Source organism: Pocillopora verrucosa, chromosome 5 (assembly GCF_036669915.1).
Source record: "Pocillopora verrucosa isolate sample1 chromosome 5, ASM3666991v2, whole genome shotgun sequence".
Lineage (NCBI taxonomy): Eukaryota > Metazoa > Cnidaria > Anthozoa > Scleractinia > Pocilloporidae > Pocillopora > Pocillopora verrucosa.
Genome location: NC_089316.1, coordinates 19,996,726 through 20,068,271, shown reverse-complemented (window position 1 = coordinate 20,068,271; position 71,546 = coordinate 19,996,726). Strand labels below are relative to the sequence as shown.

At 38.3% G+C, this 71,546-nt stretch overlaps 4 protein-coding genes, 1 long non-coding RNA gene and 1 pseudogene across 14 annotated transcripts; 2 read left to right on the top strand and 4 right to left on the bottom strand.

Moving 5' to 3' along the window:
* Positions 1-591: 591 nt before the first annotated feature.
* Positions 592-10,644, bottom strand: LOC136281311 (uncharacterized). 2 transcript variants are annotated; one of them, XR_010717672.1, is made up of 5 exons: positions 10,178-10,644; positions 9,491-9,596; positions 8,694-8,758; positions 8,291-8,394; positions 592-1,293 (listed from the first exon to the last, which is right to left on the bottom strand). It is a non-coding gene; the product is annotated as an uncharacterized lncRNA (long non-coding RNA). The 2 variants fall into 2 exon arrangements; XR_010717671.1 differs by having other exon boundaries at positions 9,497-9,596.
* Positions 10,645-13,936: 3,292 nt separating this feature from the next.
* On the bottom strand, positions 13,937-15,002 carry LOC136280783 (uncharacterized; annotated as a pseudogene).
* Positions 15,003-20,118: 5,116 nt separating this feature from the next.
* On the top strand, positions 20,119-27,017 carry LOC136281308 (uncharacterized). 6 transcript variants are annotated; one of them, XR_010717669.1, is made up of 5 exons: positions 20,119-20,235; positions 20,701-20,754; positions 21,947-22,488; positions 24,349-25,047; positions 25,696-27,017. XR_010717669.1 is itself a non-coding variant. In XM_066167761.1 (5 exons), exons 1-4 carry the CDS (start codon positions 20,643-20,645, stop codon positions 24,519-24,521), a joined length of 369 nt encoding a protein of 122 aa, XP_066023858.1. In that variant the 5' UTR covers positions 20,378-20,642; the 3' UTR covers positions 24,522-25,047; positions 25,696-27,017. The 6 variants fall into 6 exon arrangements, 3 of the variants coding, with proteins under 3 accessions (XP_066023858.1, XP_066023857.1, XP_066023859.1); XR_010717667.1 differs by having other exon boundaries at positions 20,701-20,769; XR_010717668.1 differs by having other exon boundaries at positions 20,701-20,769; positions 24,349-25,071.
* A 6,169-nt stretch (positions 27,018-33,186) lies between these two features.
* On the bottom strand, positions 33,187-51,648 carry LOC136281303 (serine/threonine-protein phosphatase 6 regulatory ankyrin repeat subunit B-like). Of its 2 annotated transcripts, none has more exons than XM_066167725.1 (9): positions 51,411-51,648; positions 43,886-45,218; positions 42,859-42,924; positions 41,881-41,949; positions 41,587-41,661; positions 40,236-40,307; positions 39,670-39,785; positions 38,550-38,628; positions 33,187-37,283 (listed from the first exon to the last, which is right to left on the bottom strand). In XM_066167725.1, the coding sequence occupies exons 2-9, from the start codon at positions 45,204-45,206 to the stop codon at positions 34,168-34,170; spliced, it is 4,914 nt and encodes a 1,637-aa protein (XP_066023822.1). In that variant the 5' UTR covers positions 45,207-45,218; positions 51,411-51,648; the 3' UTR covers positions 33,187-34,167. The 2 variants fall into 2 exon arrangements, with proteins under 2 accessions (XP_066023822.1, XP_066023823.1); XM_066167726.1 differs by having other exon boundaries at positions 41,896-41,949.
* Positions 51,649-59,516: 7,868 nt separating this feature from the next.
* On the top strand, positions 59,517-61,252 carry LOC131775877 (syndecan-4-like). The gene has a single exon (XM_059091999.1). The coding sequence runs from the start codon at positions 59,669-59,671 to the stop codon at positions 60,383-60,385; it is 717 nt and encodes a 238-aa protein (XP_058947982.1). The 5' UTR covers positions 59,517-59,668; the 3' UTR covers positions 60,386-61,252.
* A 2,758-nt stretch (positions 61,253-64,010) lies between these two features.
* LOC131775881 (cholesterol 24-hydroxylase) lies at positions 64,011-70,775 on the bottom strand. Of its 3 annotated transcripts, none has more exons than XM_059092002.2 (6): positions 70,710-70,775; positions 70,269-70,458; positions 69,432-70,090; positions 68,350-68,692; positions 67,268-67,340; positions 64,011-66,694 (listed from the first exon to the last, which is right to left on the bottom strand). In XM_059092002.2, the coding sequence occupies exons 3-6, from the start codon at positions 70,026-70,028 to the stop codon at positions 66,193-66,195; spliced, it is 1,515 nt and encodes a 504-aa protein (XP_058947985.2). In that variant the 5' UTR covers positions 70,029-70,090; positions 70,269-70,458; positions 70,710-70,775; the 3' UTR covers positions 64,011-66,192. The 3 variants fall into 3 exon arrangements, with proteins under 3 accessions (XP_058947985.2, XP_058947986.2, XP_058947987.2); XM_059092003.2 differs by having other exon boundaries at positions 70,573-70,710; XM_059092004.2 differs by lacking the exon at positions 70,269-70,458 and having other exon boundaries at positions 70,710-70,773.
* Positions 70,776-71,546: the final 771 nt, after the last annotated feature.

Here is a 71,546-nt window from a genome sequence, read left to right as displayed (position 1 = left end):
ACAATTTTTATGACTTTGTTGGGTTAAGACTATAAGATAATCTTTTTTGGATTAGTTGCCAGTTGCTGAGGGAATAGAAAGCACTTTGGAACAGTGAGGCTCAATATGCTGTTAATCAGTTCCTCAAATTCTATGTGAAACTATGATTAAGAATCAGCATGATCTAATTTAGGAACAGCAGAACAGCTTTTGAAAACCTACAGATGCTGTAACCACTTTAGACTAGCTGCTTACCATAAGTAACTCATATTTGAAACTCCAGCTCAAATTGCACTTTAAATTGAATACGTTTGAAACCAAAAATCCCCTTTCTTTGAAATGTTTTGTTTTTTAAACACAGGTATCTTGTTCCCAAACTTATTAACTGATCTATTCATGCTTAAATTCAAGCACAAACAAAACCTTTCAGCGGCTTTAAACCATTTCCTTCCCAAGATCTTAATAGTAATTCTCCTTACTGTCTGACACATAATTTTTATGATGTTAGTTCAGAGAATTTGGTATTGGATCAACTTCTAATCTCCCACTAGACTTTTTCTTAATTCTCTTCACTTTTCTGCTTGATATTGTATTAACATTGTAAGGAGAAATGCTGTGTTGGTCACCAGTGGAAGTCAAAGGGTTAAACAACAATTCACAGGTAAATAAAAAGTCAGTTTTAACGGCATGTTATTATTTTGATAGTGTCTTTATTGTCCATGAATACACATAGAAAGATCGTACTCAGACAAACTTGTCACAGGTGAGACAATTACATAATACATCATTTTAATGGGTATTGCGTTATGCAACGATAGAGCGTGATATTTAAGTGCTTTTGGATTGCCGAGCATTGTTGATCATCTTTTCTAACAAACTTCAAATGGTAAATAAAATACAGCCTTATGCAATGAGTATCAAAACAAAGTTGTCTTCCTTAGTTCAGATAACATGTCTTGCCAGAGTGAGAGATGGGTAAGTAAAAGCAAAACAGTTGACTTAGGGTGTGGATAAAAATGACTCTTAGCAGGTGAATAGGGGTGGATTGGATTCAAGGGGTGGGCTCCATTTAATCGTGCAATTAGTAAAGGAAGTTGGGGAGGGGGCTGCTGAAACTTGTTTTCATTCTAGAGTTGAGCGCTTGAACGATGCAATCCAACACAACTTTCATTCGCTGCTTTCTGCCTGTTCCGTCTCTGGAGTCTATAGACAATTCAAAAGGAAGCGTGGACTTCATCTTGGTGACGTCGCTGTCTCTTTCAGCAGAGTGTAACTGATTCAATGCCTTGTTGTCCTCGCTCACAAAAGTGGCGCCTAAAATCGTAAAATTTTAAAAGGAATTAAGGCAACATAATACAATAACAATGTAGACACATAAGATTTATTATGGAACTCGTAAATTTTACTTTAGGAGAAATATTAGGCGACAATGAGATTTGCTATTGTATTCACGAGTAGTCAAGTTTTCCGGTCGATCTGTAAACCTCATAAGAGAGACTTAGAATCTCTCTGGCCATGACCAAGTGTGTCGACGCGTGAATTAAAATGCACGCTGTCGTGATATTGCGTTACACGGTCACGCCACTGGGTCGATGAACATCTTTATATTTAGAAGACTTAGGAGACAACGAATACACACGTGGCGGCAGTCGAGTTCGCACAATAAACAACCCTTTTGAGTTCACAGAATCGTGACATGGTGTCAGGAGTGGGATCTGTTCACCCCTAAAGATGACAGAAGCAGCTGAAGCATCCATAGTTGTGCCACCAGCGCCGACTCAAGTTTTTATTCCCCCGTCAAATTTGCCCCCGCCGAAAGCGCTTAATTTTGACGACAATTTAGCCACCGCATGGAAATCGTGGAAAGCAGCGTGGCAGCGCTACGAAATCGCTACTGGTGTATATAAACAAGAGGGTATAGTTCGTGTGTCGACATTACTAAGCATTATAGGCGAGGATGGCGTCAGAGCCCACGATACCTTTATTTGGAACGAAGACGAAAACGCAGACGACATTTCACAAGTCCTGAAGAAGTTCGACGAATTCTGCATTCCTAGGACACAGGTCATATATGAACGCTATAGGTTCAACAACCGACACCAGGAACCAGGCGAAAACATCTCGACGTATCTTACGGAGCTTCGAACGATCGCAAAAAACTGTGCACACGATACAATCACACCAGATGAAATTTTGCGTGACCGCCTCGTGCTAGGCATACGGGATGATCGCGTCCGCGAGAGACTTCTCCGTTTGAATGATTTATCTCTCCTACAAGCAGTTGACATTATTAAGTCGTCAGAACAGACCCAACAGCAAGCAAAGCTAATGGCTGGAGGAGACACTGCTGTTCATGCGTTACGGAAGGCGGGATCGGCAGAAAAACCTGAAGAAGAACGACAACTTAAGTCACAAGCATTTAGAAGACCGTCTAAAGAATGTGGAAATTGCGGAATGGTGCATGGACGTCATTGTCCCGCGTATGGAAGAACATGTTTTAACTGTGGGAGTATGAATCATTTTGCGAATAAATGTCATCGCCTCAAACCATGCCAAAAGGAAATAGTCTCGTACACAGGGGATCGCCGCAAAATTGCTGGTAAAGCTACCCTGCCTGTGTGGTCCCGTGGACAGCGGAGGTCAATGGAGTTTAACATCTTAGACGGAGACTATCAACCGATTTTATCATTGAACACCAGCCTCAATCTTGGCTTTGTGAGTTTGCATAATTGTGACGTCCTAGCATTACACGTCAAGTGTCCCAAAGCCTCCTTGCTCGAAGAGTATGAGGACGTATTCGACGGATTAGGGGCCCTACCGGGAACATACAAAATAGCCATAGACGAACAGGCGCAACCAGTTGTCCACGCACCGAGGCGAGTGCCAGTAGCCTTGCGTCCATGCATCAAAAACAAGCTGGACGAACTTGTTGATCATAAAGTTATTATTCCAGTAACAGAACCGACGCAGTGGGTATCCAGCATGTTGGCCATAGTGAAGCCAAACAAAGTACGTATCTGTATTGACCCGAGAGATTTAAATCGTGCCATTCGGCGAGAGCATTACCAGTTGCCGACTATCGATGAAGTGGCCTCCCGCTTAACAGGTGCCAAGAAATTTACTCTTTGTGACGCCAAGGATGGTTTCCACCAAATCCTCTTAGACGATGCTTCTAGTTTCCTGACAACGTTCAATACGCCTTTTGGGCGTTATAGATGGGCCCGCATGCCTTTTGGTATCTCAAGTGCGCCTGAAGTTTGGCAGCGACGCATGCATGAATTCGTAGAAAATTTAGAAGGAGTTGAAGTTATCGCTGACGACTTCCTCATCGCTGGATTTGGCGAAACTGACGCAGAGGTCAACTCGAGCCTTGAAAAGAACGAACGTGCGTTCTTCAAGAAATGCCGGGAGTGGAACCTCAAGCTCAACAAACTCAAGCTGAAAAGATCTCAAACCGAAGTGCGTTTCATGGGCCACCTCTTGACTCCTGATGGTCTAAAGGCAGACCCAGCCAAAGTTGGATATGCCACCGCCGACTGATGTGAAAGGCCTGAAGAGGTTTTTGGGGATGGTCAATTATCTGGCCAAATTCTTGCCACTCCTGTCCGACATGACAGAACCTTTGCGAAGGCTTGAGGACAAGGACGTCGAGTGGTGTTGGCTTGCACAGCATGAGAAAGCATTTACCACAGTCAAAGAATACTTGGCCAAGGCCCCGGTACTGAAATACTATGATGTTACTGAAGAAGTGACAATCCAATGCGATGCCAGCATAACGGGTCTAGGTGCAGTACTGATGCAAAAGGGTCAGCCCGTTGCCTTTGCCTCGCGAGCTCTGACCGACACCGAAACGCGTTACGCTCAAATCGAGAAAGAGCTCCTCGCCATAGTGTGGTCAACCGACAAGTTCAATCAATACATACTGGGACGCGAAGTTGTACACATCGAGTCTGACCACGAACCACTAAGGGCAGTTTTTTACCAAGCCAATACACAACTCACCAAAGAGACTCCAGAGAATGCTGATGGCCCTTCAGAATTACTCCCTGGATGTGCAGTATAAAAAAGGGGAACTTATGTGGGTATCAGATGCACTGAGTCGAGCATACCGCAACACCACCGAAGCCTCCAAGCACGATACAAGTCTGATCTGTACACTTGCCGAGATAGATCATTCAGAAAACCTCTCGATTGCACCATACAGGCTCGCTGAATTCAGAAACGAGATTGCCAGGGACCCAGTGATGCAAAAGCTAATCGGAGCAATCAAGGGTGAATGGCCAGTGTCAAGGAAGTCCTGTACCCCTGAGCTGACGCCTTACTATGACAAACGAAGTGAGCTTATAGAAGACAAGGGACTAGTATTCCTGGGGGAGCGATTGCTGGTACCCCCTTCCCTGAGAAAAGAAATGTTGAAGCAAATTCACCGATCACATATTGGAATCGAAGGGTGTTTACGTCGCGCTAGGGAGGTCCTCTATTGGCCCCTCATGAATTCGGAAGTAAAGGACTTTGTTTCCAAATGCTCAATCTGCCAGTCGCACCAGCCAGATCAGTGCCGCGAGGAATTGCAACCGTATCCGATCCCGTCGCGTCCCTGGTCGATGCTAGGTGCCGATTTTTTTGACCTTGGGCAACAACATTTCTTTGTCCTAGTCGACTACTGGAGTGGGTTCTTTGAAGTCCAGGAGGTTAAGGTGGCCACATCTGCTAGCGTGATAGCTGCGTGTAAAGTACAATTCGCCCGCCATGGGATACCAGACGTGCTTATTACCGACAACGGACCTCAGTTTACGTCATCGGTGTTCAGTGCATTCGTGAGAGAATGGCAGTTTGAACATAGAACGTCGAGCCCCCGTTACCCCCAGTCAAATGGCCGCGCCGAGAATGCCGTGAAGACCTGCAAGAACTTGATGACGAAAGCGAAAGCGGATGGGCAAGACCCGCTGTTAGCCCTTCTTGATTGGCGCAACACCCCAACAGAGGGTCTAGGAACATCACCCGTACAGAGACTGATGGGACGCCGCACACGCACTTTCTTACCAACCCATGAAACGCTCCTGCGGCAGCCATCACACCAGGAAACAGCCACCAAATTAGCTGAGCGCAAGAAAAGACAAGCTCAACAATACAACAAAAAGTTTCGCCCTTTAGAGGCACTAAAGTGTGGACAGGCCATCAGGATGCGGCTTCCCGGAAGGGAGGAATGGAGTCTGGGGACCTGCATGAAAGCCTTGGGGAACAGGTCTTATGAAGTTGAAGTTTGCGGCAGGCGATACCGACGCAACCGTCGGCAACTGCGCCTGACCCCGGAAACAGCACCACCTATGAGTCTGGTAGAACTAACTCCGCCCGAGTCTACCCTCAAACCGGCGCCAAATCTGACAGAGCCAGGACCTCCTCCACCGGAGTTCCATGGCGAGACCAAAACAGAGAGAATGCCACCTGAAAATGAGATGGGAACTGAGCTTGAGCCACAAAGGATTGAAACTCGTCGATCAGAACGCAGACGTCGACCGCCTTTGTGGCATCAGGATTACCATATGAACTGAACATTGAATGATTGAGCCGCTAAATAGTTGTTGGGTTCTGTTTCTATTTTTTTATGATTTCAATGAAGAACAATGTTTTATCGATTTTATGTGATTTGAACAGTGATCGAAACCGAACATTAAGTATTAATTAACTTTTGAAGATAAACTTTGTAAAAAGGGGAAGATGTCGTGATATTGCGTTACACGGTCACGCCACTGGGCCGATGAACATCTTTATATTTAGAAGACTTAGGAGACAACGAATACACACGTGGCGGCAGTCGAGTTCGCACAATAAACAACCCTTTTGAGTTCACAGAATCGTGACACACGCGTGATCTGCACGATACGAGCGGATCACTTGCTCAGTGCACATGCAAACAACAAGGGTGTAACTAGTTCTACCAAAGAGCAACACACGAAGTGCACGACACACCACCGTGGCAAGTTAGCAGACAAAATCCAAGTATCCCTAACAGGCGCGTAGGAGGGGGGGTTCGAAGGGTTCGAACGAACCCCCTTTGAAGTTCGATAATGGCGGACTGAAATACAAATGATTATAACTGACAACACCAAAGAGGCCGTTTTTTTTTCTCTGCTTGTTCTCAGAACGGTTGAATCATGTACAGCTGTACCTAAATCAGGCGAATTTGAAAAAAAAAACACCAACAACAAAAAACCAGAAAACGCAGTAATTAAATGAACCAAACGCAGGCAAGACTCAAATGTTAAACATGTTCAATGCAGAGCTAAGTAAAATAAAGCATATTTTGCCTCCAGTTTCAGCTTCAGTGAAGTGTGGGACCAGAGTGTTATATGGAAAAAAGGCAGACAAAATTATATACGCTGAAACATTTTGACAATTGATCCAAGTGCCAATTGACTGACCCATAAGCCATAAATAGATATAGATAGCTATTTTTGATCAACATATCATTCTATGTTTGAGAACCGACTCATTTCATTCTTTATTGGTTCAAGATTTATCTATATGAATGTATACTCTCATGAGATCTCTTTTTTTGGAGTTTAGTCGAGTGGCGCTTTGATTGATAAGTGTTAGGATAATAAAGTTCTACAGGTATTGTTTCCATACATTTCCTTATTGGTCGTAATTAAAGCAGAAACAGTTACATAAATTCTATATTTTTTAAATTTAAGCTTTATCTCAGTCAGCAATTACATGAAGGTCTTTGCTTGACCATAGTTGATTATTCCAAATAATTTAAGGTGCTAATTATAATCCTCTAACATTGTGAAAAAAAGTTTAGAGCTAAATTTATTAATACTTTTTATTCTCTTTGTCAGACCTGATAGATTTATTGATCTGTTGCATACAAGCTAGTCTAACAGACAGTTACAATTTAAGCTGTTTAACTCAGATATCTTTACAATGTAACATAAAGCTTATTCAATGGGTATGCACTCTTCTAGTTTGTTCCAGCTCTCTGTTTTCAACTCAAGTTTGTTAATAAGTATTAATTTCCTATATAATATATTACTGTTTTCATATTGTCTTCTATTTGTTTACTTCTAAGTTTATTTTGCGATTACCTATCAGATATTAAGCAGCAATAAAGTTTTATAAAACAAAACACAACACAGTCTAGACAGCTGTGTGGAGCTTTGTACACACAGTTAACCCTTTGGCCCCTAAGACTGACTAGCATCTAATTTCTCCTTTCTATTTCACCCCTAAATCAAACATGAAAGTTAGGAGAATAGAGGAGATGATCACCAACTAAAGCAGCTCTTGACTGTTACACAAATTCTCTTTGTCAGCCTCTTTGAAAATGTATGGAGAACAGTATGGAAAATATACATACTGATGTTAGGGTGAAAAGGGTTAAGAGAAAATATAAGTAATTACCTCTCTGTAAGTTAATAGCATCAAGCCTACAGAGATATGAATGCACATAGCTCACTCTTACATGCCAAAACTTTTTTCTTATCAGATGTGTAAGTCTTAATCACAATAATTGGTCATTTCTTTACAAGGTAAATATGCAATATTATGTGTTCCCTGAGACACTTTGCAGCCCTAATAGGTATGCAATACATATCTATTTTAGCAAAATTTAAATGTTGCATCTTTTCCTTCACTGCTTGTGTGTACCAAAATATGTTTCTCATGGCAGCTTTTTTTTGTTACCCTGCCAATCCCAAATCAAAACTGACTAAATTTAAGTTGCAGAAGAATCACAACATGACCCAACAATACTCCAAGTGTCACCAAGAGGTAGCAAAAAATATGTGTATAACTAAAAGTTCCAATATGCAATCATCATCAACATTAAAAGTTACCATCTATAACCATTTTAAAATTCGCTTTAAACCCTTCAACTCCCAGATCTGATAGTCAATTCTACCAGCTACTACATAATTATTTCCTTTTAGATCAAGACAACAACTTCTACTTGATATGTTTGAGTATTATTGTTGCTTGTTTGCTGGATGATGTATGGATATTGCAGGGAGAAGTTAGATTTTAATAACTTCTGAGAGTTAAAGGGTTCAATGGTATTCTGTGGCATCTCTTCATAATTCATCCAAAAATGTCTATGATACAGTCGCATAAAATTTTGATTGATTGCAAGCATATAAATATGACTCTCTTATCAATAAGCTTTTACTTTAGTCACCCAGTTAGTGCTTGGATAATTTGAATGCAAAATGATGCATGTAACTCTAAGCTGCTGAGCTTAAAAAGATGTTCTCTTTTATCTTCAGTATGCATGTGGCTTATTTTTCAGTACAGAAACAAATTAGTGCCTAACCTGCAATACTACATTGGACATTCACACAACTGATGCACACTCTGTTTGTTCATTGCTCTCTATTTCTCCATCTTCTAAGCTGCTGTACAGGTGTGAAACATTGACTATGGACAATGGAAAGAAATATCAAGTAAGCTTATACCATAGCCAGCAAACATCACAACCCCAAACACAAACAAAAGAAAGGGCAAATTAAGATTGTTTCTGAGGAGCTGAACTTTATCATTGTCCCAAAATGAAAATGTTTATTGTTCATAACCTTCTTTTACATTGATGAACTAAATTAAGGCATATAATTAGCTTACAATGGCTTCATCAGGATGTTGAATACTCAAAGGCAATTCTTTTCCCATAAGGTGTGTTTCATTAATGATTTAGTTTTTAATTCCTGATAATAACTTACCGACTGTTACACCATTTTTGTGAAAAACTTTAAGGCCAGGTGCTATGCCACCACAATGTCTCTCCCTAAGGTAGAACAAGAACAAAGGTATTGAATCTAAAAATCAAGTGTTTACAGAAGATAAATGAATCAAATGATTCTGATCTGTCATCATGCAAACTCCACCCTAAGCTTTGCATTCTGTTTAGATCACACAATGCATAAAAAAATCCTTTTCAGGTTCCTCCTTGACTTTCCAATTACATTCTGTATGGTTTTAATTATTAGAGAGAGAAATACTTTCAAAATTATGAACTTTTAATATACAAAGCCATTAACAAATTGTCATGATCATCTCTACAGAGCCCAGTCATGGTGCTGCACATACAAATAATATGGAGCAATAAAGTTACAGGTGTCATCACACCACCTGTATTTGTCTACATCTGCAGATTTCACTGATTGTCTGAATGTCCGTGTGAACTTTATTAGATTTCACATGTTTATCTTAGTAAATGTTTTACTATTGGAAACAATTGTAGTTGTGAATACCTTGAGGTCCCTTTCAGTTAACTGAACTAATTATTAACTTATCATTTCTTTATACATGTACTTAGCAAATTAGACTACCTTTCTTGGAATTTTTGCAAGACAAATGCCATGTTTCTGAATTAATTATAAGTTAGTCAACAGTGAGTTAACTTTAATAAACAAAATGCCAAGACTAGCAACTATTTAACAATTATTCTTGTTTATTCAATGATTGAAAAACATTGTTTTTTAAAGGCTAGTCAGAGAGGCAACAAACATTTCACTACCATTACATTCATAGAAATAGCATCCACTTGTTCCTTCTCTTGATAAGTCAAATCCATATGCAAAGATGTTAGCACCATTGTCATCTTTAATGACATTAACTTTTGCCTGATGAAGCAATACAAAGCTTTTACTGTAAATCCACAAACTAGAAACAGGGAAAAGGAGTCTATACAGCATACAAGTATAATAGCATGATGCCTTGTATAATTTTCAAATACAAATCAAATATTAATGAGTCACTTTTCATAGAGGGCACATGTGCATCTTTGACTATTAAGTGTTTTTGCTTAAAATGACGAATATGTTTTCCATTCCAGTAACACAACAACAAACAATGTAGCAGATTACATCTCTCAGTTAATATGTGCGATATGATTGGTCAATTTAGCGGGCTGTATTTCACCGCATGGCCCGCTAAATTCAAAAGTTTGTTTAAATATATTAAATAAATATTGTACTAATCTTGTTTTCTTGGTTACTACTGTAAGTTACAGAACCTTGTCTTTTACCCCTCAGATTTATGGTCTGCATGCGTTGCCTTTGGGCTATAAATGCCAGCTGAAAAAATGAGGTCCATAACTTAATGTGGAGACCTTTGATTTTGGATAAACCCTGACAAAAAAAATTGATAAATTCCATAGGGTTTTATTGAGTAACTGTAGGAAGAGAAAATTGAAATCACTTACCTCAAATCTAAACTTTTTAACTGGATGAACATTGTTTTTGTCAAGAAGAGAGAACATTTGTGCTACAAAGGATGATATGGAGAAAAACAAGGAATAAAACAAAAAACTTAAAGTGATGTAAAAGCACAAAAAAATTTGTGATCAGTAAACAAAAGGTAATTCACATCCTGTCATAGTACTTAATATTTTACAAAACATTCAGGAAATGCATCAAATAAGTAATGAAGATTTAAGTAATTAAAATATGGTCTGTTCTAAAAGAGTGGCCTCAAGATTGGATCTGTACTCGATCACCACCAAAGATAGCCTACAAAGGAGCAAACTAGGGGAATTGTTAGAGCTATGTGGATTTTAAATGCTGCATCTTTAGTTCCTTGATACCTTGAGCCAGTAAAATTTACAATAAGCTCTGTAGCCCAACAGTAGTTGTCATCATGTGTACTGCTATACATTAAACCTCTAGGAAGTATGGAATTCCAATTACACGTTTACATTGCAATAACTTGAACAATTATTCCCTTTGTTAGAGTCCACCATTCCCTCTGCTAGAGTCCACTATTCCCTTTGTTAGAGTCCACCCTTCCCTCTGTTAGAGTCCACTATTCCCTGTGTTAGAGTCCACCATTCCCTCTGTTAGAGTCCAAGATTCTCTCTGTTAGAGTCCACTATTCCCTTTGTTAGAGTCCACTATTCCCTTTGTTAGAGTCCACTATTCCCTTTGTTAGAGTCCACTATTCCCTTTGTTACAGTCCACTATTCCCTTTGTTAGTGTCCACTATTCCCTTTGTTACAGTCCACTATTTCCTTTGTCAGAGTCCACTATTCCCTTTGTTGAGTCCACTATTCCCTTTGTTACAGTCCACTATTCCCTTTGTTACAGTCCACTATTCCCTCTGTTACAGTCCACTATTCCCTTTGTTACAGTCCACTATTTCCTTTGTCAGAGTCCACTATTCCCTTTGTTGAGTCCACTATTCCCTTTGTTACAGTCCACTATTCCCTTTGTTACAGTCCACTATTCCCTCTGTTACAGTCCACTGTTCCCTTTTGTTACAGTCCAATATTCCCTCTGTTAGAGTCCACTATTCCCTTTATTAGAGTCTACTATTCCCTTTCTTAGAGTCCACTATTCCCTTTGTTAGAGTCCACCATTCCCTCTGTTAGAGTCCACTATTCCCTTTGTTAGAGTCAACTATTCCCTTTGTTAGAGTCCACTATTCCCTTTGTTAGAGTCCACCATTCCCTCTGTTAGAGTCCACTATTCCCTTTGTTAGAGTCAACTATTCCCTTTGTTAGAGTCCACTATTCCCTTTGTTAGAGTCCACCATTCCCTCTGTTACAGTCCACTGTTCCCTTTGTTACAGTCCACTATTCCCTCTCTTAGAGTCCACTATTCCCTTTGTTAGAGTCCACTATTTTCTTTGTTAGAGTCAACTATTCCCTTTGTTAGAGTCCACTATTCCCTTTGTTAGAGTCCACCATTCCCTCTGTTACAGTCCACTGTTCCCTTTGTTACAGTCCACTATTCCCTCTCTTAGAGTCCACTATTCCCTTTGTTAGAGTCCACCATTCCCTCTGCTAGAGTCCACTATTCCCTTTGTTAGAGTCCACCCTTCCCTCTGTTAGAGTCCACTATTCCCTGTGTTAGAGTCCACCATTCCCTCTGTTAGAGTCCACTATTCCCTTTGTTAGAGTCCACTATTCTCTTTGTTAGAGTCCACTATTCCCTTTATTAGAGTCCACTATTCCCTTTGTTACAGTCCACTATTCCCTTTGTTACAGTCCACTATTCCCTTTGTTACAGTCCACTATTCCCTTTGTTACAGTCCACTATTCCCTTTGTTAGCGTCCACTATTCCCTTTGTTACAGTCCACTATTTTCTTTGTTAGAGTCCACTATTCCCTTTGTTACAGTCCACTATTCCCTTTGTTACAGTCCCCCATTTCCTCTGTTACAGTCCACTGTTCCCTTTGTTACAGTCCACTATTCCCTTTGTTAGAGTCCACTATTCCCTTTGTGAGAGTCCACTATTCCCTCTGTTAGAGTCCACTATTCCCTGTGTTAGAGTCCACTATTCTCTTTGTTAGAGTCCACTATTCCCTTTGTTAGAGTCCACTATTCCCTTTGTTAGCGTCCACTATTCCCTTTGTTAGAGTCCACTATTCCCTTTGTTAGAGTCCACTATTCCCTGTGTTAGAGTCCACTATTCTCTTTGTTAGAGTCCACTATTCCCTTTGTTAGAGTCCACTATTCCCTGTGTTAGAGTCCACTATTCCCTTTGTTAGAGTCCACTATTCCCTGTGTTAGAGTCCACTATTCTCTTTGTTAGAGTCCACTATTCCCTTTGTTAGAGTCCACTATTCCCTTTGTTAGAGTCCACTATTCCCTGTGTTAGAGTCCACTATTCTCTTTGTTAGAGTCCACTATTCCCTTTGTTAGAGTCCACTATTCCCTGTGTTAGAGTCCACTATTCTCTTTGTTAGATTTAAAGAGAGAATCTCGAAATTGATGATAATAATGATAATTATTATTATTATTGATTAACTGAAGAGATTCCACAGAAATAACTGATCAAGAGAACATCGGCAAATTAAATCGCAAGATTACAAATAAACTCTTGATTAGTACTTGATCAGATCAAATATAAGTAAGTAAATAAAACCAGTCACTGAAAACATTTCCGCACTGACCTTGCCACCAGCCTCGCCAATGTACACAATCCCTAGCTTTTGTCCTGCTTGCATTATTCTATAGAATGGGCTTTCCCGCACCGAAATACAAATCACCAGAACAAGGCTAAAACATGGCGAATTCGAAGAACTGCGGTTCTTTTTGCCACCTTGAGTAGGAGTTGATCTGCAACGCTATTTACAGCTTGGTAACACGGCACAAGGAGAAAGTAAACGTGGGCTTGATAAAGGAACAGGAAAAAGGAAACGACTCTTGCATTTTGGGAAAGCTTTTAAACTCTTTATGGTGGCCAGTTTACGTTATCGTTTTTGTTCAGGTGGAAAGTCCCTAGTTCGAACGGGGTACGGAAATTATTCTGTGGATTTGAATCCTTTTTAGGGCCTCAAAAAGTTCATCGTTACCATAGAATCAATGCGTAATTTTGTGCATTTAAACGTTCAATCCGTAGTGTGGAGTTCGGAAGCGAACCTTTTCCTCATTAACCTATTTTTGGAGCTCGAAGCCACCGCAGGAAGAGGAACAGTTTTGGGTTACAGGTTTTTTCACTTCGAGATTATAAAACTATCCATAACATTACTGTAAGATGCCGAGAAAAACGGCATGTTCGTAGTTTAATCGATACTTTTCCTTCCATAAAATGCCTGCCTAACACTAAAGTAAAAACTGCAGTACAAAGTCAAAAGCGTACCAGGCCACATTAGCCCCGAGGAGCGAGTTTTACTTCTAGCTAAAACTTGCGTAATATCATTATCTGTCTTTAATATAAAGCAAGAGCATTTTTGACGAGCGAACGCTTGGTACTCTTACATAAACTGTTAGACCACCACCATTAAAAACCAAGGCAAGAACGCGAGGATTAATTGTTTTAGAGAGCCTGCACGAAAGGTTAGAGCAAGGAGGGGGAAGTGGGGAAACAGACCAACATTGATTCAAAGCGATGGAGACTAGGTGTTTTAACGTCCGGAGGCACTTTGGATTTCGTAGAGGGGATGTGTCTCCTCGCTTAATCCATTTCCATTTGGGGTGCTATTTTCGTTTCCACCTTGCGCGGCTTTAGGTTTTGAATTTTACTTATTGGCTGCAGCCAAAGCAACAAGCACAGCTTCAGCCGCCGCCGCAGCTGTACCAGCTGTAGAGGATGTAGCTATAGCTGCTGCCACAATTGCAAGAATGAACCTCAGTCCCATCACGCTGAGGTACAGGTATTTTTTCGGCCAGAGCCCTCGCTGCAGCTGCTGCTTGCTTAGCAGCCTCAACACACTGTGAAGTATCAGAGGAAGCTTTGCGGGATTTGAAGTACAGCCATGACACAGCACCGATAACAGACAATAACGCTGCTTTTAGAATATCATCTGCAGTTTCCCGACCATAAAATGACTGTCCAACTAATACTGGAGGGACAACAACAAAGCAGAGACCAAGGAAGCCAGGTGTATGTGCGAAAAGGGAAAGGCGGAAGTCATTTGCGTGGGTTGTTTCATTGATTACAAAAAATAAGGTGATGCAAAAAAGGGAAAGTATCAACAAAATAGAAACGCCCCAAGCTAGATTATCCATGATACCCACTGCAACCCAGCCCAAATGGTAACTAACAAAGCTCGTGCACATAATAAGCAGCAATCTGCTCAAAAATGAACTAATATCCAAATCTTCACAGCAAAGGCAGTTACAACAGCATATCACCAACCATTCTGGTATAAGTGCAAGGAGCACAATAAAGTCTCGCGACATATTTCCTCTTTTTGAAATTTCGGTGGATGTCCACACTCTAGCCAAAACAAACATGACCTCTATCAGCAACAGGAAACAACGAAATAGAGTTACTGAACATATCAGTGGTTCTTCGTTTCTACGACAAATATAATCTACCCTTCTACGATTTCCATCGCTACCCGCTGAGATTGATATACCTTGGGTGTCACCTTTTAAGCATTGTAAGACCCAAAAATATAAAAATGGACCAAAAAACATGGGACACAGGAAAGAAAACCACAAAACTACCCTTAAGTAAGAACGACCGGTAGTCTTCATATCTGGGATGTGCTCTTCTATGACAGATTCTGCAAAATTCAAGCGTGGATCTGGCAAGCCAGGAGTTACAGCAAGGTCTTGAAGCTGTAAAAAAATATACATGAGACGTGACCATAAGAGTGGAGCGTGTAAGAGTGAAAAACCGTTTTCGGTGATAGCAGAAGTATTTTATTCAAGCAGTTCTGGAGATAGTGATCACTGACGGAAGTTTCGACAACCTGGGCGGAAGTCATCATTTTCGATTAAAAAGGCCTTTAGCAGTCAGTAAATTAGACGTTGTAAACCGCTCGTTGATTTGCCGATAGCAGAAATCATATATATATGTTATGATATATATATGTATTTATATAATAAGCTCAGTTACACGCGTATTCTGATTGGTTCTCTCTTATGATCTATTGAAGGACAGACGTAAAGATGACGTCATCATTAAAACTTTTATTAATTCTTTATTAGACGCACGGCAACTTGGAATCTATTTGTTAAATATATATATATATATATATATATTTATTCATATATATGTCTCTGGGCTAATCATCCGGCGGTACGCCGAGTTTGCTCCGTTCCCTCTCTTCCCGTCTGATAGGTTGACAAGAGGCTTGCTCCTGACGTCATCGATATTGTATACCATTAGCCAATTAAACAACTCGTACCAACTGATTCAAGAAGTTGAAAAATAAGCATTTCCACACGGGTCGACGACTGGTTTTCTTCATGAAAACTTGATGGGATTTTCCTAAATTGTTTTCAATTCAGACGTGTAAAAATGAGTCCTATAGCAATCCGACGCGGTGAAATGCCGAGGGATTAAACGTTTTTTAAAAAGGAATGACAATTGCTTGCTTATCACGCTCAAAACGCATACAAAATATGCTCACAACGTTCGCAGTAGATCCATACAAAAAGATGTCGAGCGTTTTCGGAAAGGGTCGGTCCGTGAATCTTATGAGATATCTCTTTATGAGCGAACATTTATAGGTGAACCTTTCATCGAGAAACATGCTATATCAACTGAGCTATCTAATGTCAATCGAGAGAAGCATAGACACAACTCTCATCGTGATTGTAGACGTGATCGTGAACCAAGCAGAGCACCAATACGAAGTTTGAAAATGTTAAGGAACAAGAGCAGAAAGGTTAGAAACATTTGTCTATGCAATTTGTCTCCCATGTATCCCCATGTCATCTACAATACACTGTTATGTTAACGCTAAAAAACTATTAAATAAAAAGACATTTATCTTTAACTGTTGTGAAAGAATTTGTCAATGTATATGAAAGGTAAAATATCGTGCCAGTCGATATATAAAATTGTTTTCTTGTAACAAACTGATGTGTTCTTGCAAGAATGAAGCTCATGTAGCAAATTATTGCAACTATAAATTAAGTAGAGACATAGAAAAAATCCTGGCCCTCCAACATATGTTGACCCTAACAAAACAATAGTAGCTTCCTATGGTCAAGGTAACAAGTTAGTTTTTGGACAGAATGCAGGACAAAAATGGGTCGCAATGAGTTTGTGTTCTTTGATTTACAATGAAACACAAGGGATCAGCTCTGCAAATGATCTTATACAAATAATGAATATTGCAAATCAGCTTTATTCAAGTTTGTCATGATTAGCCAGACAGGCATATTTAATGCAGTCAGAATTACCAACAGCATTAAATGTGTTTGATACTGATCAACTGGAATCCAGTGAAAGCTACTCTAGTACTGTTCACCAAGAAATTGCTATAGAGGGGTATCAGTACTGTACATCTTTACCAAGAGCCTTTGAGTCACTCATATGTGAAAGCTAGAGCAATTTCATATTAACAGTAGGGTGTATTACTGTAATAGTAATATGGGGTTCAAAATATCTGATTCTCGTGTAAGAGATTTATATGGTAGAGGGCAGCCTTAAGGTACATGTGTTCTTCTCGAAATACTGTCTCTTGATGGTTTGGTGCATTATTTTCAGAGTATACATAACAATGATATATTTGAAGAGAGGAGAGCAAATTGAGAATATTCAAAATAGGATGGTTTCTCAAAACAGTCTGAATGAAACCATAAACTTTAATCTTAGTTGTGCTGTAGCTCTATACTCTCTTTGCTACTCTATAATGAAATCATGCAATTACTGGAATTACAACTCATCCTTACCCACCATTGTTGACAAAGGCAAAAAGATGTGTCGTAAATCAAGTTTAGAACACAGCAAGCAATCACCAGCAAATCTTCCAAGAACTTTAGATGTTTGTGAAACTGAAGTAAATTTGGATAATTTGTTTAAGAGTGAAGGACTATTAACTGATTCACTTCAAAGCAAGTCATTTCTTGAGAATGAAATAATACTTAATAGCGTATGTAGAGGGTTTTTGATATCATTTTCTTCGTACTGCATCAGTTGGACCTTTAAACCCACAAAAAGATCAAAATATATGTATTCCCCCCTGCTTTATAATGAGACACTCGTCCCCTGTTCAGCACACTAAAAACATAGATGGAACGGCTTCACCTGTTGATGCCATTAGAAAAATACTAGAGAAATACAATAATCTAAGGCAATACAGAATACTGTTTGCTACATGTTCATGTAAAGTAGTTGATAGAAAGGAAAGAAAAAAATTGATGATTGAACATAGGAAAAAAACAATATTATAAAGTAATGGAGCCAGCAGAGAAAAAATATTCTTGGAGAAAAAAAAATTTAGGGATATGAAAAATAAACAGGAAATACATAAAAAAAACTGTCCCAAAAATACAAAAAAATGGATACTGGGTAATCAGTATCTTCAGGATGCACTAGCCATGATTGAATGCATTAAATATCACCTTCCGTTTGTGAAGCAGTTCTGAATCTATTTAATAACTCTGTGAATGGCTGGTCATCCTTTTGTCTCATATTTTTTGTCAACTCTATCATCTTGAAAAGTAGCCAGGAATGGCACAAATTGTAAACCTTATTTTCATATTCTTCAAAAAAAATTTTCTTCAATTTGGTGGAAGTTGATACAAATCACGTACTGTTATAATGCTAAGTCATACAAAGACACTTGTTTGATGTTGACAATATTTCTTTTAGTTGTTGATGGATGTGCAGTAGCAAAGTATTTGTCATACCACAGAGATTTCATCAATTATTATCAGTTTTAAATCTGACAGTGCTATTCTTATTTGTGTTTTCTTTTGGTCTGATATTGGTGTTATATTGTCACCAGATTCTTTAGGGATTGCATACCAGGAGAAAAAATCAGTTACAGGATAAACCAATAATTACATAAAAACTTAGGCAAATGCAAGCACAAAGAACAAAGTTTATTTCCAACAGAAAGCCCGAGTGAACGCAAATATGCGTCTAGTTAAATAAAAGGGGTGGTTCAAAACAAAAAAACGACCACGTTCCATCGAGGTTGGAGACTAGAATCACGCTAGTTTCGCCACGTTTCATTTTCGCCCCGTGTAACTTCGACCCGTGTCAAATTCAAGTTCGACCCGCTTCATGATATATGTTTTTATGTCTGACTTACATTTTTGTCCTTTAACGTTTGTATTTATGCAACAGATAAAGATTCATATTTAAAAGTATTTACGGAGAGACAAGAATTGTGTATATTTCATACAAATTAGACAATTTATCGAACGTATCTTTATGTTCATGTACACGTGCCAAGGATGTTTGTTTTGTCTACGCATAATGCTTTGATAATGCTTTTAATAGAGAACACAATACAAAATTATGTTGTTATGTATTTTATGCAAATTCGAATCGAGCAAGTTTGAATTCATTCAGCCGTGACCCGCTCACGGATTACTTCTCACTGAAGTCTATTCCCACTCTATTCACCGATTGGTTTTAATTATTTAGCTCTTGATCCATTCAAATACGAACACGACCTGAGAAGTTGAGAGGCACTCTTCTTTCCCTGCTGGTATTCATCCCAGCATTAACTAAGTGTTCAGTTAATGCTGGTAATAGTTGGAATAAAAAGGTTTTGTATTGCGGAAATTTCTCACTTCGCTCCCATGGTCTAAAATTTGATCGTTTGGCTTGGTGACGCAACTCCAAGACTCCGTCCATAAACCTCCATTCAAGCACATTTTTTAATAAACTTGATTTGAAACAGCATTTTCAAGTAAATGATAAAGTTTCTTTAGATATTAAACCTTATGACTGAAAGATTTCGTGTTTTAATGAATTCATGGAGGTCTTCTTGGACACACGGCTGGTGCCGTGGTGCGTGCATATCATTGCTGTCAAAACAAACTTTGTTGTGACGTATTTAATCTACATATTAGCTATTAACTATATGATAAGCTCAGAGCTTCGTATTATTCCATGAAGTTCCTTTCAATAACATAGTGTACTTTATTTAAAACCGCCTCGCGTAAGCGAACGGCAAATTGCAAGAATTGAACTTTGTCGTCTGCCTTTCAGCTTTGAGAGCAATAGTGTAAAAATATCTACGTCTATTGTAATTAGAAGATGTTTGTGTATTTCTCTGTTGGGTCTTTTGGATAAGAAGAAAAGTAGGCGAAATTTGCCGTTTGCGTTTGCCGTGAACTTGGTCAAAAATCTTGTCCATTTCTTCCACGCGCCCTCTGCGTCATATTCTGTCGGACGAGCGTTCCAAAACAAAATTCTTCGATTTTTTTTCCTCTCCAAATGATCTAAGTTTCTTTACTGAAGGTTTTCTCTCTTCTCTTTTGTAAATTTCGATCGTGATCTGGCACGTCCTTATGGGAATATTAGAGAAAGCACGACTTGCAAGACATGCCTCACTCGCACCTCGTTCAAAGGTCTCTCTGTAGAGCTCGCAAAATGCCCTTTTCTATTTTATGAAAATCAAAATTGAAAACGGTTGGCACACAAAACTGAATGCATGAAATTTCTGCAGTCATTCTTTGGAACTCATGCTTTACACGCGCCGGTGAAAGATGGCTGTGCATACTTTACAATAACAATAACAAGAAGTAAAATTCAAACTTTGGCCTAAATTCATCAAATATGCTCGTTCAAGGTCTCTTTTTAAAGCTCTGAAAATGCTCTGTTTTAATAAATAGAAATCAAACTTGAGAACCTTGAGCGAAAAAACTTGAAGGCATAAAATGTTTTCTTTGGAGTTCAGTGACACGTCAAAACAAAAAGGATACACTTGTAGACGCAGCCGCTCGAGGTCGCTTAATTGCGCTTTTGTTTCCTTCCTTGTGTGTACATGTCAAAGATTTTAGTGAATATTAATCTCTATCGATATGAATCTAGACATCGACAACTGAAAGGTCTGGACTGGGTACAGGCAGGGTACATATTTGTCATTCCCTTAAGACTGAGCAATTTGTTCAGCATGTAAGTGATAGACATCCATAGAGCCAACATGTGGCTATGCACTACAAAAACATGTTTTTATTGCGAAATTAGTTTATAATTAGTATATTACCACCCAGGTATCTGTGCACATGTTACTTACAATCAAACAAGCAAGCAAGCAAGCAACAAGTTATATATTTCTAGCTTCTAAGATAATTTTAGTTTCCCTCAGTTACCTACACCAGTAACAGTTTTGATTGTTTATTTATTTCATTGCTGTTTGTAATCTATTCCTGATTCCTCGATGGTTGTTTTATTGTATCCGTCGAATACCTTTGATTTAAAAGACCAGTGTTTTATGTACGGAAGGCATTTCCCTGTGGGTTGCCCAGGAGGAGGGGGTGTTGTTAAAGCTTTAAAATGATTGGCCGATAATAAATAAAAGTATGTTTCCTTGCTATGATATCAGCTTATCTGACAAAAATCTCTCTTCACTTTCTGTAGGTGATCTTCCACACAGTGGCCTAGAAGTTGGGAAAAGAGATGGAAGGGAACAAAGTGAGTCTACACCAGGTGTGTGAATAAACATGTGACATTGCAGGTTATATGCCCTGATTTGGTTCTTTTCTGAAAAATAAGCCTGCATGATATTGTTTGAACTGTACAACAGATCTCAGACAGTTAGAGAGTAGAGTTATAAAATACTACTGTAACAGTCTTGAAGTCTGCAAATATTATCTGTTGATGTTGCACAGCATTATGTTGAAAATCCTGAAAGTTCTACGTTTTAACACAAAATCATCTATTGAACAATACCTTTTGGACATATCTTTACTCAAACACAATATTTACCAGGCCTTGGAATCTTCATAATGTCACTAGGCCTCGGTTGAAGTCTGAAAGTTTGGTTTTCACTTTACCGCCTCAATTCGCATTTTATGAGAATCGTATTGTTGTTGACTCAAAAGCTTATTTTGTGAACAGTAAACAGCTGCCTGGCTTTCAGCAGAATTTTATGAAATGAAAATTAAAAGCTGTCTAAAACTAATTAAGAATTATTCTGAGTTAACATAGAGCAAGTACTTTTCCGTGTGCATGATTTGAATAGTTCCTTGAGGTCACCTTTTCTAGGAAACCCAACTTCAACTTGTTGTTGAATTTTATCAAACAAATATCCTACTAATCCAACACTTTTTGTAACGGTGAAATGATCCGAGGAATTTTATATTTTGCAAAACAATGAAAAGAGATGAAGAAAGAAATAGCTACGCAAGGCTATTATATGTTACAGAGGCGTATGCGTTGCAATTTATGAATATACTTAATTCAGTTTTTGGTGTAGATCAAGACACCTCGAATAAACCAAGAGAAAAAGCAAAGGGAGGCAAGAATGTCAAATTTTATTAGTCACATAATTCTAATTAATCAGTCTGAACCCAGGGATAATTTTGATTGCTCATACTGTCATTCGACAGGTAAAGAAGCCAGCTACTTAACTATATAGCTTTCTGCACAATTAAGTTATAAGAAAATTAGATTCTGTTTAAAGTTAATTAAGATATTCTAGTTTGGGTCTTAACTTATACCGAGTACTCTAAGATGACCATTTCCACTCAATGCTAAGAATGAAAAACCCCCTAGACTGTGAATAGAAAAGCGACATTTTTATTTTCACTGACCTCCTAAAATCATCACTGATAGTACTTAAAGAAGGTGGTGATTATAACTTCAGTGTTTTCATTCTATGCAGCTTTAGACACTTCAAATGAAACAAGAGAACAAACACAGGGAGACAAGGAAGTAGTCCAAGCAGCAGGTATGTAATATCTGTTTACTTGCAGGATCCTTTAGGTAAACACAAAAGTCCTCTTAAGGAGTGTTGTCAATGACAGCTGTGAACACAGGCATCTCCAGCTCTAGTCTCTAGAAAAATTCATGAAAGCGTCATGCGTTGTGTGACTCAGTGTTAAGTTACAAAAGGAACCATTGAAAATTTGAATGCATTATACAGAATAGGAGAGGAACGAAATATGGTCGATTTACAATGATAAATATTTCGAAATATGAAATATAAACATTTTACACGTAAGACAGGAGCCCATAATAACAAGCCCCTATGTGAGATCAATAGGATTTACTCACATCTTGTGTGTTCGTTTTGGTTTCCCGCGCTCTCTGATATTTTAATCTTGTTTTGCCATCACTAACATTCCTATTATGGGACAAAGTGATAAATTAATTGTTTGCTTTTTCGGGGGACGTATGCCTGGGAAGCCTGTGGATTAGCAATTGGTAAGTTCAGAAAACTTTGAGTAGAAATGTGAGTTCATAATTTCCTTAGTTTGTTAACTATTCTCGATATTAACTAAACAGCAAGTATGCCACAGAAAATTTCTTAAAAGACTGAAAAAGATCTGGTAAATCAGCTTTTCGTTGCTGCAACGATAGGATTTTCAGCATCTTCCAGTCTAACACTATGACCAATTGCTGTATTTCCTCACATAGGTGCATTCGCTCTAAGAAGTGCCCTCCCCTTAGGCTATTATATCAAACAAGTTCCCCCTCATAGGAGCATCACCCTCTGCTCCTCCCCCACTTTTATAAATAAAGGAAAACCTGATTCTATTACCACTTTATTGATAACTTTTAAGCTTCAACTACAGCTAAATCAGCACAGCTTATAGTTCTTTACTAAACACCTCCTTGATTAAGCAACTTCATTCCATTAAGTGCCCCTCCTTTTCACCAAAACTTGAAATAATTCGCGCCTGGGTGCTTATTCAAGGAGATACAGTATCTGAAGCTAATAGATTTGGTGAAGCAAAGACCTTTGTGTAATTTTTGATTGGGATGAAGCTATTTAATATGTGTACAATAGAAGTTCTATAATTAATGGGCCATAAAAGTATACTTTCATTTGTCATGAAAAGAATGACCCTAATTCATGGAAAATTCAGGGCGCAAAATAGCCCCATGAATTTTCATTTTGCAGTATTCATGGGCCTTGAAATGATCTTCATGAGTTTTTCGCAAGAAATTCATGGAATTTTGATAAAACTACAATTTATAGTGAAGGCTTTATCTACACACTCAATTTTATTGATAAGTGTTGAGATAATAAAGTTCCACACGAATTTCCATACATTTCCCTATAAGTTGAAAGTAAAGCAGCAACATGTTTCTACTTTACTCTCAGCTTATAAGGAAATGTATGGAAATACGTGTAGAACTTTATTATCCCAACACTTATTAATCAAAGCACTATTTGAGTAAACTCCAGAAAGAGATTGAGTATGTAGATAAAGCTTTAGTCTTAGTCTTCTGGTATTGCCATTGGCATTGGAAACTGTTATGATCTTCCAAATTTCACAAACATATAGCAGGACTGGTTGGACTTAAGTCTTCAATAGGCGTATCGTAGTTCTCCTTTCTATTCCTCTGGCTGCCCACACCCTCTATAGCCTCTGGAATGCACCTTGTCCCTTCTGCTGTCTGTTCCTAAAATCTATATTGCCTCCAAAATGCCAAGGCTATAATCTCTAACATAACTTTGATATCCTGTCTGTAACACTTTGAGCAACTAAAAACAAACAAAGTCGAGCCTTCACTTGGCTCAGTTGTTAATTAGCAGCAGTCGGGACTATTTTTGATTACTAATCGTGATAGCAAACAGAACAACTTGACTGAATACCAGTGACGGCTCACGGGCATTTTCAATCACAACAAAAACTTGACACAATAGATACAATTAATATTAACCAAGCTTTGACAGCACGTTTAGATAACCAATACAGCGGATTACTATCAGTCTTGGATGAAAGTCTCTAGCATGATAGATCAAGACGAGTGTAACAAAGTAATCTCCACTTATCAATTATGCAATTCAACTAAATATGAAATCTATGTTTTAACAAGGCCCACATTGATAACAGTTCTATAACTGAAACGTTTACTCGGTCTTAATATTTTCAACTATTATTATAAGTACTATTATTGTTATTATTATTGTTATTATTATTGTTACAAATGTTCTTGTTGCCTAATATTCTTCTCAAAACAAAAATTACTAGTTACAGAATAACTCGCCTTTTACTACATCCTTCATGTATTATGTTGCCTTTCTAAATTTTTTTCCAAAATATATGATTGTAGGCGGCACTTCCGCGAGCGAGGAAAACAAGGAACTGAATCAGTTACATTCTGCTGAAAGAGACAGTGACATCACTAAGACGAAATCCACGCTTCCTTCCGTATTTTCTGTTGACTCCAGAAACGCAAATGGCAGAACGCTGCTAATGAATGCTGCTATATATGGCAACGTTTAAGCGGTGAAGAGTCTGATTAAGAGAGGAGCAGATCCGTCCCTTGTGAGCAACAGAGGATGGAACTCGTTACATTTTGCCGCACAGTGCGGAGACACTGATATCATTGATCTTATCTAGACTCGCTTGCCGAACATTGAGTCGAAAACAGGCGAGGGTTACACGTCACTAATGATAGTGGCTTTGAGTGGCAAATTACATGGAGTGAAATGGTTTCTTGAGAAGGGGGCAACTGTAAACTCTGAGGACAACAGAGGATGGAACACGTTACATTTTGCTGCACAGGGTGGAGACGCTGATATCATATCTCTGATCCTTACTCACCTGCCGGAAATTGAGTCAAAAACAGCTGGTGGTCAAACACCTCTGATGATTGCTGTTGCTTTCGGGAAGCTGCCGGGTATAAAGTATCTCCTTGAGAGGGGAGCCAATCCTTTGGCTAAAGACAACGACGGAAAGGACTCTGTATATCATGCCTTATCACGTAACCCAGATTTCTTGGACTTGCTGCTGAGTCACGTGGCTAAAAGTAAGTCGACAACGAGCAAATCAGGTTGGTGAAGTAAACTTTACAGCTTGATTTATGTTATCTTAACTCTTGAAAGTCAAAGTGTAAACCACTGGTTACTGTGCCCCATCAACTTCAAAGTCTTTGTTTTAACTAACTGATCTATTGTTGCAAGTGGAGGCTTTTAACAGGCTGTGTGATATTTTGGTATTTTACCAACCAGACCTCTGTACAATTAGATCAAGTTGTGCGCTGTGTAACATTTATGGTCACCGTATGGAATAGCTTCTTTCGTTGAAGTTTACCTCTTGAAGCGGGGCTTCCTGTGGCATGTTCATGATTTAGCTCTATCAAACTAGTTGATTTCAATCACTTTGTGCTTAAAGACATTTTTCTCAGAATTTGGTTATCCACCTTTTGAAAGCTTTCATTAAATCAATGTTGTACAAGTCACCCGAAGACACAAGGCAGTTGCGTGTGGACAGACTTTGTCAGAACACAGCCATAAGCTTAAAACAAAGGAATGATCCGAATGAGTGGTATGTTGCAGTATTAGTGCTGGGCTGCCTGTGGCATGGGATGGTATGAACCAGTGCAGCGTTTTCTTGTTCAATTGTTGTAGGAATCTTCATTTATTTTCCTTAAATACTCCTTGATTTTGTCTCTTAGGTTACAATTTGCGTGGTGCCGTAAATATTTGATGTTCTCGTGTGGCTTGTACTATACGAGAAAAGCTGTCAGTGTTGGAGAGTTTGGAAAATGAACCCACTCTAAACTGCATGTCTGTGCAATATTGTCGGTGATTTTATTTTTATCTAGTCACACGTTTTTAAAATTGATATGATTTTGTGTATGTTTCGTAAGTAAACGGATGGTTTTTTACTGGAACGCATTAATTTCAAAGACAGAGTCTAGGTTTCTGCAATGTTACCCACCTCTTTATTTCTTTTTTTCAGACTTTTTGAAATTTATATGATTTTGCATATTTTCACAAGTAAATGGGTTAATTTTTCATCATATAACATTTTTTTATTATAGATAACAGCTCTGTAGTCTTAAAGAAACGTTAGAAATATGAACGTAAATTGCATTTTTATTGAACAAGTCTCAGCTGAAAATGCCTTTTGATAACATTTGTACCAAGCTAAAATCGAGGTTAAAATATTTTGTAAAGTTTGAAAATATGAAGTATGAAATCAGAAGTTTAGCCAGTGTATTTTGCACAGCAGATTTGTTTTTTTAAATACTATCTTATATAATAATACATAGCTTTTACTTTTAATTCGACGATAAGAAAATCTCCTTTTTCGAGGACATTTTTTTGATGGAACTCATAGAAATTTCTGCGTTCTAATTGGTTGCAGTACAGTTTTCAGGTAACACCAATGTAGAAGAGAGTTAGTAAAGTGCAGAACATTGTTAATTCAGTGAAAAAACGGTAACAAACTGTTTAATGGCTTAAAAAAGAAAGGCATACCGAAAATTTTTCCCTTTGACTTAACACGTTGATTTGACCGAACGCACAATGATGCTTGCATGGTTTAGATGAATAATTTTTGTGCATGTTTTACCTCTTCTTTGTTCCTGCATTATTGAGTGAAGCTATCTCGAAAATTAGATCATTTTTAAATGAACTAGAAGTGTCACGACTTTTCTTAGGCAAATTGGAATGAGTAAGCACTCGTAATTTTTAAAAAGACTACAAATTATCTCGGTTTTAAAAAAAACATGGGTATTTGTACCAAATGTTACTTGAAGTAGTGCAATTACCTCTACCAATAACCAAATATTAACATTACTGAGCGACTCCAATTATAGCGAATTTTTAGGTAACCTTTGTAAGCAAGGTTATTTGTGACGATAGGTTTTTGCCCCAAAACTGGAAAACTGACTCTTCGCGGACGGAACAACAACAACTGGGGGAAATAACTCTGTAGAGACGACTTGGCAGCGAGAACGGAAACTCGTCACGATTTTCTGGTACACGGAGATCTAGTTCTAGTAAGCTTGTACGGACGTCAAGGATAAGACAATCTTTGGTTCCACAGTACTTTTATTCTAGGTCAGGCCAACAAGCGACATGACCTCTAGCATACTCTAGTTTGTAATCATCAAAGCTGTACAAGGTACTTGCTTAAGAAGTAACTGGTGTAAAGTGCTATTGTTACACAAATCGCAATATTTGAATAAGGACACAAAGGAGCGGAAAAAATATCTCTTTGAAGCTAAACGAAAACTACTTAAATATTCCATCTGTCTCTACGACGGAAAGAATCTCAAAATTAAAAAGACGGATGCAATAAACTCTAGGCCATTAAAGTAGGAAACCTAGGTGCGAATTTACAGCTCTGATATAGAAAACAATACCTATCTTAATTGCAGTAGCACAGCTCAGGAAATAGAAAACGGAAAAGCAATTAAAAGCTTCTGCTTATTTACGCAAGATTGGTTTGGAAACCATTGCATGAAAAGAAATTAGATTTACGCGTTTAAACTCAGCTGCTATCTACCATGAAAACCAATGTTTCCAGAAAGACCATTAACACTTATATTTACCTAAAAAAAACCATGTAATAAAAAACAAAAGTGCCGACAAGCAGGTGCATATGATGAAAGCGAGTAACAACAAAAATCTATTCTAAAAGCAACTGTGGTTTTTTATGCATCTTTTTGATTTATTAAAATGAAAGGACTTGAAATGGTTAAATGTGAAAGTTTACGAATAAATATGTTCCGAATAACACATACGGGAAAAATCAGTAAATTTTCCCGTAACATATTACACTTGTCAATAAAGTTTTTTATGACCAAACGAAAGAAAGTGTTGTTTGTCAATGGGAACGACTTTGATATTTCTAGCATCTGGAAAGTAGTTAAAAAAATCCCTGTTTGGATAAAATATGGAGAAAGGGGAAAGGTAAAGGAGCAGAATTTATATATCGTCAGTGGGGATGGGGGACCTTTCTTGGGGGGGATCTTTTAGATTTCAGGGGGAAGGGAGGTAGGATCAGTTGTCGTTGACAGAGTATAAGGGGGAGGGGGTGTCTGGGTGTCTGCCAGTAAGAGGGATCATTAAAAAACTACTACGCCTTAGGGAGGGGGGGTCAGGAAAATTTCATTCTGACTCAAACAAAACCCTTAAACCCTACCCACTCTTCTCTCCCCCCCCCCCCCCCCCCAGGCGATAAAAAATAGGCGGTCCCAAAAAAACAAACAAAAAACTTTCGAGGGATTGACGAAGTGCGTGCAAGAAGGGTATAGTTGTTAACCCTTCCGAGTCCTCTCCCCGTGTTCACAAGAGGTGAGCATTTGACGATTGAGTTAGCTTCAGTTTTGGCACAATTTAGCAAACCACTGAAGTAGACGAGATAGTTACTGTGTTTGTACACTAGCTTAACATACCTGACTCTGCTTATCTAACCAGGCATCTCAAAAACTAGCCAATTTAGTACTATCAACTGAGTTGATAACTTAACTTGTTCACCGTAAAGAATTTAAAAGCTTACGTTTCGAGCGTTAGAGCGATTGACGAAGGGCTAACGCTCGAAACGTCGGCTTTTAAACTCTTTACGGTGGCCAATTTACGTTATCAACTCAGTTGATAATACTAAATTACCCTTTTATACTCTCCCACCGATGTAGCACCACAGTTTCTTTCGAAACTTGCCCCCTATACTCAAAAAATATATAGGCTTAGGAGTGCAAATAACTTGCATAATAATATACATGAACAAATCACTCAGTTGTGGTTGGTTAAGATAAATGCAGTTATCAGGTTATCAGAAGAGGGTTAATTCAGAGCAAAGAAAGTAACAAACCAGACATTCTGATTGGTCGATAATCAAAGAAACTCACAGATAGCCATTCAAATGCGAGCCTTGGATTTCGCAACATTTGGCTACGCTGAAAATTTGCGAGCGAAACAATGGCCGGCGTTTTAATTAGGTTTCCTACCGCCACCGCAACAGCAATACAGCAGCAGAAAAACAGCTCTAACCACAAAAACACTGTAAAAAGCACTGCTTTTTGGTTGTCCGTTTGAAAAGAAAAGGTTTTTAGAGAAGGCAATTGCCAAGGAAATCAAAATTACGAGTCGATCCAGCTTAACACTTTGCTCGAGCGATTCTACGCCGAAGTTGAAAACAACCATGGTTAAACCTCGCAAAGAACGATTCCATTCCATCGAAAGTGATTAGGACACAGACTGAAGAATTGTTTAAACTGTTTAGCCGGACTTTGAAATTTTTTGCTCCTTTTAGGTGTGAAAATATTATTGTATATTACTGTTTTGATCGTAAGCGACTGTTTTGACCGAATGCACAGGTTTAAATAAATTGTTTTTTGCACTTGATGCACGCGCTCTGCTTCTGCCTAAATATGATAAGCTACCTCGTATTTTTTCATGTATATTATTAATACGTAAGCACATGATTTTTCTCGTGCAGTTTGGAATAAACAAGCACTTGTGAATTTTTTCAAAGACCACAAATTGCACTCGCCCTACTGGCTTGTGCAATTTTGAGTCTGAAAAAATTTACTCGTGCTTATTTATTCCAAATTGCACTCGAGGTTATGTGATTAACCATATAAAACGCTAAGTTCATTTTCCGCTTTAAAATTAGCGCTGGTAATTTAGGAAACAATGACTGATGGCTTACTCCCTAAGACAGAGTGCCTACACGAGTAAAGTGGTATCACTGTAATACATTGTATAGACGTAGCAGTGTACTTTTTTTGCCAATTACATTTAAAGATTGATGAAGTAACCGAACATAACCTAAGCTGTAGAACTTATTTCACCAACCTGCGTTAATCATTGCTGGTTGTTGACTCACTGTTAGCCACGTGAAACAGCAGCAATTAGTCTAGAACTGAACATCTGGGTCACATGATGAGCAAGATATAAAAAATCCTGTCTGTTGTCGTCTTTGGTCAAAGATTCTGTACCCCTTTGAAGGATATGCTTTACACCCTGCAGCTTGCCATGACAAACGGCAATGATTAGAGATGTATCACCGCACGCGGTTTTTGTCCGGCATGTGTGTAAGGATCAGAGAAATGTTGTAGGGTCACCATCCTGTGCAGCACATTCCATACAGGTTGCAGTTTTCCTCTTCTCACAAACCATCACACTGCATGTCTCTTATCAGCCAAACAAGCTGCCATAATGGGCAAGAGACCTTGCTCTGCGTTCCTTGAGTCAATGTCTGGTACTTCGGTAAGGATATGATTAATGACGTCGGTGTCAGCTCTCTGTGCGGCGAAACACAACACATTCTTATATCCTCTGTTGTTTTCACTGCTTGCAGTTACTTCCATCTCAAGAAACCACTACATAGGCTTTCAATTACCATTCACAGCAGGGGTTATTAGTGGCGAGAGATTCTCAGCACACCTTGACTCAATATTGGGCGCGTGAGTTAAGATCAGAGCAATGATTTCGGGGTTACCACCCTGTGCAGCAAGTTGTAATGAATTCTGCTCCTCTCTTCATTAAACCCACAACCACTTGAACCTTGCCATTCAAAGAAACATTCATTGGCAGCGTTTTACTATTTGCATCTCCGGAGTCAACGGAAAATCCAAGAGAAGCGCTGCTTAAAATCATATAATTTGAGAAGAAATTTTAATAGAAAGTCAATGATAATAATAATAATGATAATAATAATAACAATAATAATAAAGATAATAATAATAATAATTGAAATATTTTGACAGGATTAATGAGAGCATTTCAAAATGTCCCTCAATTTTTATCTAGGAGGAAACTCAGTTGCTCAGAAACTGACATAGATCCACAAAAACAGGGGGTTGGGCCAAAAAAGCCATACACTACTGAGGGGGTGGATCACCTGTAAAACATGCTTTCATCTGTTTGTACAAGTAAGTGCTTTATTGACGGTGCAATTTTTATGAGTTTATCAAGTTAAGACTTTCAAGATATATATATTTTTTTTGGCCCCGTTTTAAAGGAATAGGAAACACTTTGGAACAGTGGGGCTCAATATGCTGGTAAGAAGTGCCCTAAATTCTGTGTTAAACTATGATTAAAAATCAGCATGATCTAATTTAAGGAACAGTAGAACAAGTTTTGAAAACCTGCATTATTCAAAATTCTAGCTCTAACTGTGCTTTACATTGAATACTTTTGAAACCAAAAGTTCCCCTTTAAAAAAACTCAGATGTCTTGTTCCCAAACTTATTACTGATCCATTCATGCTCAAATTCAAGCACATATAAAAGCATTTTAGCAGATTTTAACCATTTCCTTCACAAGATCTTAATAGCAATTCTCCTTACTGTCTGCCACACAATTTTTATGATGTTACTTCAGAGAATTTGGTGTTTGATCAACTATTAATCCCCCATTTGACATTTTCTTTATTCTCTTCACTTGTCTGCTTGATATTGTATTAACATTGTAAGGAGAAATTCTGTTTTGGTCACCAATGGAAGTCAAAGGGTTAAACAACAACGCACAGGTAAATAACAAGTCAGTTTTAATAGTATGTTATTATTTTGAAAGTCTCTTTATAGTCCATGAATACACATAGAAAGATCATAATCAGACAAAATTGTTTCAAGTGAGACAATTGCTCAATGCATCATTTTAATGGATATTGCGTTATGCCACGATAGAGCGTGAAATTTGAGTGTTTTTGGACACCGACCACAAATGATCATCTTCTATATCAAATTTCAAATGGTAAATTAAATAAAGCCTTATTTCAACTTGGATCTCACGCACTGACAATCAAACAAAGTTGTCTTCCTTAGTTTAGATAAACATGTCTTGCCAGAGTAAGAGATGGGTAAGTAAAAGCAAAACAGTTGACTTAGGGTGTGGATAAAAATGACACTTAGGAGGTGGATGAGATTCAAGGGTGGGCTCCATTTAATCGTGCAATTAGCAAAGGAAGTGGGGGGGCTGCTGAAATTTGTTTTCATTATAGATTAAATAGAGCCCACCCTTGAATTCCATCCACAACTTGACACAAGAAATCGCTCGGAAGATCATCATTCAGTTCTTTAAGGAATGGTCGATGGATGAGAACATTTCGCCAAGACCGTTCACCCCAAAAACCATTCTGTTTCTTTAAAATAGTAATGAACAAGTCGGAATTAGGTCGATCAATAGAAGCTCTCCGGTCTGCGACACTACCGAGGTTGATGGTTTTGATCTTCTAAGCATTAAACTTTCTTAAGTCCATGTAAAACTCATACATATTTAAATATTTCGCAGGCACGACTGAATCGCTTTTTACCAGCCAACATTTGTTTTCCAAGAGCCTCTGATTCTGCGGACCTATGACTATGCATTATCGATGTTTAAAGACTTTTATAGGACAAAATCCCAGTAAAGCTTTAAATATCGCCCTCTTGTTCTCCCAGGTGGGTGTTAACGGGTGCAAAGTTGTAACGCGAGTGCAAATTACAAATAGAACGCGCGCATTGCTCAAAAAATCTGATAACCCATAAGGAATCGAACCTCAGATCTTTGAATTTCGCGCTCCAATGCTTTACCACTGAGCCACAGAGACTACGGTGAGCGAGGTCTATTACGAAGTTCATATGATACGCGTCCTGCATACTACTAGGATCAGCAATGTGGATAGCGTCATGTTTATAAATAGAATAAGAGAGAATGCAAGTTTTGAGCTAAGTAAAGAATAGAGAAAGATGTTTTTTCGTCTTGTCATGAGCACAAGACAAGGAAAATAAACCCATTCTATTCGCAAAGGCAATACGTTGTTTCCGCCCCCGTTTTCTTTACGCCAAAACTGTATGCATAATTAACTACGGGGCTGTGCTGAAATATCGCCAGCTTGTGTTTTGTCCAGTGGTATAAGGCCACTCGAAATGGTTTTTGTTATTTTGAAACACAGTTTCCTCCATAGTTCAACACCAACTTATTATAATTTCTACTTAAAACTACAGCATGTTTCCGCGTAAATCAGGGAAAAAACTTATATGTTATATCAAGGAAACATCATCTGGCTCGTGAGCTGACAATTTCTCGTCCCCTTTTTGAGAAAAATGTATTGGAATCGTTAGGAGAATTTCAAAGTTAATCACTCGAAGTAAGAGGCTAGGGTTATCTAGGAAACAAGACGGTTGTTTAGCACAGTGACATACGTTTCATGTTCTTCGAGGCTTTTATTGACAATACACTGGTTAAAGTCATAAACTGGTACTTAAAACTAAAATAGTGCAATTTTCTATCGAACTATCCGACATTTGGTGTTTGAAAATAAACAGAGACGAGCTCATGGTAACAGAGCTCTGTCGATCATACAGAAACGATTTTTGTTGTAATTAAAAAAAAAAAAAAAGACGCAGTTTTTTTAATCCAGTTTCTTTTTCTTCTTCTCGTAGTTTCTTTCCTTCCTTTTTTTTTTAACCAGGTCTTCTAATTGGCAGGGGCTTTCCATATTTGAATAAGGTTCATATCTTATAACAGTTTGAATGTGTTTAGTTTCTTCTAGAAATTGAACGGCTATGACTTGTATGTATAAATTTATAATTACCGTCTTATTTGTTGGTTTGTTTGTTGGTTTTTTTCTTCAATTAGACTGGTTGTTTAGCTTTCCTTAGAGGTCAAAACAATCTGTCTACTATGCATTGTTGCTGATGCACTCCTCATTACAACAAGGGCAAATTTAATTTACGTAAACAGAATAAGAATGGTATTTTTTTGAAAACACTAAGGTAGTGTCTCATTTTGTAAAATATTGGTCTTCAATTAAAACCTGAAATTTTCGATATTTTAAATAACAGGACCCAATTGAATTTAATACAAAATCTTGAATTTGCATCTCAGTTGAGCATTACTTTTCAAAATGAAATCTATTTACAGTCACAGCTACAAATTTTACTTAAAACTATACAACTATTATTTTATGTGTCCTTAATTAGTTGAGATAAGACTTGTCTCATAAATGGTGGCGTAATCAACGTGGGTCTTTCTGCCTTCGAAGTTTAGAAGTCGCACTGATGCGTATAAAATATGGCCATCATGAATGAGATTTACATCTGTCCTATTGAAAAGAATAGTAAAAAATTCCTTCGATTGTCAAAAAATATGTAGCAACAGAAAAACAACAGCACCCTTGACAATAGAGTCATTTACTTTGGCTGTTATCAGGCCGTAAGATGTGAGGAATTCCCTCCTGTGATAAATTCCAGGGTTGCAATTGCCCACTTCTCAAGAAACCATTTTAGCGCTTGTAAGTTTTCGACCAAATAAGCCAACATAGGTGGCGCGACACCCTCGGTGGACCCTGGCTTAATGTCAGGCACGTGAGTATGGATGAGAGAAATGACTTCAGGGTCACCACCCTCTGCGGCTAAATGTAAAGAATTCTTTCCTCTGTTGTCTTCACAGGCTGCATTTGCCCCCTTCTCAAGAAACCATTTCACTGCACGTAGTTTGCCAGTCACAGCAGCCAACATTAGTGGCGTGAGACCCTCGGCAGACCTTGAGTCTATGTTCGGCACGTGAGTATGGATGAGAGAAATGACCTCAGGGTCACCACCCTGTGCGGCTAAATGTAAAGAATTCCATCCTCTGTTGTCTTCACAGGTTGCATTTGCCCCCTTCTCAAGAAACCATTTCACTGCACGTGGTTTGCCAAACACAGCAGCCAACATTAACGGCGTGAGACCCTCAGCAGACCTTGAGTCTATGTTCAGCACGTGGGTATGGATGAGAGAAATGACTTCAGGTTCACCACCCTCTGCGGCTAAATGTAAAGAATTCCATCCTCTGTTGTCTTCACAGGTAGCATTTGCCCCCTTCTCAAGAAACCATTTCACTGCACGTGGTTTGCCAGTCACAGCAGCCAACATTAAAGGCGTGTGACCCTCGGCGGACCTTGAGTCTATGTTCAGCACGTGGGTATGGATGAGAGAAATGACGTCAGGGTCACCACCCTGTGCGGTAAGATGTAAGGAATTCCCTCCTGTGATACATTCAAGGGTTGCAATTGCCCACTTCTCAAGAAACCATTTTAGTGCTAGTAAGTTTTCGACCAAATAAGCCAACATAGGTGGTGCGACACCCTCGGTGGACCCTGGCTTAATGTCGGGCACGTGAGTATGGATGAGAGAAATGACTTCAGGGTCACCACCCTGTGCGGCTAAATGTAAAGAATTCCATCCTCTGTTGTCTTCACAGGTAGCATTTGCCCCCTTCTCAAGAAACCATTTCACTGCACGTGGTTTGCCAGTCACAGCAGCCAACATTAACGGCGTGAGACCCTCAGCAGACCTTGAGTCTATGTTCGGCACGTGGGTATAGATGAGAGAAATGACGTCAGGGTCACCACCCTGTGCGGCTAAATGTAAAGAATTCCTTCCTCTGTTGCCTTCACAGGTTGCATTTGCCCCCTTCTCAAGTAACCATTTCACTGCACATGGTTTGCCAGTCACAGCAGCCAACATTAACGGCGTGAGACCCTCGGCGGACCTTGAGTCTATGTTCAGCACGTGGGTATGGATGAGAGAAATGACTTCAGGTTCACCACCCTCTGCGGCTAAATGTAAAGAATTCCATCCTCTGTTGTCTTCACAGGTAGCATTTGCCCCCTTCTCAAGAAACCATTTCACTGCACGTAGTTTGCCAGTCACAGCAGCCAACATTAACGGCGTGAGACCCTCAGCAGACCTTGAGTCTATGTTCGGCACGTGGGTATAGATGAGAGAAATGACGTCAGGGTCACCACCCTGTGCGGCTAAATGTAAAGAATTCCTTCCTCTGTTGCCTTCACAGGTTGCATTTGCCCCCTTCTCAAGTAACCATTTCACTGCACGTGGTTTGCCAGTCACAGCAGCCAACATTAACGGCGTGAGACCCTCGGCGGACCTTGAGTCTATGTTCAGCACGTGGGTATGGATGAGAGAAATGACTTCAGGTTCACCACCCTCTGCGGCTAAATGTAAAGAATTCCATCCTCTGTTGTCTTCACAGGTAGCATTTGCCCCCTTCTCAAGAAACCATTTCACTGCACGTGGTTTGCCAGTCACAGCAGCCAACATTAACGGCGTGAGACCCTCAGCAGACCTTGAGTCTATGTTCGGCACGTGGGTATAGATGAGAGAAATGACGTCAGGGTCACCACCTTGTGCGGCTAAATGTAAAGAATTCCTTCCTCTGTTGCCTTCACAGGTTGCATTTGCCCCCTTCTCAAGTAACCATTTCACTGCACGTGGTTTGCCATTCACAGCAGCCAACATTAACGGCGTGAGACCCTCGGCGGACCTTGAGTCTATGTTCAGCACGTGGGTATGGATGAGAGAAATGACTTCAGGTTCACCACCCTCTGCGGCTAAATGTAAAGAATTCCATCCTCTGTTGTCTTCACAGGTAGCATTTGCCCCCTTCTCAAGAAACCATTTCACTGCACGTGGTTTGCCAGTCACAGCAGCCAACATTAACGGCGTGAGACCCTCAGCAGACCTTGAGTCTATGTTCAGCACGTGGGTATAGATGAGAGAAATGACTTCAGGGTCACCACCTTGTGCGGCTAAATGTAAAGAATTCCTTCCTCTGTTGCCTTCACAGGTTGCATTTGCCCCCTTCTCAAGTAACCATTTCACTGCACGTGGTTTGCCAGTCACAGCAGCCAACATTAACGGCGTGAGACCCTCGGCGGACCTTGAGTCTATGTTCAGCACGTGGGTATGGATGAGAGAAATGACTTCAGGTTCACCCCCCTCTGCGGCTAAATGTAAAGAATTCCATCCTCTGTTGTCTTCACAGGTAGCATTTGCCCCCTTCTCAAGAAACCATTTCACTGCACGTAGTTTGCCAGTCACAGCAGCCAACATTAACGGCGTGAGACCCTCAGCAGACCTTGAGTCTATGTTCGGCACGTGGGTATAGATGAGAGAAATGACGTCAGGGTCACCACCCTGTGCGGCTAAATGTAAAGAATTCCTTCCTCTGTTGTCTTCACAGGTAGCATTTGCCCCCTTCTCAAGAAACCATTTCACTGCACGTGGTTTGCCATTCACAGCAGCCAACATTAACGGCGTGAGACCCTCAGCAGACCTTAAGTCTATGTTCGGCATGTGGGTATAGATGAGAGAAATGACTTCAGGGTCACCACCCTGTGCAGCACAAAGTAAAGAGTTCCATCCCATGTTGCTTTCACTGGTAGCGGCTGCTCCCTTCTCAAGAAACCATTTCACTGCACGTGGTTTGCCAGTCAGAGCAGCCAACATTAGTGGCGTGAGACCCTCGGCGGACCTTGAGTCTATGTTCGGCACGTGGGTATAATAATAATTATATAATTATTATTATATAAATATAATAATAATTCAAAAACGATGTAGAGACAACATTTATTATGGAACTAGTAAGTTTTAGTTTAGGTGAAACATTAGGTGAGAAGAAAATTTGTTGATCCGTACAGATCATTTAATGTATTCACGAGTCGAACGACCCATATAGATCGTCTAATGTATGAACGAGTCGTGAGGCTGGGCTGTTGACGCGTATGATACGAGCGGATCACGCGCTTAGTGCACAAACAACAAGGGATAACTCGTCCTACTAAAAAGCACTCCACGAAGTGCTCGAACAATGAGAGTGTTTGTTGTTCAAAAGGCAGCGCACAAAGTGCACGACACACCACCATGCCAGCAGACAAAACCCAAGAATCCCTAATGAGATTCACGAATGGACAACACGACCAGAGAAGACATTAGACGATTCATGCGGGTCACACGATTCGTGAATATATCATACGATCCCTACGGATCGTACAAAATGACAAATTCCACCATGGCCTAAAAGACACTCAAATGGTGCAAAAAGTCTCCTTAATAACATGCATGGATCGACAGCACGACCATTCGACTCGTGAATGCAAAAGGCGACTCACACGTTAGGAGCGTACCATTCGTGATTACATTACAGATCATTACACGATCCGTACGAATCGTGCGGCTTGACAAGTCACTTTTAAGACTCGTTACGATTCTTGGTATTGGACAACCCTCACCAAACTTAGGAGTAACAACAAAGAAAGGAAAAGTAAAATAATGAATTTCTAAAGGTTTCTTGAATTCTTTCACTCCCAAACTGCTTTACCTACATTTCGGTCCTATAGACAAATTCTTGCCGATGTTGGGAATTTCTCGGTTTCTGCTTACTAACAGAGTCTTATTGATGATGGACTGCCCGTTCCCTCAAACTTGATTAGTAATCAAATAATCAAGTCAAACATGAATAAGGAGAAAAGTAAAATGCCAATAATTTCAACACCTCCTATTGAATGAGAGGCTCTGAATGAAGATGATAAGAGAAATTACATGTTTATCAACTTTGAGTTTTCGAGGGATTGAAGTAGAAAAGTAGGAATTAGAGTAGAAAAGTCTGATAACACTGAATGGTCCCAGTCCCTCCCCTTCAGAGATTCTCTGTACTTTGAACAACCATTCTCCTCCCCCCACCTACTTTCCGCCCTTGAAATTTTGGTTGAATTGAAAACTAAATAACTGATAAGCACAAGGTATACCTTTTACAGTGACTGTAACCGTTCTTGTAACAGTTTCTTTGTGCTTGTTCTGTTGAATCATGTACAGCTGTTGCTGAATCTGAATAATATGAAAAAAAAATTAATGCAGTCATTAAATGAACCAACCACATGCAAGGCTCAAATGTTAAATATGTTTAAAGACTAATCAGATCTAAATAAAGAAAAGCATATTTTGCCTTCAGTTTCAGCTTCAGTGAGGTGTGGGACTAGTGCTGTGTGGGAAAAGGGGAGACAAAATTTTATATGCTCAAACATTTTAATATTTGATCCAAATGCAAATTAACTGACCCATAAGCCATAAATACATGTAAATAGCTATTTCTGATCTATATTGCTTTAAGGTCTATCTATACACACTCGTGCAATCTGTTTTTGGAGTGTTGGGATAATAAAGGTATTGTTTCCATACATTTCCCTATAATTTGTAAGTAAGGCAGAAACAGTTACACAAATTCTATATGAATTAAATTTAAGCTTCATGTATAATATATTCTTGTTTTCATATTGTCATTTGTTTACCTCTAAGTTGATTTTTTAATTACCTATCAGGTATTAAACAGTGATAAAGTTGTAAAATCAAAACAAAACACAGTCTAGACAGCTGTGTGGAGCTTTGCCTACACAAAGTTAAGAGAAAAAAGAAGTAATTACCTCTCTATAGATTAATAGCATAAGCTACAGACTGAGATATGAATGCACATAGCTTACTCTTACACTCCACTACTTTTTTTCTTTTCATATGTGTAAATCTTTACCACATTAATTGGCCATTTCTTTACAAGGTAAATATGTTATATTATGTGTTCTCTGGGACACTTTGCAGCCCTAACAGGTGTGCAATGCATATCTATTTTGGCAAAGTTTCAATTGGTGCATCTTTCCTTCATTGCTTGTGTGTACCAAAATATGTTTCTCATACCAGCTTTTTCTTCTGTTACCCTGCCATTGCTTGGAAAATTTTAAAGCAATTTGATGGTTAAAAATCTGAGATGAATGTCGTAAGTCCCCCCATGAACATGTTCTATCTTCAATAACCTTCTTTACCAGTGATTAATCAGATTAGATCTTAGCCTGCAATGCTACATGTACATTCACTCACCTGGTGCAGACTTTCATTGATCATTTCTTTTTGTTTTCTAACTTCTAAGCAGCTGTGATTGCCATTGAAGGAAGATATCAGTAAAGCTGATATAATTAACAGCAAAAGTAACGCCCCTAGACACGAATGAAAGAAAGGGCAAATTAAGATTGTTTGTGACAAGCTGGTTTCCATCAGTCCCAAAAATATTACATGATAATATGAGGATATTACATGACTGTATGGAGATACAAAATTTTTTCCAACACAAAAAGTTAAAATTTGTGTCTGCAAGTGGTCATGTAATATTCTATTTATTACATAAACCCTAGTGAACTACTAAAGATGCCTCTGTCAAATTGGCTGCATTGAAAGGTGCAATTTTTATGTTACCATAGCAACAGTGATATTTCCATGTGTGAAGATATCATGTTTTTGCACAAAAGCTCACTTGGTATTTCATCGGTGTTCATATCCCCATAGCAAATGTTTTTTTCCTTCAATAACTTTATTTTTCAGTAATGAACTACGTACCAGTAAGCCTATAGGGCATAACCAGCAATACTATTACATGTACATTCACTCACCTGCTATGGCAAACCTTATTCTTTTAATTCTTTCTGTTATTCCAGCTTCTACGCTTCTGTGCTGAACAATGCCTGCAGAAAATTAAGAGAAACATCAGATAAGCTGATGAAATAGCCAGCAAAGTTCAGGTCCCCAGACACAAACCAAAATAAAAAAACAAAAAAAAACAAAAAAAAACAGCATTCACTCTAATGCACTCTTGGAGTTTACAGTTTGGTTTTGTGATAACGCTTTGACCCCTAAGAGTGACTTTCACCTATGACCCCTAGGAGTGATTTCCACCTAATCTCTCCTTACAGTATCAAACACTGGATCCTGGAATAAAAAGAACAATTGCCTATGATGTAAACTATGTGACAGTGTATTTATTGACATTATTTAGACAGGGCTTTTGGATTATCATCCTAGACTAGAATGTCTATTTGTAACCATTTGTGGATGTCACAGCAAAGGCAGCTCATACCCCTCAGACTTCCCCTTATGCAGTAATTTAAGACCCTAAGAGTTGGTCTGGTCCAGGGCTTGAACCCTCGACCTCCTACACAGCAGTCTAGCACTCCACAATGTGAGCTAAAACCAGGCAGAACTCTTGACTGTTGTAAAAACTGTACTTGTTAATCAGTATACCTTAGAACTAGATAAAGAAAAATATGGAGAATACACATATACTTTGCTAATTAGGCTGTTGTGGATCAAATGTGAGGGGAAGGTTGGTGGGAATATCTTATTAATTTTTCTCATGATCATGTTATGTATATGAATTGTCCTCTTATGCTGTATGTTAAACTTAAGGGCTTGGTAGATCTCTTGCAGTTTTTGTGGCTTGTATTGGAGAATTGTTATCATGAATTTGACTTTTTCAAAAACTTCTTGAAAAGAACATGAACCTCCCAAATCAAAGTTGACCAAATTTAAGTTGCAGGAGAATCAAAACTTGACCCAGCAATACTTTAAGTATTACCAAGTGGTAGTAAAAAATCTGTGTATAACTAAAAGTTCCATTAAGCGATCATCATTAACATTAAAAGTTTTCTTCTATAACCATTTTAAAATTTGCTTTTAACTAGTATTCCAAGGCATCTCTTCATCATTCATTTAGAAATGTCTATGATACAGTGGCATAAAGTTTTGAGAAATTGCAAGCATATAAATGACTCTCGTATCAATTAAGCTTTTACCTTAGTCACTCAGTGGATACTTGGAGAATATAAATGTAAAATGATGCATGTAACTGTAAGCTGCTGAACCTAATAAGATGTTCTGTTTTATCTCAAGTATACATGTGGCTTATTTTTCAGTAAAGAAACAAATTAGGGCCTAACCTGCAATATTACATGTACCTTCACGCACCTGGTGCAGGCTCTGTTTGTTTGTTGCTCTCTGTTTTTCCAACCTCTAAGCTGCTGTACATGTGTGGAACATTGTCTATGGACAGTGGAGAGAAACATCAGGTAAGCTCATATCATAGTCAGCAAACATCATACCCCCAGATATAAACAAAAGGGAGTGAAAATTAAGATTGTTTCTGAGGAGCTGGACTTCATTATTGTCCCAAAATGAGAATGTTCATTGTTCATAACCTTCATTAATGAACCAAATTTGGGCATATAATTAGCTTGCAATGTTACATGTAAATTCATTCACCTGGTGCAGACTCACTTTGTTCACTTCTTGTTGTTCTTCCAACTTGTGAGCAACTGTGTGGAACATTGTCTGTAGACAATGAAGAGGAATGTCAGATAAGCTGATGTTCTATAACTTACAATGCTTGATAGCCAGCATATATCAGCCCCCAACCATACTAAATAAAAGAAAGAGCAAATAAATATGTGCATCAAACTTCATTTCAGTGTACTCTTAGTGTTACCGGTAGCTCAGTTTTGTTTTTAACCCTTCCATCCTTAAGAAAGACTTACTTTAGATTTACTTTTTCATAACAGTATCACCCCTGATGAGTCACACATCAAGGTCATGAGAATAAGGGAAATGACCACCAACTAAGAAGCGCTTGATTGTCAAACAGATTCTCCTTGTCAGCACCTTAAGAAATGTATAGAGAACAGTATGAAGAGTATGCATACTGATGCAAGGCTGCTAAGGTTAAAATGCCAATGGAAGCTTAGTGGGAAATATTATTATGTGACCATGACCATGACCTTCCTTACAACTTTTTTAGTCTATCCCATGCACCATCCCAATACTTTTCTCATTAATAATAAACTACTATCATTTATCTCATGATGTGACTACTTATGATGTGAATCATGACATTTTGACTGGATACTGTTAGTCTTCGTCAGGCGATAAGGCTGCCTGGTTTCAGGTCCTCCTATAAAGCAGGATGCTCTGCTGTGTGCTCTCATTACTGATCATAGCAGTATGCAGGACCTCTTTCTCAGGTGAAAGCAGTTATTATGACCTATGGAAGATCTGAGTCTCCTTCATCCCATGCTAAAGACAAGCATTTCACAACTTGTTACATTGATGTGTATGTTGCAAAATATTTAATAGGAATATTAATTGTTACCAATAATATGAGTTTTTAGACCTGCAGCAGTATCCTTCACACAAAATATTCAAAATATTACTTATTGTTCAAGGATTTTAAAAATTATTAATTACCAGTTACTGTCAGAACCTTCTTCCTTTGCCTTTGTTCTTTTTCATTTGAATGGCATGGAGCTTTTTCTGGATATAAAGAAAATTTATATTATAGTTACCTTATAATAAATATATATTAAACTTTAGGATAAGTTATCCTTGAAAAAGCAATTCTTAACCCTTTAACTCCCAAGATCTTGATGTTAATTCTCCCCTCTAGCTGCTGCACATTTCCTTGTAAACTAGTCGTACGAAGTTGGTGTTAGATCAAGATAATGACCTCTACCTGATTAGTTTGAGTGTTCTCATAACCTGTTTGCTGGATAATGTGAGGATATTGTTAAGAGAAGTTTCATGTTAATCATATCTAGGAGTCAAAGGGTTTAATGTCTTGAGTTATCTCTCTCTTGATTTATTTTGTCAAAAATAATGGCAAAGGCATTTATTAGTAGCAACCTACAGTCACTAAAAAAAACAACAAGTATTGATGACAGTTCCTGACCCTTTCATATACTTCTGCACTTTGCTTCCAACATAGAAGAATTAATCCTTCTTGATAAAGTGAAGTTAGTAGCTATAATTCTAAAACAGTGAATATTAAATTTGTAAGAAAGCAATTCCTGAAGTAATGAACACTAGAACACTACTTAAGTAGAATTGAAAATAAGAAACAATATTCTTTATCAAGATACAATGAAATTTATTTAAAAATGACATACCATAAAAACTCATGTATAAGCCACAGACCCAACTTTCAAGCATGAATTTGGAAAAAAAAACTTCAAAAAAGCACTAATGAAAAAAAAGTTGGTGGTTTGTTGGCAGATGTTCACAATAAACTTGACAAAATCTAATGATGTGTATTTGCAGCAACATTAATAAGTTAATCAACTCTGAAAATACCTTTTAAAAGCTTTTCTTTAATCAATTTCCCTATTCCCTGTGACTGACATTACAGTTGTCTTCACACTTGTGATTTTTTGGCCCAAAACTTGAGCAAAAAGGTGTGGTTTATACACAAGTGGTAATAATATTAATTAAAGCAAACCTGTGACAACAGTCTCCTTATGAGTGTGACTGGAAGCTAACTGCAGAATCATCTCTTCAAATCTTTCACTTTCTTCCCTCCAGTTGTACTTTTTCCCATAATTCTGTCTCAAACGTACGGCAGAGGCATGTCTGTCATCTGTTGTTTGTTCTGATAGCTCTTGGATTCTGTTTGCCCATTCCTCAGGTGAAGCTGAGGAGATGACCACAGCCATCCCACCATCCACAGTCTGAAGGGCTTTGGCTATCCCACATTCCCTGGAGACCAGCACAGGCACAGCTGCTGATATGGCCTCCAAGGCAACCAGCCCAAAGCCCTCTGTGCGGGAGGGCATCACAACCACATCTGCTTGATGAAACATCCTTTTCATCTTATCATGACTGCAGAAGCCACGAATGGTTAACTGGTCGCGTGATATGTTCGTTTCCTCCAGGAACCATTTTTCTATGTTCCGATGTTGTGATGGTGCACCATCTTGTGGTGCACCAACAAAAATGAGCTTGAATTTTCTTTGTAATGAAGCCACAGCCTTTCCGATTATATCATATCCTTTCACTTTAAAATCCTCAAAGCTTCCACGTCCGAGCATAAAGATACTAAATTCTTCCTCCAATGATTCATATTTCTCTGATTGCCTTGCTGTTGGATTGACAAACTTTTCGACAATCCCTGGAGTAATGACTTCTACTTTGATATCTGGCAGACTTTTTTGATATTTTCTTTGTAGTAGGGAGCCTACTGCGACAACTAAATCCGACGCTTCGCACAACTCCAGTTCTTGTCTGTTCTTTTCTTCATTATCTGCAATTGCATCAGCTGTAACACTGCTTTCCAGTTTGTATTTCCCAAGATCCTCGCAAAACACATGCACAAAGTGTATCCACTTACAACCTGTTACTTGTTGTATGGAATAAGCCGCATCACCAAACTTTCTACCGTGGTCAACGACGATGTCAGGATTGGGAAGCTCTGATGGTGGAAATCGAATCCATTCAAGCGGATCACTACATCCAGGACGGCGCTGTGCTCTGATTAAATGGATTCCATTCCTGCTCGCATCTTGTCGTTCTTCTTCTGTACTTTGGCAAACATAGCAGTGAACCCTGATTCTGTATTTCGAATACTTCGCCAGATTCACAGCAAGTTCCCTGTTAAACGTTGATAATCCACCTTTCGAGGAGCCCCACTCGCTACAGATAAACATAACATCAATACACTGATCCACGGTAACTTTACAAGATGCTCCGCTCTTGAGGTCTTCACTCTTCTTTTCGTCTTCCACAGGGTTCGCATCTAGTGCATTCAAAGATCCTCTTTCCATCTCAAAGCTTTCCTGAGTACGTTAAGAGAAGTGATCAATATTCTTAGGATTAAATAGAAATTTCTGTTACCAAGAGCAGCAGATGGGCATTTTGTTGCGCATGTTCTATAAATTTTAGTTTGATGCGAGGAACCGCTGGTATGCGCCTGTGTCGGTTTCTCACTCGAGAATCGCGTGAGAAAAGAGTCAGGAAAACACGGCGGAAAACAACAATGGATCGAGTATTTGAGAAAAACTTTTCTTGTCATTTTTCCCTCTGTAACTTAGATGGAAGCGACAAAGTCTTAAAATTGTTTTGTGGTGTGTGGAAGGAAGTCATTTTCAAAAAGCAAAAGATTGTACAAACGACTCCGAGTCATATCTTGTAATTGTTTGGGCGATCGATGTAGATGATGTTACAGTCGAACCTCGATTATCCGGACTCGGTGGGACTAGGGTAAATAGTCCGGATAATCGAAAATATGATTATTAATGAGACAATATAAACAAAAGAAATAAAGATAACACATTTTTAATTCTAAAAGTTTGCTTCAACAGATCGCTCTCGCTTCGTAGACATGTCGTTTTGAGTTATGATCGTCTCGTGTGTTTACATAACCCACGCTCAGCTTAGCAACAAAACAATACTGAACAAATCAAAATTCAGCTGAACGCATTAGAATACTTCTTGTCTCTTTTTGTCTCCGAGCGCTCGATCTTTCGATAGCGGAGCGTGTAATGCGCTGTTTTAAACGCAATTTTCCTGACTTTTATCATAATTTCTGAATTTTTTTACCTCCTAAAGTTTTTAACATCTAAGGTCATTAATATTCATGAAAAAAACGGGACCAGAGAAAAAGTCCGGATAATCGAAAAGTCCGGTTAATCGAGGTTCGACTGTATTTGTGAAGGATGCAAGAGACCTGTCGAAGAGCACTTATTACTTGGATGGTATACTTTTATCGTGCCATCGCCATCTCAAGTTATCGTTGATCATTTGAAGTACTCAATTTCCTGTGAGCGTTTTTTAGCGCTCCAACTGTACCGCTATTGCAATGTACTTTAATTTTAGCGAAAAATTAAAGTTTACAGAAGTTTATGTTTTGTTTCATAAGCTTTTTTTTTTTTTACATGAATCACAGCCGGCGGGGCCGGTTATCAAAACGAAAAAAGGTCAATGTCGAGTAAAAAAAGGTAAGACAACGTTAGTACAAGAGATACAGTCACCTTAGCTCAAAGAGCTTGTTAGAAATGGAAGAATAATTGTGGATTTTAGCGGAGTAAGGAAAAGTCTTTTTAATCATTAGTATTGGAAATATCATCAGATATGATCAGTGATGTGGGGAAATTGTGAATTACAACACGTACTAGTTTGGGCTTTCAGTTTTAATATGGATCAGGAAATAAATCAATAATTTCCCAATAAAAATCATATTTATTTATCATTCCAACTGCACAACAAAATCATACACATTCTTTCCAACCTCATTCTCCAACCTATTAAATTCCAAGAGTTATGTGAAAATTCAATGGTCTGAAAAGACTCTTATTACATGCCAAACAACAAAGAAACAGAAGGGGTGATATTTAACAGTGAGGATAAAAACAAAACATTTCCAAAAGCTTTTTTTTTTTTTTCCTGGGAACAGGACTAAATGAGGTCACATTAAACTAATGTAGAGAGGTTTGTTGATCTCTTTATGAAAATGGATGATTTACATCTATCATATTTTTAAGAGAAATGAGACCAGTCAAAAGGGGACTTTGACATTGCATATTCTGCAGTAATGGACATTGGCTTCAATGCCTATCTGGGGAAATTTATAGTTTTCTAGCCAGGGGTTTGGCTGTGCCAATTTTAAGGCAGACATGACTTGCTTTATGAGAACATTTCAGCAGCAGACATGATTCTGTGCCTGGTACTGCATGGAGATCATTGGTGCCTTGTTGCTATAGACTTGAAGGAAAGGAGGATGGTCTACTTGGATTCTCTGTTCAATGGTGTTGGTGCACAAACTGCATTCACAAGGTTTGCTTATTTTCTAGAGTGTGCGTTTGTCAGCCAAAGCAAAGTTTTGGACTGGAAAGAGTGGCAGTATTACATTATTCCATCTACTGAAATTGAACAGCAAACCAATTCAGTTGACTGTGGTGTCTTTGTTGTCAAATGGGCACAGCACATTGCAGAGGGGCGGCCACTAGACTTTTCCCAAACTCAAATTGATGACTTTCGGTATTCACTGATCTTAGATATTGCCAATGGTGATGGCTCTCCATCCAACTTAGCCACAGAGCCTGGACAAGTAAGTGATGACCAAGCACGCCCTTTTCTGGCATCTTCTGGTCTCGCTAATGATTGTGGAAAGGCCAACAATTCATCTTGTACAAATCTGAAAGGAAAAGTACAAAAGCAGCCCTATCAAGCAGATTCAGATTCTGACTTTGAATCTCCAAAGAAAAGACAGAAAACAGATCCTTGTAGAGAGTCACCTCTGGTCAGTGGTAATGACCACACATATGCCAAGGATGCTAAGCAGCCTGACATTCATACAAGAGGGGAGCAGATTCCAGAGTGTGCACAAAAAATATTTCCACCTGGTTATCAATATAAATGCCATGAATTTAGAGAAATGCCCATGGATAACTTTACAGGTGCACCTAAAGATAATTTTTATGTGAAATTGTCTGTTAGTCACATTACAACTAAAGAAGATGTTGACCACTGGCTGCAGCAATTTACAGCTTCTTCAAACATAAAATATAATACACAAGGTGGATACAAACAAAAAGGGGTTAAAGTTATTTATGCACAGTGGTATATTTGCCAATGCAAACGCAAAAAATTGACAAAAAAGCAAGTCACTGAAAAAGAGGCTGCACTAAAAAGAAAACAAAAAAGGCATGGGACACACAAGGACAACAGTGGCATGGAAGGCTGTGACTTGCACTTGTTATCAAAAGCACGGGAGAAGAAGACTGATTGCAACAGCAAAATGTCCATCAGGATCAACAGAAACAAGAAAATGCCCTATCAGTGTGAAATAGACCTTTGGTGGAACCACAATCACAGTGTGCACTGCTTTCATTTAACTTCCTTTTGCCCTATTTTGCCAGCAACAAGAGACAAATTCTGTACTTACTTTGAGGAGGGCATGAGTGCCTCAGAGGCATTTCGTTATCATGAGACTCAATTGATGAAGGATCCAGTAACTCTTATGCTATTGGCTGACCGCAAAATGAGTCCTTCTCTACCTGATGTAAACAATTTGTATGGGAAATGGTTGATTGAAAAGAAGGGGCCGTCCAATGGATCAGCAATATTCGATCAACTTGAGAAAATTGTTGAGGACTACAACAGGAAAAATGCTAACATAGGAGGGAAGTGTTTCTTGCAAAGGGTTCAGGGTAATGATGCTGACCAAAAGCATTTGATATTATCTATATGCGACCCTCTCATGTCACGTGTACACACAACTAAGCAGGCTGGAGAGATGGCATTTATGGATTCCTCAGGGAGTCTTGATCGATATAACAATCCAGTTTACTTTATGTGTACTCATCATCCCTATGGAGCACTACCTCTTGCAGTCTGGGTAACTTCAAGTCAATCCCAATCATGCCTGGAAAGCTGCCTAGAACAATTGAAAGACCTTGTGTTTGCCAAGACACCCCAGGAATTTGAAGAAATCAAGGACCTTTTTGTATCAGACACTATTTTACAGAAATATTCTCTGTATCAAGGGTATTTGAACAAAGCTATTGATAGAAGGAAGGAATGGGCACTTTGTTACAGAACAGATCTCAGAACAAGAGGCAACAATACAGACAACTACACAAAATCAATGATCTTTGTTTTCAAATGTGTAGTTCTCAGAAGAATGAGAGCTTACAACCTTATTGAGCTATTCCGGTTTATCACTGAAGACCTAGAAATGTACTTCCAACAAAAGCCTCTCTCCTTGGCTTTTGGTAAACCACAAAATTTACACCTTGCAGCCCGTTGCTTTGGAAGAACTGCAAGCTCTGTTAGTCAAAGCACCATAACCATAGATGAAAAGAATCCATGCAAATTCCATGTGCCAAGCAGAGATGACAACAGTACCATCACATACATTGTTGATTGCACATCAGGAACCTGTACATGTCAGCAGGGAGTCAGTGGTAATGCATGCCCTCACCAAGCAGCTGTGGCTTTAAAATTAAGAATCAACAACATAAACTTTATTCCCCAAACTGCAAAGGAGATATTCAACCTTGCTATCCTTGCTATTGGAGACAAGAAGAATTTCAGTGTTAGACAGTTTGTAAGCCTGCACCAAAAGGAAATTGAAAGTAAGCCTCCTTTCTATGGAGACCAAGAAAAGGATGAAGAACAACAAACATTACTACCCATGCCTGACTCTCCAGAAACTGAGACCATGGAAACCAATGATGGCATTATTGATGCTGGTACAGATGCTACTCTGCCAAATGATGAACTATCACTTGACCAAATCATTAAGCTTCACCAACAAGTTTCCCAAGATATTGAGTACAAGCTCAGAACAAGTGACACCAACTTTCGCCTCTGCTACTATAAATACCTGACTTTGTATAGGAAAATCATTTCAAAGTGTAGGGGCCAGGCACCAGTTGCTTCACTTGCTTCTGCTTATGCACAGTTTGGAAAGGAGAGGGGTGGAAATTATTTACCAGTCTTACATAACAGCTCCAGAATTAAAGTGCAGCCAACAGCTATTTCCAGAAGGAAATCTGGAATTAAATCTGCAAGCGCACAACCAAGTGGTCGTCGCCCCAAATTATCAGACAGTCAGAGAGAAGCCAACATGAAAGTTCGTAAAAAATTCAACAATCAGAAAAGAAGAAGGAATCTTTCAAACAATGTTAGAAAGAATTTACCAAATGCTGGGCCTAAAAGATAGAGCAATCATTGGAATGAGTTCTGAATCCATTTTTATAGAGCTATAAAAATGGAAAGAACTTAGCAATTCCCCATTGGACACAACCATTTTTCCTACCAGCTGTCTAAAATTATTGAAGCAATAACAGTAGCTGCTTTCATCTGAACTGATTTTTATCTAATCAATGCCAGCACATGAATACTCAGAGAAGTTGGAGTAGTTTCATCGCAAATTTTTCAAAATTTTTTGCAGCAAAGGATGGGAAAAATTAATTATTATAAATAATTATTATCATTATTATCATTATTATCATTATTATCATTATTATCATTGTTATCATTATTATTATTATGTTTCAAACTTTACCACTCCCCTTTCCCAAAGCAGCTACATGAATACAATACAGGGCCTTTTAAAAAGTCCTCAATGTTTAATGCCTCGAGGCTTGCTGGTTTGGCAGTCAGTGGAAAGGTAATGAAAGAAATACATTCAGTTGGATTTATATGATTATAATTAACATTCAAATATTGATTCTAACTCCACACTGACTCAAGATATAAAAAACAAGACATTGATTGCATTATATATGGTGGCTTGATGCAAATGAGCCAAGAGAGCTTTTTTTGGTGGGTACATGATCATAAAAAAGCCCCATATTCTGTAGTTGTAAGTCATAGAGTGAAATTCAGTACTTTAACTATATTCAGTAGACCTCAATGCAGTTTTCAACACCACCTTAATGTCAAATAATTTTTGTGACAATTCTGTTATCATAAAAATATCACTAATACTGCAAATTTAAGCAACAGTTGTACACGTTATAGGAAAATGATTCTTCTGTAAAAAAGTTTTCTTCTAGCAGACTTAAATTTTCTGAAAAAAATAACATACAATGTATGGAAAAAACTATCACAAACAACAGGGCAGATTCAAGGAAAGGTACAGCCATAGCCACTATGAAGCAAACATCCCCACCACTCCCAAAATGCATTATCAGTTGCCTCAGATGTCCAGGATGTCCAGGCTGTCCAGGGAACAATTTAAACATTAAATAAGTTTTGCGTATTCAGATTAATTACTGCTAGGTGCATTATTTTGTGACAACGTACTTTAACAAGTTATATATTTTATATCACAAAAGCAAATAATTTCTGGTGTTATCGCTAATTGGGATATCAGATCAAGAAAGTATAAGGTTATCAATAAAGAGTTTAATTTTGGCTGAAGGTTTTTCGAGTTATTAATTTGACAATTCACTGTACGTTGTAAAATTACAAAGCAAAACACTAAATTTAGGTTGAAAAACACTAAAATACTTACTTACCTTCGGTCTCAAAACGTTTTTCACTTTACTGCTGTGAAAATTTGAGTTTGTGTTTACTACACGCCGATGTTTCTTGTATACTCCAATGTGACGACATAAGCTAGTGGCAAAAAAGGTCACGCAAGTAAGCAAAGGCCTGGGGACAAATTCAGTAGGCTTGGCTACTGAGTTGAGCCTGGTTTCTAAGCTCCTTCAGAAAGTGATCCCAAAAAAAATTTTTGCCTGCTGCCAAGAGCAACTTCACTAAGGTATCCTACCCAGACCTCACACGGTAGGATCTTAGTACGAGATTATTCTTGACCCCATCCTTATGTAACCGTCCTCGATGGTCGCTCAAACCCCCGTCTCTCTAAAACCAACAATAAAACAAAGAAGTTGGGCAATTTAAAGTTCTACAGGGGCAGGAGCCCGTTACTTATGATGGGCTCCTGACAAGGGTGATTGTTCGAAATTTGAATTTAAAAAAAATGACGGACATATATAGCTTGCACTTTCTTGCGTGGATACCACTATGGTGGATTGTATGAAACGTTGTACACGCCAAGATATTTATTCATCTGAGTAAAAACGCTCATGATGTGCACAACAATTTTTCCTTCAGCACCCAGATTAACATTTAGCAAGGGACTGTAATTTTGTTTTTTGTGATTCAATCCAGTCGGACCCACTGAAAACTAAGATATTTACTAATCAATGTGTAAATGATTATGAGTGCATACCTGCTTACCTTATAAGGCACCTTAGAATAGGCGGATACACCTCTATTTGCTTTGTCATTGGTGCGAGCAACATACCAGACTATACACTGACTTGGCGTTTTTTTTTTCATATAAAAAATAACTCAGAAACAGTAATTTAAAAAACTTTTAATTTTCCTAGTTCTTGTTGAAATAATATTGACCATGCGCACTTCATTTTAAAAAAGGTTTTTACATCTTCGGACCTCTGAATTTAGATAATCTTGAGAGGCCTCCATTTCCTCTATTCTATAGACAGATGACTAACCCTAACCCTAACCCTAACCCTAACCCTAACCCTAACCCTAACCCTAACCCTCAGCAATCTTTCACGCAATTCCTCTATTTAGACGTAATGATTCAATATCTACCCCAGTCCTCTTTCGATTCCCTCCCATCTCCAGTTCCCCGGATTTCCTTCCTCCGTTTGACGTTTACTGAAAAAGGCAAAGTGCCAAACCAAAAATAAATTTAGGCGCCATTCAAAGATGCAATTGACTTCAAACTCCTTTAAACAAAAAAGAAGAAAAACATATAATAATAATAATAATAATAGTGGTTAACTCTTCTCTGTTAAATTACATTATTTGCAATTTAAAATAAATAACAATGACAATATTACGTTCAAAAGAAAATCAGCGGATTACGCAACACAATTAAAAGTAGAAGTGGGACAAACGGATTACCGTAAAATTAACTAATCACTTTGTTCTCTACTTAAAAAAAATACGTGAAAGTCTTACCGTAAAATTAACTAATCACTTTGTTCTCTACTTAAAAAAAATACGTGAAAGTCTTAAAAAAAGTTCCAATTATCCTTGCAGTCTCTAATAAATTACGGTAAATTGCTTAATTGCTCCGACGCGTCTGAGACGCGTTATTTTGGAAAGTGGGATTTCCGGTAGGGACTGTTAATCTAATGGAGTTTCTTGAACGCAGTTCCTTGTGACATTCCTGTTTTCTTATTTTTAGCTAATCTTATCAAGCCTCAGTATTATAAAAAGCTTTAAAACATGATTTCTGGTGGTCGAGATCTCTCCTCTCATTAATCGCAAGCCAACCTATTTTGAGCACATCCCGGAAGGTTTTAACGTAGCATATCTGTTTTTGCCATCCAACATTCCGCATTTATTCTCTAAGTCATAAGCGTTCAAAATATATTTTTTTCCTTTTTCAAATAAATTAACGTCAGAGGCCCTTGACCACAATTTATAAGTTAGCATTGAGAGACCGTGTACCTTTGGTGAACTGCATTATTGTATCGCTGGCAGCGCTCGTTAGCAATATGAAGCGGCCATCTTGCCCTCTCGGGATCGCTCGCTTCGATCACGCGTAAGATTACTAGTTGTGTGGAGCAGCGTGGAATGGACTTACAAAGTTCGTAATTCTTGGACATTGTCGGCGATGGAGACACAAAAAGTGGCAGAAGACGGTCGAAATAAAGGAAACATAAACAACTCTTGTGACTTAATTATGCTACAGACACAGTCGGCTTTCTTCCTCAGCTCTCAAAGTAAACATGTAATTCTTGATTCTTACTAGAGCCAAATCGTTTATTGAACAATGGATATTAGCCTCGTTCCTTTTTGTGTTCAGTATGGACCGAGACGAAGTCGAGGTCTATAAAACCGCTTACAAGAACCTAGCCAATATCAAGCCATCTTGACCTAACGCTTGCACAATTACGCATATACGTCGCACAGGCCTTTAGTTCTTCATAGGTTTTGGACCTTTAGGTTATAATTAGTGGTGAGAAAATAAAGTGATTTGCTTTTTTATGTGTATACGAATCTGCCATCATTGATTCCAGGGGTGGGGTGAAAGATCCAATGTTTTCCTTATGAGCCCTTTTTTCCTTTTTTCCAATTTAATTTTTTTTCAGGGAAACTGAAGAATGAACTGTTATTAAATTGCGGACACAAACTTTTAAAGTTGTGGTAAGTTGAAACATCACAATACAATATAAAGAGAGGTGCCCACTGTCGCATTTTTTTGTGATTAACACCGTTTTACTCAAAAATCTTCCGAAAGGGCTTCGATACGGATGTGATATAAGATGTTTGGCATTTTTCGTGTTCGAGCCATGTAGAGATAAATTACGATTGCTAATGAATGTAAATGAGGTGATTAAATATATTGGTTTGTCTGGGAGAGAAGAATAAAAACACACGGATAAATTTGGTATAAAATTTTGCAGAAACGTTTTTGGCCAAATTTGTTAACAAAAAAAACCAGAATTATAATATTACTAGGTATGAAAATCGAGTCAATACCAAAGTTAGTTAAGGGGAGAATTTTAAACTCTAATGGAAAGGGAGTGGGGGCAGGGCTTGAAAAAGACAAAGCAATACCACCCCTCCTGCGAAAAAAAGAACCCTCTGGGAGGAGGTGTAATTTCCAAAACATAACGAGGATAAAGTGTGTTTCAAGAGATACAAAGACTTTTAAAAATGATAAAATCAAACGCTCTAAAACTATTTTACGTTACCGAGATATATTGTTTAATCAGCCAGAAACAAAATAAATAAAATCGAAACAATGACTTGATTCATAAATGAAAACAAAATATGTGGTTTGCCTCCCCTCCCTCCGCCCCGAGTTGCTGTGCTTTGCATTTAACTACACGCATGTGGCTGACTTAATTCAATGTGAAAATTTGCTGAAAAGTATTTTGTGCAATGGTACGGTTCATTAACAGCAGAAAAACAGCCAAAAGAATGAAAGCCGGTATGCTATTTACACCAGTGCCTCCGGGGAAATAGAGTTTGGTTTTGTAATGCAGTTGTCACAGCTTGAACGGAAATTGGGCGGAACTCAGCGGCGCGTTGAAATTTTCTCGTTTCGTTATCGCTAAACAATTTCCCATTATTTATCCCCTACAAAGCGTGATTTCCTTCCTAGAAGAGCTCTCGACGAAAGGACTGTTCGTCGCGGAAAAATACCTCCAGACGCACAATCTAAGGCGGTTTCGACACAATCACCTCAACGGGTAAGGAATAATTAGATCGGAATTTTTGATATTGCTGAGAGGTTATCATTAGCACGCGATGTTGCGATTTTGCTCTCGTGACGTCATAGGCAATCCCGGTTTACACCCATACGGGCGTACGGAATCTGGAAACGAGACTGTTGTAGAAGCCTTTTTGGCCCACAAGATCGATCATTTGTATTCACAAACAGAATAAAAAGATTTGAGACATTTTCTTCGAGGGGCATCCATTACCTGGGACGATTAGGATGGTCGCCAGGTGCATTCCTTCGTTATTGATTACTGAATGTCAAGCTCGGCATTCACCGTCCTTGTTAATCTCGTTGTGTTTTCCATTTCGAAGGGTTGATTAAGTGTAACCTGACCGTAATAATAACCAGCTTTAGATCTTAAGGTCACTGAGAAAAGAAATTACGATTGTTAACTCGCTTTTTTTGAGGGTCGGGTTCAGTGTAATCTCATAATATAGATTTAATCTTCTGACAGGATGAACATAGAATATTTTTTTTTCATGAAGTATTCATGCATTTTCCGCTTTCCGCTATACCTATAATTCACAGAATGCTGCCGTTTGCTGGAAAGATTAGGAACACTCTTTGAAATAGAAAGTTGATCGTCTATATCAACTCTTAAAATTCGACGATGACATGGACTTAATCTCTGGGGGGGGGGGGGGTACTTGGGTCAATTTTCTCCAAGTATGTGCCGCTGGCCTCTCAAAATTCCTGTCCCATTAGAGACTATTCTTTGGCTAATTATAGAAACCATCATAATCAACCGGAAATCAACTAACGTTGAATTACTTTTAACAATTTTTCTTCCCGTTTCTTTTGCAGTGAAATCGTTTCGCTATTTTCACACAAAATGAATTTCTGAAACACACCCAGGAAAGTGCTTAATCTGGTCAAAGAGAGTGTAATTACCGTTCACGTACCGTTTGCCTTTCATGAAAGGAGAGCTGTAGGCCGGTACAAATACTACTTTCCTTGGAGGGGATGTTTCTATACCGTATCGAAAGCCATCTATAATTGCGACCTGGTGAGGTGTCAAACCCAAGAAAAAATGAAAACATTACGAAAAAGGCGGAAAAGAAACTGATGTCCGTCGTTTTAAAAGGAAAAAAATAACCGAAAAGGCAAATTGAAGAGTGGATGACAATATTTTTAACTCACTCTTGATCGTTTGGGTTGGTTGTCCTGTGCATCGTGAACTGTTGTTTGTTTTCTTTGTAAGACGCGTTAGAGTCTGAAAATAGTCTTGGTGGAATACATGACTAATTAATAGAACCCGGAGCTCATGGGCTCCTGATAGTACATAGGTAAACCAACAAACGGCGTCAAAAATGCATCATCAATAGTTTTCCGTTCGGCTGAAGAAGACCAAGAGTAGTGTAGCGGTCAAAATACCGTTCTGCAGAACGTGCATCTCTCTGTTCCCTCTTCTCTGCACGCGGTAATATTTGAGACGGGTCGGGGAGAGGTTGGCCGGGGGTCTGGCATTAATATAATAGCGGAGCTCGCAGAGCGTAGCCCCATAATTATACAAAATAGTAGCGACCCATCAAGCCGAAAAAATTTGGATGTACGACTGTACGACCGTACAAGTTGCTACTTTTAACATGCGTGGTCAACTGTGCCGCAAAGACTACAAATTAAAATATCTGAACATACAAGTGACTCCATATCTCCATAAATAACAATTAGTCACCTTCAGCGTAAGGGAAATTGCAAGATGCTGATCGTTGAGATCTGTAAACACTAACCGGATATAAGAATGAGTCGGAGAGGAACTATGATGCTGATGGTTACGAAATTCGAACCGACACGTGAGGACTGAGACGCAAAATTGAAGCATTCTAAGCGAAATTTTACAAAATGCGTGACTTTTGTGCCAACGTAAAGGTTTGGGATATGAAACGTTTTTTTTCCTCGCCTCAAAATCTGAAGTACTTCGTTGGCATTTTATACTGACAAAACAATTTTAAGTTAGCATGCATGATGCTTGACACGAACCACTTTTCATAGTTTATTCATTTCGAGTTCCTAATATAGTTTCGTAATAACGCATCTGAAAACCTCACGAAAATTTTATGAGGTGAGCGAGAGAACGTTCTTTCCTTTGACATGTTTTTAAGTTCGACGCCGTATGGCGATGTATTGTGATTTTTTCGGCTGTTTTCGTGCGTGGGGTTTTTTTCTAAAATTTTTATTTGCAAACACTGTCATTATGTAAAAACACAATGATCTTAACGTGAAGAAGCCAACTGTTGTCCTGACGTCAGAATACTTTACCTGCTGTTGTTTGCTTACAATAATTCCGGTATCTCCGGATGTTTTGTAGAATTCTGTGGTGGCATTTCTTCACTTGTTATTGTATTAATGTTGATAATGATAATGAAATACAGTCATATCATGGTTATTTGCCCTTGCCTATTTATTTTCAACAACTAAATTTTGCGAACGTATTTTAAAAATTTAGTAATTTCATTAATCGCAAGCCACTGTAGACGATTTGTGGGCGAATATCGTTCATAATGAAACTTGTAACGTTTTGAGGTCCAGCTGTGTAATTTTCGTAAACGGAAGGCTTAATACATGTAGTTCCCACCGGGCATTTCATTATTATATTTTTAGATAACCTGAGTAGTTTTACTGAGAGCATTTTCTCTCAGATCTGAACTAAATACACGATGTGGCTCTCCACAATTTGCGCACCGCAAATCTCGAATAAAACCACGCGTTATTGCATTGGCAGCTTTATTTAACCAGAAAATAATTTATTTCCACGCTTTCAATCCCACAGCAGCTTCCTCTGTCCTTTCACGAAAATTTAACCACGCGTCCGGGCGCGCACTGCTAGTGTGCTTAACGAGTGGAGAATCGGATTAAAAATTAAGTATGAATTTTAATTTGATTACTGAAATTTCGTTTCTAATTGTTCAAGATTCCCTAGCACCTTGTTTTCGCCGTTGCATAAAGTCGTCAAGCAAGAAAATTTAGCAAAGTTACGTAATTGTAATCATTTTTGGAAGTTTTGAAATGAGCCAAGAAAAAACTACTGGAATGGAACGTGTAACACGAACTTCCTTTGGATGTCGGAAATATCGCGTGAATCATATTTTCCTTTAGAAGAAAAACTAAAAAATAAAACTGCAAAACAAAAACACCCTCAGATAACAATAATTTCTCTCTTGACGCGATAGGTTACTTCTCATACATCCGTTATAGCATTTCAACACATGTCACAGGCCTCTTACCAGAAAAGAGAAGCCCACGCGCGTTACCCACGCAGGCCTGAGCCGTAAGGAACAATAACGCATTGGTCGCGTGATAGAAAGAGCCCATTATGTTAAACCCCGTGGGAGATCGATAATTGTGGTATCTAGTTCCACTGACGAAAGAACTTTGAACCACAAATGAGGATCATGCGCTTATGTAGGGGTGGAAGCGGGCTTAGAAAATAGTGTAATCTTAATAATATAAGACGGATGACATTGTGATAAACATGAGAACAAAAAGGTTTTTGGAACATAAGCTTTTGTCAAGAAGGGGGAGGAGAGTTGCGGAAAAACTAGATCCCTCCCTGAGCGGGCCTTTCTTTCTTTTTTCAGAAGTCATGATCCGAACTCAAAGGTTGACATTTAGAAAGAGCGTGATGACTGAAAAGAAAACAAGATTTATCAATGTACTTCCTGTGTAATTGACATGTATGCGAGTTTCCCTTTGAAGTCAACAAGTTTGATGATGGAACGCGACTTAAATAGAAACCGATCTAAATTTCGCCTGCAAGCAAATCTTCAAATGTTGAATCAGCAATAAAAATATCAAGGAGAGGAAACTTTCAATTGAATGAAAGGAAGATCGACTCAACGGAAAAAATATGCCCACGGTCTACAGGAATTCCGAACAAAAAAAAAACAAAAAGAATTTAAAATAAATGCTTACTGATGTATATCGTGTGATGGATTTGGGTAGAACGATATAATTTTCAGTTTTGTTTAAGTTATTTACAGAATATACGTAATAAGGTATTTCTTCTTCCTATCTCGTTTCGATTTTCCGATTTGTTCCGGAATTTACCGACACGAATTACAAAGTCGACAGCGTGTCGAAATCGGGGGCGTCCCGGCGTGACGTGACGCAACAACGATTCAATATTATATCAAACCATGATTAGGTGGTAAAAGTCTGTTTATTTCCTAATGCGAATTTTTTTCCCGTATATTGGGTATTTGAAGCAATTGTCCTAAACAGGCGTGCATATATTATGCGGCTAGTGGTCGGGAAGCTCCTTTGATTCCAATGATTGGCCTACCCACAAATAGCATATGCCGGACATGACGTCATTTGATTGACGGTTATTCCCTAAAGAATTACGGGTGCGAAAGCTTGAGTGAGCATTTCGACTGGGAATTTAAGCTCTGTGGATTTTACGCCTGTTTTCTATAGTTTTGACGGAATTTTGAAACTCAGGAATTCTCGAGCAACGTGGAAAATCGCAATTGAAAAGGGTGAAGGATATTTTGGACGAACATGAGACCTAAATTGCTTCTTTTGGGTGTTTTTGTTGTTTGTGTGGCCTTCGCAATCGATCGCACAATGGCGGAGTTCGATGATTCGATTGACATCGATGGCGACACAGATTCCTCGGAGAAGAAGGAATCGGAAAGCACTAAAACTGTCAAAATCTTTGACGGCGAAGGGGACGACGACGAGGACGATGATGGGTCTACCACTGTATCAGATGAAAGTGCCAGTGGCAGCGGTGATCCTATAGATGCTATAGTGGATGTTACTGTTGTTTCACCGTCCACCAAACAACCAGACACCACAACCGAACAGACCACAGAAAACCCTAATGTGATAGCAGATAACACTCAAAACCCATCGGAGGACCCACTTGTGGACGAACGTCCCGATGGGCCTAGCGATAATGGTGAAAGCGTGGTCCATGGCGGTGTCTCAGATACGGATGACGACGAACCAAGTGAAGAGGATACCGACGAGGACGAGCAAGATACTCCGAACGCTGAAGCACGAACCAAAGAGAAAGAGGGAAGCGTTCTTAGGGTTCTAACTACTGAAGTTATTGCCGCAGTCGTCGTGGGAGCTGTATGTGCTGTTATTCTGATCGCATTTTTGGTTTATCGCCTCCGGAAGCGAGACGAAGGTAGCTATGCTCTGAGTGATGCCTGCTACAAAGACACATACAAACTTCAAGGCGACACAGGGAAAGAAGCCTTCGTTTGAACGGACAGGAGACAATAGATTTTATAAGCTGAACTTTTTTACGGACACAAGTGAGTTTTTCTAGACGAGGTAACTAGTAGTGTACGTAATACACATAAAATATAGACTATTCGATTGCGAGGAGCACAACCTCGAAGAGCACAACCTCGGAACGACTTCATGTCACAACGCATTACTGCTGTTAATTCGCGTTTCAGAACTATGTTAACTCGCAGAAAAAGGTTAAAATGATACCCTTTTTCGTAACTAGGTTTGTTTTTGTGGTTTTATTTGAAAGCGAAATGAGGTACCACAGATTTATTTTTATAAAATTTGAGGTTATGACAGGTAGCTTTTTCTGACCGTATTGTAGCTTTCGTTCATAAACATTTTTCTGAAGGTTTTTTGTATATGATACTATATGTTGAAATATTTACGATTTTTTAAAACTGTGTTGTTCTTTGGGGCACGATACAACATTTATGAAACGTCTGTATGATACGGGTATACTCATGATAAACTGTATGAATTTTATAACACTAGACAAGTTGCAATTTCATTGCAGAGAGGTTGAATGTTGCCTTCTTCAATGGTAGTATGGTTTAGAAAATCACTGTCTAAGGTAATTTTCTAAAATTAATCGACGGAAGTTGACTCAGAAATCTCCGTTCTAAAGTTGAATGTGGTGTAAAGGAGAGAGAAAGCATTCATTGGGAAGTATTTATCGCGGAAATGTAGCGGATTTTTTACTAAGTTTGAAAGACAGCAGTTGCGCCTTTTGGCGATTGAATGATTCACATGTAAACCTCGTTTTTGAAACTGCACAAGCATGTGAAAAAAGCTGTGAAATTCGGTTCGTTTTTTGTAATAAATAATCCTTAAGAAAAACTTTTCCACTGTTGGTGTGCACAAAGCTGTTTATCTGTATTGTCAAAGGAATGAATCTAATGTGCGAACGGGCGGCATGGCCTCGTCCGAATATTTTGGGGTTTTGAGGACAAAGTGCCTTGTGATGTTTGAAAAAAATTGGCGCAGAAGGCGCTGATACATTTACATGTAACGTTTTAACAGCAAAGAACGGAGAAATCGTCAAAATTGAACGGAATTTGATTTGTGAAGTACAGATGTTGGCCTGTGGTCGCGGACAAGTTATTTAAATTGAACTTGACATCAAATACTCGCTAAATAGTCAAAAAATGCAAAGATCTCTCCCAAACTGTTGACGTCTGCTATCTTGCCTCAAAGGCAGAGAACGCTCTCTTCTCTTGAAAGCGGTAAATTGTTTTTGAGTCCATCGAGCGAAATGTTTTCGTTTGGTACACATTAGTACTGCGCAGTGAGAAATCCTTTGAAACATTGTGTTGTGCCGACAGTCACAGGATAAATTAACCACCATGCTGATAAAGGACTGCCTCCAAATATTTGCAACCTCTGTCGGTCGAAATTATGATGTATGTTTGGTTTTCAGCCAACAGTGTCTCCCATTTGTGAAAGAAAACAACATCAGACGCTTTTGTTCAACAACTCTGACCCTATTTTTCAAGCGGCCGTATAAAAGAAAATTTCCTGTAGGTCTTAAAATTGGAGCTTTATTCTGCTTAGCGTAATCTCCCTCGCTGGAGGTAATATTATTGAAAAAGGACAGGATAAAGTGCAAAGTTTCTCCAAACAAGTTTATATCTCGTCAGAAAAAGCTATGTATCTCTCAAGCGACATGTTACCCGAACCCTAGGCAATCAAAAAATTGCTAGCACAGGGGAAGACAACTTTAGGCGTAAATATTTCAACCTTGAAACTTAATAGCCGTTGAATTGCTTGGTTTATTTGCAAAAGAGTGGAAAACATTCAGCCTAATACAATTGGTGGAGAGAAGTAGCCTCTCGCGCATTACTAAAATAAAGCACTTGGTTTATTGGTTTTTTTTTTCGTACAATATGTTAATTTTATGCACTTTAGCAAACGAAATCGAAAACAGACGCCAAGATTCCCCTTTCAGAATCACGCCATAGAGTGCTGAAGATCATTTTCATGCACAACAGTGAGTTAGTTTTTTCCGTCCCACAGGGAGGTTTGACCACTAAATCAATATTTTCCCAAATTATCATACTTCCACGAACATACACACCTGTGATATTTAAACTAGAAACTTCCATCAGTTTTGATTTTGTGGCAGCCTTACCTTCGATGTCAAATGTGCCAGGGAGATGTCATTTTGTTATATCTGATATTTTTATGCCTTTGTTTAGTAAATATGGAATTATTTTTGGAGTGATGAGCAGATCAATCGAGACTATTAAAAAAAAAAAAAAAGAAAATTACGAGGTGGATAATGCCCCCCACAACTGGGAACCCTAACTCACAGGGTGAAATTTGGCAGAGGTACAATTTCTAGGTAACAAGCTTTATGATGAAGTGCTTAACTATAAATGGCTGAAATTTCAAACTCCTCTCTTATCATTTATTGCCCAGAACAAACCACACAATATGAATGAAAAGCCCATGCATTGTTCCTGATATTAATTAAATGTTAAATATCAGATTGTTCTATATTAATGCGATAAGATGAAACTCACTTCCTCTGTAAGATGATGTTTTTTATGATTGATGAATGAAAGCTGATCACTTTGTTTTGAACAATGTGCAGTCAAGATTAGCTTCAACTTCTGCTTCAGTCTACAAGATTAAGGGAAGTCTAGTTCATTCCACTGAAAACAAAACACTTCTTCACTCACGTAGGCTATTATCGTAAACATGTTGGGCTTTTAATTTAACACCCAAGCTTGTCTTGCTCAATTATTGACTAACAAATGCTATGCCATGCTTTTACCATGAAAACATTTCACAATATTGAGTTCAGTTTAATTAACTTAATAGCCACAAAAAGAGAAAAAAATTGGGATTACAAATTAAGACATTACCTCTAGCAAGTAATACTGAACCTTGAAATGCATTCATTAATAAAGGAAGATTACGTGAGAGGAAGTTTATGTATTAAAGTAGATCATCAGAGATAAATTTGGTAGATTAAAGACACGAAATCTGTGGGGACAGATGCCATACAAATTGAAAAATGAAAGGATTGTACAACATATTATTTTAAAATCATAAAATTCAATGAATTTGAAAAGGAGGCCTTCTTTCTGCTTGAAACTAAAGAAACAAAATTCTTTATTTATACCTAAAAAATTGTTGTCTTGTTTCTTAAAATTTCAACATGTCTGCTGCTTGCAAGACTCTTGCATAGAAGTTCATTGTATGGGCATTGAAAAAATACACGAGTGAAAGAGGGCTGAACAAGAACCAGGGATTCTCTCTCGGTTGCTTCTGCCCCGAGTTTGGGCTGACTTAACACTTAATTTAACCCCCTAACATCAGTGTCCATATTCTCCATGCCAATCACTGTACATTTCCCAAGGTGCTGACAAAGAGAATTTCTCTAATAATCAAGAGCTGCTTTAGTTTGTGATCATTTCCTTTATTCTCATGACCTTAGTGTTTGATTTGAGGGTGATATTGTAAGGAGAAATTAGATGCTTGGCACTGTAAGGGGTTAAAGGGTTAAGCTGTTTTCATTTAATTCAGGTATTTCTTTTTACAAACAATCACATTTAAAATTTGTCGTAATACATACAAAACAAAACCCTGAGATACACTCAGTCACAAGAATGCTGATAAAAGAGGGTAAGTTTCTATAGAAACTGTGGTGTTGCATCGGTGGGAGAGTGTAATAGGGTATTTTAGTATTATAAACTGAGTTGACGACTTAAAACTGACCATCATTAAAGAAATGTTTCAAGCATTAACCCTTCATTAGCCCTGCGCTCTGACAAAGGGCTAACATGTCAGCTTTGTAACTCAAAGGTAACTGATTTCAGCTATCAACTCAGTTCATAATACTAAGTTACAAAAATGTTGACAATTGAAGAGGTGTTTGCAATGAGGGATGAGAGCCCTCCACTCTCTGGGTACAATATATACGCAATAGCCATAATTAGCACATGCTGGTGATGAAAGCTATCCACTTTTTCCTTGAAAAAAACGATTCCCACAAAGATTTCTTATGAATAGTGAGCAAAGGGAATCAATGATTCATAGGCTTTTAGGTCTTGCCTCCATTAATCATGCTTTTTAAAGGGTCAACATTTTGGAATTAACCCTGTAACTCGCAGATCAAATTTATCATCCTCCTTACTGTTAACCATACAACTCTTATAATATTAGTTTAGAGAATTTAACATTGGATCAACTTATTATCCCCAAATTGATATTTTTCTTTATTCACATCACTTATCTAGTTGGTATTGTATTAATATTGTATAGAGAAATTCTGTCTTGGTCACTCACAGGAGTTGAAGGGTTAAGAGTATTTTCATTATGCCGCAACCCTTAAATATGTTCTTAGTAGCCATCAATACTTTAAATGGCCTACCAACTGAAGATAAAATAAGAACACAATTAGTAAACAGAACAAATAAGTGATTAAATATATATATATATATATACAATAATTCTTTTGAAAAAGTTGTCATGCCAAAGTCCATCTATGTATACTTTCAGCATGATTAGTTTTTATTACATCCACTATGAAATCGCAAGTGATCCTTGTAATCTGATTGGATATCATTCATGTGATTTATTCATGAATCACACCATTTCATGCTCTAAATGCATCTCCTTCCTAACCAATGAGACAGCTTTACTGAAAAACAACCACCAATCACATTTCAAGGCTTATTTAAAGAAACTGATCAAATTGCAGGAAAACGAAAGACAAGTTTTGTAACTTTTTACAAATCAGCTCAAAACTGGATCAATAAATTACTAATGTACAGATTGAAAAAACCACTATTTAAGTGACTGAATTTTGCAATTTCAGAATAGATATTTATCAGGTGGTAATTGAAGTTTTAGTTGTGCAATTTTGGTCTGAAATAATACCATGTATTGTGATTTCAAATCAAACCCATGTTGTGCTAAATTGATTTTGAAGTCACGCATATGATTTTTGAACAAATTGCACTCCACTCAGTTCAATTACCATCATTTTTGAGCATCCTTCAATTACCACAAAAGATTACCTAAAATTGGTTTGATTCACTTCTTTAACCCTCAAGATCTGATTGTTAATTCTCCCCTCTTGCTGTTACACATTTCCTATTAAATTGGTTACGTGAATTTGGTGTTTGACCAAGATAACAACTTCTACCTGATAAGTTTGAGTATTCTCATTGCATAATTGCTAAATAATGTATGGACACACTAGGGAGAAGTTACAAGCTAATCACTGCTGCGAGTTAAAGGGTTAAGGCTGAAATTTTACAAAAAAGTGGCTAGAGATCTTGATGATCAAAAGCTTGCAAAAATTTTTTTCTGTTCTACCTTAGTGTATCTCTTGTTGTGCTCAACTGCAGCCATGAACCCTTTAACTTCCAAGATCTGATTAATTTTCCCCTGTAGCTGCTACACATTTCATTGTAAATTAGATGTGAGAACTTGGTGCTAGATCAAGATGGCAGCTTCTACTGATAAGGTTGAATATTCTCATTACGTATTTGCTGAATAATGTATGGATGTTGTGGGGAGAAGTTTTATGTTAATCACTTTTGGGAGTTATAGGATAAACCCTTTCACTTGCATTATCTCAAAAGTAATTGTCTTTCCTTTGTGGGGAAAGTACTTAAATACATTCAACTTTGCAACAAAATTTTGTTCACAATATTCAGTGAGGCTATTTAAACTAAAAGTATTTCGCATCAAAAACCTTGGAGTCCATTTTAAATATTTCAGTGAAGAATCTCAGTTAAGGCCATTCGTCATTACTTAAGAATTCAAAGTGCTGATATCCTTTCCTTGACAGTGCACAGGACTCCATCCTTAGGGAAAATTGTGAGATTGTCATCCCGCTGCACAGTCTGCCCAGGCACCAACTGAAATTTAAACTTTTGAAAAATGCGTGCCATGATAATGGTGGCATTGATAGCTGAGAAAACCTTTCCAATGCAAATTCTTGGACCACAAGAAAATGGAAGGTAAACAAAGTTTGAAGGCTTAACATTGTCTGCAAATCTCTCTGGATGAAAGCTTTCTGGATTGTCCCAGAATTCAGGAAGGTGATGAGAGACAAATATTGAAAAGTGTAAGTTTGCTCCTTTAGGTATTAAATATTGTCCAAATTTCTCAGCTTTTGTAGTGACACGGGCAATACCCCCCACAACTGGATGTTTTCGTAGACTTTCTTTAAGTGTCTGCCCAAGATACTGCATCTTTGCAATGTCAAAAAATTCAACACTCTCTTTTCCTCCTATGACATTGTCCACCTCCTGAAATATCCTGAAAAAAATGTGAGAAGATTAAGCATTTCTATTTATATGATAAACTGATTGATGTATAAATGCATTTTGACTTCTCTCTCCTTATTGGAGAACAGACTACAAGCTGTAGAAAACTATAAGAAAATGTTAATTTTTTATCATGCACTGTATAAAACAAATAGATTCCATATCACTCTGTGTCTGTTCAGTGATATATCACATAGGACTTCAAAAAATGCTATATCAGTGTCACACTTGGCTGCTCCTCATGTGCTACTTTAATGTTCTAATCTTATTACGATCTCATCTGCGATCTATTACTATTACTGAACAGAAGTACCAGATGCACAGCAGAAAGGAATCTAGTTGTTAAATGGACATCATCATCATAGTGCTGTATATATCATGATTTGCTCCAAATGAAAATTAAGACCCTGGGTAACGTCAGGCGACCAACTTCTCCCTAAAATTTCAATGTAATACTGCACTATTCAATAAAAAAAATTTTCACACCCTTTTCAGCAAAAGGAAGGTCAAATTGCAAGAACCTTACTAATTACTCAAGTATCTATTCAGTAGCTGCATCAAAAACCTGTTTTCAATGTCTTCATTCAACAGAGTTTCTAGCAAGGTAAAGCTTAGTTGGTTTGCTGTTGTGTCTTGACCTAAAAACAAAACTAAATTAACAATAATAATAATAATAACAACAATAAATGCTTTATTAAGACAGGGTAGCAAGTAAAAGTGATGGGCTAATAAACTTATGGCCCTGTATAAAGTCATAGAAAAAGAATACAAATTTTAAAATCTGAAACAATTGAGTTAACAGATCCAATATAAGCTCAGTGGAATTTTCTCTTATAGGAGAGGGGGGGTGGGGTGGCTGTATCATCTGTCACAGGGTGAACTCCCATGGGAAAATAATGGGGGCAGTTGTAGTGATATCGTAACAGAGACTTGTTGATACATTGACATGTCTTAACTTCCTTAGGGGTTGTCAAAGCAACAGTCACAGTTACAAATAATACATTCAGTCAAGTGTTTGAATCTAGGAGAATTATTGTATAGTCAGTGATCATTTTGGTGGGAGTAGTTCTGAAAACAAGTGTTTTAGATGACTGACTTTTTGTCAGTTTCAGCATGGGCTCATTAAACTGCGATCCAATTCTTTTACTGGATCAAGAACCCTCTGAAATTTTTCTCACAACACACAAAAACAAGGCTATACACCTCCTGAATCAAGAAGACTCAAGAATATGCAGCTAGAGAAAATTTATTTATTCATTCATTTGCAACATTTAGACAGGCTGGCCCAGTTTACCTTTAAAGTTGGGCTAGATGAGAAACTTTGTAAAAAGGAAACAAGGCCAGACCGTGACACCTGCAGCTACATTCCCTACTTGTTGGGAGAAGTGTGTCGGTTCTTTCACGGCCCCTGCTAACCAGCATTATAGAGGAGATGCAGGAGACGGGACTTATGGTTTATCATCCTTTCCTGAGAGAAGACTACAATTTCTAACCATTTTCAGATGTCACAGCAAAGGCAATACACTCTCCTGTTATTTTAGGACCCTGAGAGTTGGCTTGGTCTGGAGTTTGAAACCTCTTCTTCCTTGCATGACAATCTGGCACAGTTACTACACAAGCTAACAAATTTTTACACAAAATCATTACCTGCTAAGAAAAATGTGAGGAACTCATCCACAAGTTCTTCCATGATAGCATGACTATTCTTTGAATTCACATCAAAAGCCTCCAGGATCATCTGGAGTATATCGTTAGGCCTTTTCTTAGAGTCTTCCATGGCTAGCAGTCGCTGTTCTATACATTCCTTTGCGCATTGACGCAAAACAGATGTTGATTTGGAAATGGTCTTCTGGTACGATTGTTTGTAAAGTGACAAGGACAGTAGAGGCTGGTAATAGCTCTCTGAATAACCTTCCAGACACTTACTAAGATTTCTATGGACTTTGCAGTTGTGATCATCCAAGCAATGCAAATCCAGGCTAAATGCAACCTTAAGGAGCAAAATAAGAATGATTTAATAAATATAACATACCATAAAATTCCAAAAATAAGCCCCTCCATGTATAAGCCTCTCTGAATAGAAGCCCTCCTAATCTGAAAGGCAAAAATATCTCCTATAATAAGTCCCTCGGAATATAAGCCCCTGGGAGCTTGTATTTGGAAATTATCCTTAATTATACAACGCAAACTCCACATAATCCCCATTATCAGGAAGCCTTTTTTAGTCATAAAAGAATGATTCCGTGCACTAAAGCAATGTGGTCAACAGGTGTTGAAGTTTATTGTCTTTTACCCAGTTTGCTCTTCACTTGTGCTTTGAATTCCTTCGGTCTGTAGACAAAGTATTTGCAAGGAAGTTCAATCTCGCCACCCTGAACCAAAACTCCCTCCAGTACTCCTCAAGCGATAAGAGCTTTCATAGTTATCATGGACTCTGAGCCGGAACCACATTACCGTTATTACTGTATTTCTGTTCTAATAAAGTTTATTGCTGTTGTGTTTGAACTTGGCATTTACAGTGTAAATTATTACGAATTTCTAACCAAAACCTTAATATTACCAGTTGCACATTCAAAAATTTTGACACAAATTCCCTCCAATTATAAGCCCAGCCAATTTTGAAATGCAAATTTCTCTCCTATAAGAAGCCCCTCCCTGAATGAGCCCCCACTTCCTTACTTGGCCATAATACCAAACAACTGCTTTACAAAATAATTCCACTACCATACCTTTGCAATGACATCCAAAGTCACTTTTTGGAATTCATCCACCATATTAATGACAGTTTTCCCATCAGCAACTTTTGACAGCTTTGAAATAAGAGCATCTGCGATAGAATTGAACTGTGGGACAAGATCCTTCAAGTAACTGCGATGAAAGGCTGGATTTAATTGGTTTCTCTTTGACTTCCATTTTTGATGATTCAACTGAGTAACCAGCCCAGAGCCAAGAAATCTGTGTCGTCCAAATATATATGCTAAACTGTCGTACGATGATGGTGCCTTTGGAAGGTTTAAAGTTACTAAACCATGCTTTATTAATTCTGGGCCTGATATTACCACAATTGGCCAGAAAAAATACCACCAGACAAATATAGGCCCATACACAAGAGCATGCTCTAGAAACAGTTCAGAAAGAAGCTTTCCTTTTTCTTCAACTTCTGGGAAGTTTCCACGTAAGAAACTCCTCCGTTTAGGTCCAGGAATATGGTCATATTTCCTGTGCTCTTTCCACACAATAAGCACCAGTAAAAGAAGTACAAGAAGCAGTACTATGGAAGCAGTCATCAAAAGTGTTGCTAGCTTATCGAGCAAGAAGGGCGCCATTTAAGATTATGCAGCGACGAGCTTTGCCAATCTTAAGATGTGTGCTCTGGAGTCCGTAGTTTCTATAAAAAAAAGGGTAAAAAAAGGAAAAGATAAATATAATGTGTGAATGAATGAAAACCGCGCTTGGTTAGCTTACGTTGTAAATCGCCGGAATGCCCCGCCGTGCAGGAGGTCAACGGTTCGCCCCAGACTGGATCAACACGTAGACTTTTAGAATAACTGAGAACAATGTGTTACCTTTGCTAAAATATCCATACGAGGTAAGAAAATCTAGTCCTCTCGGACCCCGTCTCCTGCGTCTTCTCTGTACTGGTCAGCAGAGGACGTTAATAACGACCTACGCACTTCGCGGAAAGAGTTGTGAACGTAGCTCCTGATACGATGTTGTGGTCTGGCCTCGACCTTAGGCTGAACTGGGTCAGCCGGGCTTAATATCGCAAATAAATAAATTAAACAATTCATTAAACAAGTCATTATAAACATACCAACGATTACTTATGATTAGCACAAATTTCGACTTAAATTTGTAATCATCGATTACCTCTTTCGAATTTCTCGACTTTCTCCAAACTATCCTTGTTGGCACTCCCAGCGACCTTTATATCTCAAAGGACTGTTTCCCATCTTTTACAGTTATATCATTTATCATTTCTTGCAGAAAAAAAATTGCACACTAACCTCTACAATAAAAGGATGATCAAATTATCGACACGTCACAATGTAACCGCCATCTTGAAAGCTGTGAAGGCCTGGGAACTGTTTGAGGTGTGCCTGGTAAACTTGTCCCATTAAGTAAAGTAGTGCTGACCTCAATACTGGCACCTTCCAGTTCATCAATGCACCCAGTTTTAAGATCTTAGTTTTCGAGGTCTATATACGGTCATATAGGTCCTAGGTCCTGTATGAAGTTTTCGAGAAACCCGACGATAGTTTGGACGAGATTTTCGTTCTCAGAGTACTCGCTCCAAATGTAAGTGAATGATATATAAAAGTGTCCCTCGAGCACGATGCGGTTCTTTTGTTTTTATTGCTAGGATGTCGTCACCGCACAATGACAGTTGACAACTTGATTGTACGATCTTCGTCGCCAAGAAAGGTGGAAAATATAATGTTTGAAAATTGATATTTTCAAGAATTGAATCGACAAAAATCTCGATGTATTTCGGAAATAAAGATCATTCTTGCTGATCAAAATCCATAACACCACCTTGGTTTTCACGTGACATTGAAAAAAATCCAAAATCTAAAATGACAAGAGCTATTACAGTTTTTCCTCCGAAAAACGAACAATCTCCTAAATACTAACCTACTGGAAAGGTTTCATCGTCGTGGGCCACGTCTAGTTTCGTAATTTTTCTCTACAAATAGCGGCCCGGGAAGCTGATACTTAATAAAATATAATTTGGTGATATGAAATTTTGGTCCCTGAACATTAGAAACACTAGAAAATGTGTTTGGATGAGTTTTTGCAAGTTCACAATGGATAACTAATTATTTTAGTGTCGAAACGAGACA

Bases quoted from the DNA above. Each gene is read 5' to 3' on its own strand.
- LOC136281308 (XM_066167760.1), top strand. From the start codon at position 20,643: ATGTTTCCTTGCTATGATATCAGCTTATCTGACAAAAATCTCTCTTCA. The intron at 20,770-21,946 runs GTGTGTGAATAA...CATTCTATGCAG, and splicing joins ACAAAGTGAGTCTACACCAG to CTTTAGACACTTCAAATGAA.
- LOC136281303 (XM_066167725.1), bottom strand. From the start codon at position 45,206: ATGGAAAGAGGATCTTTGAATGCACTAGATGCGAACCCTGTGGAAGAC. The intron at 42,925-43,885 runs GTTTGCTTTAAT...CTTTATATCCAG, and splicing joins TAAGGAGACTGTTGTCACAG to AAAAAGCTCCATGCCATTCA. The intron at 41,662-41,880 runs GTGAATGAATTT...CACTGTCCATAG, and splicing joins ACAAAGTGAGTCTGCACCAG to ACAATGTTCCACACATGTAC.
- LOC131775877 (XM_059091999.1), top strand. From the start codon at position 59,669: ATGAGACCTAAATTGCTTCTTTTGGGTGTTTTTGTTGTTTGTGTGGCC.
- LOC131775881 (XM_059092002.2), bottom strand. From the start codon at position 70,028: ATGGCGCCCTTCTTGCTCGATAAGCTAGCAACACTTTTGATGACTGCT. The intron at 68,693-69,431 runs GTATGGTAGTGG...TTGCTCCTTAAG, and splicing joins CTTTGGATGTCATTGCAAAG to GTTGCATTTAGCCTGGATTT. The intron at 67,341-68,349 runs GTAATGATTTTG...TTTTGTTTTTAG, and splicing joins CCTCACATTTTTCTTAGCAG to GTCAAGACACAACAGCAAAC.